Here is a 60,948-nt window from a genome sequence, read left to right on the forward strand (position 1 = left end):
ACCAAGAAAGTTCTATCGCTTTTTGCGTAGGTCTGCGATAGTTGACCCTAACTGGCGGCCGGGTTTCGTCGAGTCGAAACATATATCTCGCGTCGGGGTGTTGAAGTACCACCGCGTAGCAGCGACCAGCGAGAACTTCGTCTTGGTCCGCACTTCTCAGATTCTTCGCGGAGAATCGTGAAGGGACCAACACGAACTGTCGCCAGTCATGTGCATGCGGTTATTATTATATATTATTTTTTGCTGACGAATTGTTCCTAAGGTTAGCTCCGAGGGTCAAGAATAACCTCTGCCTCAACATCATGACGTGAAAAATCTTGAGATAAGTGCGATAATTGTATGAATTTAGATGACAACTGTCGTCGATCATTAGAAAGTGAGTATGCGAGAACTATGAAATAAAGTAAATAGACACGCGTCATTTTGTTACAAAATTACATGGCGAACACATTTTATCTAATTCCAAACAGTTATCGTCGAACATACACGGTTAAAGGAGCACTGCGATTGACCAAATTAAAAAGATCTTAACGTTTTATCCCTTTGCAAGCAACGTTTCCTTCACCGCCATCGTAGCGAAGTAGGAAGAACACTTGCCTAGTAATCATAAGGTTGGTGGTTTGAGTCCCCTTCGGGGTAATTTTTTGGTACTTTTTAAAAGTGTTTTTTAGACTCACCTTAATGTAACTAAATCACACATTTAGCCGATTTAACATTTTGGGGGAGTAATTTTGTGGTTCATTGGCGTTTTGTCGCATCTCTGCCGCCAATGTTTGGCATGATGTCGCTAATTGCACATTTGTGGTCCACCGACGCTTACGGCATGGGGACAATTCAGTGTGAGTGGCGAAACCATTCAGCAGCACCTTCAACTGAGGAAACACTAGAAGTTGGGTCGATGGGTCCCACATAACTTGATTCCGGGTCAAAAGGCAACGCAAGCAGACACCTGTGTTTCTTTGCTGTCTCGTCTGAGGAAGGAGCCATTTCTGGACAAGGTGTTGTCATGTGATGAGAAATGGGTCCTGTATGAAGTTCCACGGCCCCGTCATAATTGGTTAGCATCCCATGAACGGTTCCAAGACAGCCGAAACCAGTACTACACCAGAAGAAAGTCCTCCTGTGTGTTGATGAACTGCTCGTGGCATTGTGCATCGGGAACTGCTACCAGCTGGTCATCGCATCAATCCAACTGTGTACTGTCAGCAGTTGAGCCGTGTTCAAGAGAAACTCAAAACTCCCAAAGGGGTCCTTATGTTACAGGACAACGCTAAGCCCCTCGTGGCTAGGATGACCCGGGACACCATTTTACGCCTTGGATAGGAAACACTATTGCATCCGCCATACTCCCTGGACATTGCACCGTCCGATTATCATCTGTTCCCTTCCTTGGACAATCACTTTAAAGAATGCCAGCTCAAATCCCAAGTAGAGGTGCAAAATGCACTTGATAACTTCTTCACTTCACGGAACACCAACCTCTACCGCGATGGAATAAATGGCCTTCCAGAACGTTTGCAGAAGGTTGTCGATCTATTCTTGATCTTCCAGATACGTGTTAGGTGACATATGAATGTCCGGAGGTGGTGAGTGAGAAAGCGATAGAACTTTCTTGTTTACCTATATAGATCGGTTCTGTGTATTGAAATAGTTATGCACAAAGGTATAATGTTTGGTCGGAGGCAGTAGTTCTTGGTTAACATAATACAAACTATCTGTAATATAATTTATGAAATTACTATTAATAATAATAATAATAATAATAATAATAATAATAATAATAATAATAATAATAATAATAATAATAATAATAAGCTAAAACAGTGTTTTTAGTTTTCCGGAAGGAAACCAAAATTTTCCAGTTTTTTTCAGGCTTCAAAAACACTAGCTGTAACACATTTTTTTTAGATTGTAGCTGCCCCCCTTCAAAAACGACGGGCCCCTTCTACAGAAACCTGCTGGCTACACCCCTGGTCTTAGGTGACATATCGATGTTCTAAGGTGATAGGTCAAAAAGCGACAGAACTTTCTTCGTTAATTTTATACATACTATGTAAAACTACTGTATAAGTTCTAGTATCTCGAGTTCGGGAAGTCGGAATGTCAAAATTCCTTAAGATTCGTGTTCCTCGTGCTCTACTTTACAAAATATATAAAAATCAGGTGGGGTCCAGTTTGCTTCCCTGCAACCGAAAAGTACCTTGGAAGTGTCATCAAAGAAGTAACTAAAAAAAAAAAGTGCAAATGATCCCAGGTCAGTATTTGTAACACACAAGTTCACATCAGTACTTACGGAGTTCTAAACCGTAAGAAAGTGGGAGGAAACGGGAGCAAATAAAAAAAAGTTGAAACACAGACATAAATCAATACAATTGTATCGATCGATAGATGCTTTCACAATTGTTAAAAGGTGTAATTAAAAACATTGGTTTCGGTTTTGAAAACCGCATTTGCGGTTTCGGTTTTGAAAACCGCTTTTGCGGTTTCGGTTTTGAAAACCGCATTTGCGGTTTCGGTTTTGAAAACCGCATTTGCGGTTTCGGTTTTGAGAACCGCATTTGCGGTTTCGGTTTTGAAAACCGCTTTTGCGGTTTCGGTTTTGAAAACCGCTTTTGCGGTTTTGGTTTTGAAAACCGCATTTGCGGTTTTCGGTTTTCAGAAAACCGGTTTTCTCAAAAACCGAAAACCGCAAATGTCACAAAAATTCAACAGCACTAGTAAAAACAGCAAAGTTAAAAGTACAAGACGTTTGTTTGTTCGTTCGTTATTTAGTGATATTCGTTCTTAGTAAAAGGTTGGCTACAGTTTTTGAAAAAGAAAGCGTATTTTAAAAATCTGAGTCCTATATTTCATTGCAATTGTTTTTTATTTTAAAATTAGAATAAATAATAATAATAATGAATTAACATAGGGGAAAACCAGTGATCGAGCTTTCATCTCTGTGAGAAGGAGATCAGTAATCACAGAAAAAAAATACCATGGTATTTTATATTTGCAAATAATAATAATAATAATAATAATGATAATAATAATAATAATAATAATAATAATAATAATAATAATAATAATAATAATAATACTATCTATGAGTGTGCCGCGAGAATTCAAGTTACACCCGTAGTGTGCCGCAAGTTGAAAAAGGTTGGGAAACTCTGCTCTTAGGTATTGATTAACAACAATATCATCTCTCTATGACTTACAGTTCCCGTGATATTGGCCAAAAATGGCCAATTTCTAGATATGTAACGTGCCATAGCTCGGGAACCATAAGTTATAGAGAGAAAATATTGATGTTGATCAATACCTAAGAGGATGGTAAATATTTAGGTACCAAATAGTAACCCGTGGCCACTGTCCGACTGGCCACTGGTTTGGCCAGTAGCCAGTTGGATAGTGGTAATCAATTAATACCGGTAAGAAAATGTTTAACATTCTATTAGGGACTGATTAACACCAATATCATCTCTATGACTTACCGTTCCAGTGATATTGGCCAAAAGATTTAAGATTTCGAGAGATTTAAGGAGCCAAATCTCGGGAACCGTAAGTTATATAGAGATCATTTTGGTGTTGATGAACACCTAAGAGGATTGTGAACATTTTGGTAACAATTAGTAACCGGTGGCCAAAGTTTCCCAGATATTGGCCCAAAAAAGTTCGAATTTCTAGATATTTAAGCAGCCATATCTCGAGAACTGTAAGTCATAGAGAGATGATATTTTGCTAAATTTTGCGAGAAAGAGAAGAAGGTGCGGATAGAAAGATTTACTTTTACATTTAGGAACAATGACAGTTATCCTTCCTGCTCCATCTCTCCCTTCTTTTTAAGTTCGTTCTAGCAATGCTCCAAGAGCATTCTCAAGTGGTTTTATCTTGGAATTTAATATTTGTATCGTTATTTGTATATTCTATGATATTACTATGTTGATGTGTATCAAGGTCAAAATAAGCAATAATAGCACTCGATTTCAATAATTCAAAAATCATGTTTTCATTAACTTTTATGTTTTAACCACAATAGCCATTCATTTTTAAAAATTGACATAATACCAACTTCTTTTATCTTATATTATGACTTTACATTCCATATTTAAATCTAGGAATACAGAATAAACTCTGGTTGTTTCTCATAACACACTGAGTCTGGGAATTCTCGCCCCTGACGCTTACAACTCACGCGACTGCCCTGAGATGGATCCCAAAATTATATGTGCCATCGGTTGGGATATCGTGAGTTAGAGCATATTTTGTTATGTAAAAGCTATTAGCTGGCAGAATAGTTTGAACTGGGTCATTTGTTCGGAAACCGTTGGGTATATGGAAAACTCGGCGAACATGTATCCCATCATTTTCAAGGGTACACTTTTTGGAGTAAAAAAGTTTGTCCCAGACGGGGTCCAAGTCAAAAGTTTGAAATGACAAGGGGGATTAACTGGAACATCATTTTAAAGCTGTTGTGAAATGAAAGAAGATAGAGAAAGTCTCGACTCTCTACGACAACCCTTTGCAAAATGACTGCGGGTCAAACTGTAAACAAAAACTTAATTGAAAAGTCCATGGCCATCCCTATAAACCGGAAATGGTGAGACAAATATGAAAACAGGAAAGCACGTGTGACATTATTTTCAAAGTACAACGATTTAAAGTAAAACGTCTCAGGGCGCCCGCAGGATTCCAGGTGGGGTCCAACCCAAAGGTTTCAAATGGCAAGGTGGTTTAAGTTGCGCATCATTTGAAAGCTGTTGTTAAATGAAAGACGATGAAACAAGTCTCAACTCTCTAGGATAACTCTGTACAAAGTGACAGACGGTCAAAATGTAGACACAAACTTAATAGAAAAAAAGTCTATGGCCACCTTGAAACCAAGAAGGTCGCTTAAAACCTATGTCGAAAGTATAGCAGCTCTTAACTACTAAAGCTAAGAAAACCAAATTTGTCATGAATGTTGACCAGTAAGCGTAGGTGACGAAAAGATACGAAATGTTCAAAAACGTGACATCTCGAGTTCACAATGACGCACTAATTTATGTATGGTACAAACAGGATAGAAAATGAAAGTGAGAATAACAAAAGAAATAAGAAATAATCGAAATAGTAAATAAATAAATAAAAAAAACAATAGTTGTCTCCGTTCTATGATGCTTCCAATCGTCTGTTGGGGTGGTTAGAGTTGCTGCGTGGGGCAAACAACTTCTGTAATTCGGTCTAGTCACTCGTAGATCTCTTTGTTTCAACGGGTCGAATGAATGAAGATGCAACATAATTGGCAGCTATGATTGTCAAAAATACAATATTTATATAAAAAGGTAACCAAGAAAGTTCTGTCACTTTTTCACCAACTACCTTCGAACATCGATATGTCACCTAACACGTATCTGAAAGATTAAAAATAGTCCCCAACAGCATCAACGACCTTCTGCCAACGTTCTGGAAGGTCCTGAATTCCATCACGGTAGAACTTGGTGGGCCGTGAAGCGAAGGAAGTGTCAAGTGCATTTTGCACCTCTACTAGGGATTTGCACTGGCGTCCAAGGAATGGAACTGGTGATAATCGGACAGTGCAATGTCCGAGGAGTATAGCGGTTGCAATAGTGTTTCCCATCCAAGCGTAGAATGGTGTCCCGGGTCATCCTAGCCACGTGGAGCTTAGCGTTGTCCTGTAACAGGAGGACCTCTTCGCGATTCAGAAGTGCTGCCTCCAGAATTTTGAGTTTTTCTTTTAAATACGGCTCAACTACTGGCAGTACATAGTTGCATTGATGCTTTGACCAGCTGGTGTAGCAGTTCCTAATGCACGATAACGCGAGCATGGTTCACCAAACACACAGGAGGTCCTTCTTCTGGTGCAGTGCTGGTTTCGGCTGTTTTGGAACCAGTTCATAGGATGCTAAGCAATGATGACGACGTCGTGGAGTTTCGTATAATACCCACTCCTCATCACATGTCAACACCCTGTCCAGAAATGGATCCTTCCTCAGACGAGACAGCAAAGAAATACAGGTGCCTGCTCGCGTTGCCTTCAGGTCCGGAGTCAAACCATGTGGGACACATTGATCCAACTTGTAGTGTTTCTTAAGTTGATGGAGTTGCTGTCAAATGGTTTTTCCACAAACGCTGAATTGTAGTGCCAGTTCCTCACATGTCTGGTTACTGTTCGTCTCAATTTCTGCCTGAAGATCTTCACTTTGTACATGTGTTTGTCTTCCTGCACGTGCTGCGTCTTCGAGTGTTACGTCACCGTTCTTAAACTTGTTAAACCACCTCTACACTGTCCACGTAGTCACGACACCCTCACTAAAGGCCTGTCATATCTTCCGCTCCGCTGCAGTGGCGTTTGACCCCAGTTCGAACTCGTACAGCATACACGCCCTTATGACGTTCTCTGAGGCCCGAAGAAACTCAAAATTTCAATCACAAAATGTAGAAATTAGGCCTATACCAATAATTAAGGTTTTGTATAGACACAATGCCTTTTTAATCGGAAAATATTGAAATATCAGTATCTGCTCAAGCTTTTGACAACGACTGTACATATTTCGTTTTGTAAACTGTCATGATTTTATTCTATATGTCTGTTATGCATATTTTAAATCACGCTCGATCCTAGCCGTAGGAGCTAATACTCGGTTCTGATTGATTGAATTTATCCGTTTCTCGCCACGTAGCATACATAAAGCTGAAATCAAACCCCCTTCTACTGTAGGTCCTCGTGGTAGAGCGTGGTAACGCAATGCGCTAGTAATTCTAATCAGTTTTGACGTGAGTTCAAACCCGGTCCAAGGAAAGTTACTTCTTTAAATTTCATAACACTTTTTTCCTTTAAAAAAAGATGAAAATAATACTCATAAAATGATTAACTTACGTTACACGCGCAGCTTTGCTATACGAATTCATAGAAGAAGGAGAAGAAGAAGAAGAAGAAGAAGAAGAAGAAGAAGTAGTAGTAGTAGTAGTAGTAGTAGTAGTAGTATGAACTGGTTAGAAACCCCGCAGGGCTCTTTTTGTTCCACCTTGACTCCATGATATAAATTTAACCTCAGCTGCTTCTTTAGTTTCAATATTGACAATTTTCTTCTATTACTATAATGCACAATACGACCCGCTCGGGAGAGTAATACTCCCGGAAGTACGTTTTCCGCGCGCTACTCTAGACAGCTATTTTACGCGCTATCCTAGTTGTTTTAAGTTGGTCACAAAATTTATATCATGAAGTACAAGGGGAACAAAATGACCCTATATCATGGAGTACAAGGGCATAAGTACTACAACTACTTATCTGCATAAAAATAAATAAATCACTTTTTTAAGTATTATTTTCATATTATTTTAATTTAATAAGTGTTATAAAAATGTAAAAAAAATGTAAAAAAAGAAACTTTCCTCGGGCGGGGTTTGAACTCGCGCCAAAAGAGGATTTTATTACTAGCGTATTGACTCGACCACTGAGGCCGACAGCAGCAAGCGTTTGTTGTCTTCTATTTGAATGCAACGTGGCAAGAAGTGTATAACGCCAACCAAGCAGAAATGTGTTTCTCGTTTCTACTTCCGGGAGCATTACTCTCCCGAGCTAGTCCTTGCACAATACATACACCAGAAGGTTTGGACAACCGCAAACCACAACCAACCAGAAACATGAATTTAGTTCCTGTGGCTAGGGTCGAGCATGAAAAAATATGCGTCTGTTATATATTTTCTTGGAGGGAATGTGAGAATGTGAGGATGGACTATTGCTCTTGTGAGACTACGCGTTTATCCTGTATCACAATAGAGGGAAAATAAATTTTGCTGTAAGTACAGATCAGAGGGGCGTAAGGATCTAGGTGTAGTATTTTGGACTTACCCGTAGTAAGGCAGCCTAAGTTTGTAACCAATTCGTGTTAGAGGTCTCTGTTCGGACAAACATTTATTTGTAACCACCCGGATGTCCAGTCTCTGTTCGTGGTTCTGTCCTCCGTGGTCCTGCCAATAAGTATTCTGCTGAGGCCAGAACTTACCTGGATGGGACGATGAAAGACCTCCCCAAGAAGAGGTTACAAATTGTTTCCAAATCGCTCGTCGGTCTCAATGATGAGGTGAGCATTAGGCGCCGAGAGGTTCGGATGTATCGTCTCGAAAACCTCACGGATGATCAGACGGTCATCCAGATCATAACGCACACAAACATTATTCACACAAACAATGAAAACACACTTGATTAAATAGCACTATACTTATTTATTAGAATACTAATATATATAAAAAACGAAGAGGAATGAACACAACACTTAACACAGAATATGTGTAATAATTTTCATCACTAAAATCACACTTTGCCTTTTTAATGCAATGTACCCCTTTATATATATATATATATATATATATATATATATATATATATATATATATATATATATATATATATGAGATTATATCTGAAATTTCACTATGAATGCTTCTCTCACACCTTGACGCACTTGGGGGATTAGCACTGAGGGAAAAGTTGCCGAGACAATCCCACGTAGAAATCCAGTTGCAGCGCCAAACGATCCTGAAGAGTTAAGATGCGTCTTCAGCAAATAAAAAAAGATCTCCAAAGTAGCATGCTAATGTTGGAGGGCGCGTTGATAACTGACAGGTACGCACAAGGTATTTGAACCTGGGACTTCACTAGTCGGGGGCTAGCAGTAAGAAAACGTCCTTCGCCGGCTAATAGCTTGTGCCGCTTAACACAAAATCATACATAATTCCCGACGGAACGTGCGTGGTGGCTGCACACAATACCGGAGTCAAACTCCCCGAGCTCAAAAGTTCAAGATGCAAGCTGCAATGGTTGACTAAAAAGTGTTGGCAGTTCATTCTAAAAACCACTCAGTTAGATTACCTGTATGCACATGCAAACTGAATACGGAAAATATTGCTGGCCGGAAATATTGCTGTTATTGTGATTAAAGCCGGTGACAGGTACAAACTTTTTACCAGCCCCATTATGGCCGGTTTTTCCAAATGTGTATCTACTTCGAAGCAATTTCATCTAGTTCGAAGTATAGACTTTAAAAAATAACTTCAATTCTCTAAATCCAAAACTGTCACCTTTCACCATCTATCAACCAGGGCAGGATCCAGAACGGACTTCTGGGAGAGTGTGCGATAAGTTGTAACACTGCTACTTAGAGCTACTTTTAAGAGCTCCAAACTCTGGGATGGGTTTTATTTATATATAAAATTAGAAAGTTTACTCTTCTGGGGGGGCGGGCGGTAATCGCCCTCCGGGATCCGCCCCTGCTAATAACGAATAATATATTTTATTCATCTGTTTATAAAGAGAAGGCAGGGACTGTATCAGGGAAATTTGAAATTTACTTGTAAGGAATTTTTTACATTTATTGAGAGTGAAAAAGGACTTCTTAAAGCAATTCCCTGTAGTTGAAGTAGTATAAGTTTAATGAATAAATCTCATTTTCCAAATCCAAAATTGTCACGTAAAGATTAATATACTTTTGTTAAAGAATTTCAGTTACTGGTAAATACAATAAAGTGAGCAATGCCGATTTCAGTTTCTCATTTATAGTACAATGTACTAAAATTTATTAAGCTTATGAGTGAATGTACTAATGATATGCAGAATACAGGTGCTAAAGCACTTTTGTTCACGATAGTACATTTCCTTAACATGGAAAGAGTCCGAACAGAGATACTTCACACTTACAAGGGAACGCCACGAAGTGGCTCCGCTGAAATCTTAACGAGACAACTGTGTTTGCATTTGATATGCTATAACTAGACGAATCCCAAAGTTATACGTACCACCGGTCGGAATATCGTGAGTTAGAGCGTATTTTGTAATGTAAAAGCTTTTAGCTGGCAGAATAGTTTGAACTGTGTCACGTGTTTGGGAAAGGTTGAGTATATGGAAAAGTCGACGAACACGAATCCCATCATTTTCAGAGGCACAATTTTTGGGGTAAAAAAGTTTGCCCCAGGGTCTCCAGCAGGGTCCCAGACGGGATCCACCTCAAAAGTTTCAAATGGCAAGGGGGGTTAAAGGGCAAGCATCATTTGAAAACGGTTGTGAAACGACAGAAGATAGGCCAACACTTTACTCTCTACGGCAACCCTGCAAAACGGCGGCGAGTCAAAATCTAAACAATTTAATTGAGAAGTCCGTGGCCACCATAAATTCAAGATGGCCGCTTAAAACCTATGTCGAAATTATAGCCACTCCAAACTGCTGAAGCTAGGAAAACCAAATTTGGCATGATTGTCGATCAGTCATCGTACGAAATGTTCAAAAACGTGACATCTTGAGTTGAAAATGACGCACTATGTATCACACGCATGTCCAGCTCAAACCACTGGAGCTGGGGAAGCGAAATGTGGTATTTACGTTTATTTTGAATCAGTGTTAAATTCAGACATTGTGAACTCCTCGGGGGGAGAGGAGTTTGGGTGAAGTAGGGCCTAGTTATGTAAAATAAACAACGTTGTTCATATTAGAATACGAAAATGCATGATTCTGTTTACATTGAGACATTTGTTGAGGAAAATCGTTTTGCAGTAAAGAATTAAATAACGAACAAACAACTGACGTTACGCTTTGACTGATGCAGGCCCACAACTAGAGGAGGGCTAGGGCGGGCCTGGCTCCCCTAAACTTTTCGTGGCCCCTCGAGGCCTTAACACAAAATGCTATTATTAATATAAAAAACACAATTTAGCTATTGGTAAGAGAATGTTTAATGACTTGGCCCCCCTAACATATTCATGCCCCTCCCCATACTTCTGTGGTTGTTTGCGAGCCTGGACTGATGATGCACCGTTTTAACGATGTCATGTGATGCAAGGATGTTATAAATAGAGGATCTGCCCCTATGTATCTTCATCCTATTAAATCGATGAAGCCAAAAAACAACTGAACATCGGCACGTCTAATTGGCTACTCTCGTTTCTGCCATCATCTGATTGGCTACTTTCGTCTCCACCATAATTGTTGGCTCAAAACATTGTGATCCTATTGGGCGGAGTGGGCAGAGTAGGGGTGGCGAAACTGTGAAGTATGGCTTCAAGATTTTGTAGTAAGGGCAGATCCTCTATTTTATAAGATCCTTGATGTGATGCTTGTGCGATTACTTATCAGTAGTTCTCGATTTATTACCACAAACACATATGTGTATGCTATTCAATCGTGTCGTATTTGGATAATGTTGGATGCAGTGATTGATCTAGGACGGGGCCGGGGCCTAGGCCTCCAGTTTTTTGAGCGACAAAAATAATTTAAGTTATTATTTTTGGAAGTTTATAGTAAACTCATATACCTATCATAGTCTGGGGTCTTGCTGCCCCACCCCCAAATTTTACGTTCTAGATCCGCCACTGTTTGAATGCGAATGTTTGCCATGCGATCGTGCTGCTTTTGCTCATGTAAATTTATACATTAATGTGAAGAAGTATATAAAATATGGAAAAAACTGTGGACTAAATTCCAAATCACGGGTATTTTGAAAGAAGTAAGCATTCTTTGCAGAATATCAGTGGCCGCGCTGACTCAGTGGTAGAGCGTGGTTCAATCCCAGCCCCCGCCAAGTGAACTTTGTGGTGGACAAACATCGTGTGCGTGGGTTTCCTCGTGGTTCTCCCGTTTCCTATGAAATTTCGTGACTTTTTCTTGATCTTTTCTTTACCAAATTATAAAATTTCGTAACATTCTCAAGAGTGAATTAGGTCAAAGTTTCATGCAAGCGATAGAAACGTGCTTTGCATTGATTTCGTAGCGTCTAAAGCCAACCATAGACACTTTTGACTGTGAATTTTGACATTTTATAGAACAAAATGATTCAGTCTGTACTTATATTTGTAAAGATACAAAAAAATGTGATCCAAAAGCTAATTTTCGTGACTTTTCCTTTACTTTCGTGACCGTTTTCTGATTTCGTATTTTTTTCATGCCTTTTTTGACCGATAGACACCCTCCGCCTTATGCACAGTCGTTTTGACGAATGATTAGCGTCATACTAAAGGTCTGACTACTCCAGGAAACACACGTTAGTCGAATTCTATAGTATCGCACTAGTAACGCGTCAGAACGACTCTGCATAAGGCCCCCTGTGTATATATCACATGTTTCTTTAAAACTAACGTAGCTACTTGTTTTTATATAAAGGAAGGTGTTTGTTATATATTCAGATATACTCTTTCCTTCCTATAGATATTTAAGCGCATTTCTGCAAAAATATGGTATGAAGTCGTTTCCAGCGGGCGAAGCTTTCTTTTTTTTTTTTTTTTTTTTGAAATTCTGTTTACGTTGTTGATATTACATATTTAGGCCCTATTTATTCCGCACTTGTTCTCTTAAAATAAATTTTAAAAAACGTGAAAAATCCTCAAAGCAATAATAGTCACACCTCTGAGAAGTAAGATGGTAAGCAACATGTGACTCATAGCAGTGTACAATATTGGTATCGAGAGATCTGGAACAATTGCTCGTGGTCGGGTGTGAAAAACAGTGTTTTATAATACTACGAAAATGTCAACAGTAGCAAGTCCATTAACAGTTGGGGGGACCCGTTCTTCAGGAACTCCTGTGAGGACACAGAATGGTAATTTTTTTCATTAATGCATGATATTTATGTTATTTTCGAAGTAAAACATTGGAACTAACGCTTTTCACGTGTATATTAAACCATGCTGTTCAACCGGCCATCACCATTGTTGTTGCCAAGACGCTTAAGAAATTGAGAATTGTAACTTTTTTAAAATAATAAATAACTAAGTATATTTAAGTAGTATGACTGCTTAAAGATGTAATATAGGAGTGATCATCTTCCTAATACTGTTGTGTCTTGAAAAATAGATGACCGAGTATAAACTAAAAGCCTATGGAGCATGAAAGTTAAACTGAATTTTCTGGGTTATTTTCGTAAATTTTTCAAAGATTCCTTGCAATTTGATTCGAGAAATCGGCTTAAATTTAGAGTTGCCCCTCCAGTCTGAAGGTGCCCTTGGACTTTGCAACATACAAAAAACAGTGCTTAAAGTATTAAAAATTGTTACATTTCACTTAACTTTAGTACTCCGTGGGCTTCACAAAAATTTAAAAAGGTTTTCTTCATTATTTTTGAGCATCCGTTATACCTGTTCGCCATATTTTACAACTACCATGCTGCTGAAACCTTCCGCGAATGCTTCCGCATCCGGCAAATAGTACTAACTTCCACACATCTTTTCTCGTATTAAAAATAACTCTCCTGCCGAACTTAAATTCCTAACTATCAAATAAAAACTTCAAATTATCATTTCTTACCTCATTTCTCCTGTAAATTTTCCTGATTTTTATAAAAAGTGGAGGGGTAACTCTAAACTTTACCCGACAAATCTACTGTTGCAGGTCCCGATTTCTGAAGATCATAACAAGATCAAATCGAATGACGAATAATTAAGATTCGCTACTAAAATTTTGAGCCGTGTAAATTTAAAAAAAAAGTATTTCTATTTCACTTTTCTTGCTTTTTGCCCAAATAATTGCGTACAGAGTAATAATATGCGTGTAAACTAATTTGTCCCCTTACCCATATAATTATGCGTCCGGACAAGTGTCATAAGTACAATACCTACAGCAGAAACATCCTTTGTGCCGCAGAATAGGTCCAGTATTTTCAGGTCGAAAGATTTGGAATTTTTGTTATTAACGATAATACCTATTGTCATTATGTTAGGGTTGCTTAAGAATTCCTCAGTGCACATTCAGTTTAAGAGGACTGTACCGTTTTTGGTGGAAATACGCCATAAAAACTAGTGTAAAAAACAACCTGTGCTAGGTGGTCACTAATAACCACAAATGCTATCTAACCGAGTCAGGTCCAGAGTTCAGCAGGGAGGGGGCAGTCGAGCGGTAACGATAGGATGCGTCCGAAGGGAGGAGATACGTCAGCGATGGTGCGTATGCGCTTAGACGAGGATGTCGCTAGGTTACATGTTTCCTTAATACATTTATTGCAGTTACTTACCTTCACAGTTTTACCTACCTTATCTATCGACAACTTTGTGTGCTTAAAAAAAAAAAAAGTATCTTTCACTGCCAGCTTTTGCCAATGACAATTCACACTATTTAAAGTTTTTTTTCTTACCGGTACCAATATAAGTTGTTATAAAACTCACAATCGAAATGTCGCATCCGTCATAAGCGACTATCATTGTTCAAAGCTTGAAATTAATTTCCTCATTACACCATAATGTCTGACGAAAGAATCCCTCCAACAAAATATTACCAATAACACGCAGCCTCTGTCACTTGAAAGCACCACATTACACTTCTTTCTTTTAGCAAGATTTTCATGAAAAATAACCAATTCATCTTTTCTTTCATGTAAATTTTATGTATTTTTCACATTCTGGAACTGCTGTCTGGCACTGAACTTAGAAAAGTAACTCTAGTTAACCTGATGCTAGGTTACCACTAAAAAGCACGCATGCAAGTCAAGTATAGGTTCATCCCTCGAAATAATTATTTAGAAATTAGGTTCTCGTTAAGACTCGTTACGTTAAACCAATGCACGCTTACAAACGAAACCTAATCTAACGTATTGATAAGTGTAATTTTCTTCATTTTTGTTCTCCAAGATATTTGCATTAGGCAGTATAAGACTACAGTATTTAGCATAGATGAAATTCAAAGAGGCAACCGAAGTCTTGTTTATAAATTACAATTCATTCAAGGTTTATGTAAATATAGCGTCCAAATGAAAACTATGAGGATAATTTTCGAACTGGGGGCCAAAGTCAGGTATAATCACCATGTTTACAGGAGAAATGAGTTGATGTTACGTAAGTGTAATTACTAACATAACATAATCTAAACAAACCTAACCTAACCTAGCTTAAACCATCAAAAACACAGAAAATATAGTAAGAAAGTTCGAATTCAGGTAAAATGACCATGTAAAAATTGTTGCGAATATTTTATGTATTTCTCCACTATCCTCGTTTATTCGTATGCCCCCCTTCGCTCACGCGCCTGCTTCCAACGGACGCACACCCTTGCTCCGCTCGAGCCCACCATTTGCGCTTCTGCCGTGACCCGTTTAGATGGCATTCGTGCTTTTTAGTGGCCACCTAGCGCAATTTGGTTCGTGGTTTATAAACGGTTCTCATTTAGTGCATGTTCTGCAAAAAGAAACCAGAAATTGCAATGAATGTGTGAAAATTTGGTAGAACCGTCTGCTCGAGTAATGCCCCAAATATCCTAAGTTAACGTAACCTACCTGAACCATAAAATAATAAAAAAAAATCAGAAAATATAGCAAGAAAGTGCAAAATTTGATCAAAGTATTCTGGCCCCCCAGTTCCAAAAATATGCCAAACTATGTTGTAAGAAACAAACCACATACTGGCTTCATCTTTGGATATTCTCCACCACTTATGGTGGAGTAACTTTTTTGTTTGTCCTTCACTCTTTCGTAAATACGCATCTCACAGGTAAGATCACAATGTATTTCTATTACTTACACGGTGATATAGTAAAATTATTTTTCATATTCATACTGTAAATTGTTATCCTTGTTTCAGTCAACGATTCAGTGACAGAAGTATGGAAAACACCTGGAGTTCGGTTAGAAAATGAAATATAAATAATACATTGAAGCTCTCTAGAGAGTATTTTCTGTATGAATAGCAAATTTTGAGGGGGTTAACTGTACAAACCTCGATACAGTTAGTGTCCTTACGCAGATTAGAACAATGGTTCTACTTTTAGCCATGAGGACAAATAGTCGCATTAGAAAATCGTGAACCAAAGAAATCTTTCTTTACGCGTATATCTTCGCTAACTCACCTATTTCCTACAGTCACATGCCCGTGCTATTGCTTTGTCCTCTTGCTTCGCTTTTCCCTGATGCGGATTAAATGCAATACTTGCTTGTAGTGACCACCTAGCAGATATTAGTAGATATTTTCCGCACAATTCGTCAATTCGGGTCGTATCTCAAACTCTCACTTTTTCAGACATAAAGAAACATGATTCCATAGAGGAGAAAAAAGTTAAATATGCAATAATTGATCAATAATTCCACATAATTATTATTATCTGGAATAGGTGATGAGTTATTGCATAATCAACTGGTTTTCTGTCTACGTAATTATTATTCCTTTCTCTATGTCTGAAAAAGTAAAATTTTGAGATACGACCGTTCGTCAAATTGTTGATGAATTGCTCGGAGCATGATTTATCCGTAAAGATATAATAGCGCCATCTGTTGAATACTTTGTTTCTGTTCTGTGTAAAAGCATCAACTGGAGAGTGTAAGATAAACCCAACAGAAGATGGTGTTGACTGTTCAACTATTTTGGATGGGCTTATAATTTTTAACTTTGAATTGAGATTTGAAAAAATTGTCTTAGTTTGGCCTGATTATCCTTCGAGTCAATTCAAGATATGATCCAAATCAAATTTTGAGTTCAGTTTCGACTTTATTGCTGTTCAAAATACATACTGAATATCAGGAATGCTCGCGCAACAGTCCACTGAAGCATAATGCTACAGTAGGGTTTTCTGACCTTTAACCTTGATACGGTCACCTCCAAAAATCAGGACCTTCGCCAGTCGTATTACGTATTAAGACTGGCAACTTAAACTGGTAACTGGTTTAAACAAAAGTGAAAATTTCTGAAATGAGAACCGGTTGCTTAATTCCGAAATAAGTTTTCCTTTGCTTTATGTATATAAAGTTTACGGAAAAATAACACCATCAAACTCCGGGAGAAATCAAATGAAAGAAAATAGTTCTAAAATAAAACATGCTTCGAAAAACGCCTCGTTTTCAAGTTATTAACCGCCGACAAGTATGGAGAGGTTTGAGTAATGTCTTGGGGTCTCATCCTGACTGAAGGGAAAATTTCCAGTCTATACCTCCTCGTGGTAGAAAGCGAGTTGCGCCCTAGGCGACCAACGTCGGTGAAGACCCAGTGGTTCCAGGGCTCTACAAAGTGCCAACGACCATATTGGAGGGCGGGTGAACCAGAAGGTGGTCAATAGTATGGAGATGTGGAAATGAAATGGGAATACTACTACATTATGTAGTATTTCCAAGAGGGACGAAAGAGGAGACTAAACATATTGGTGGTTCTTCCGCAGGTAAAATAGCCTTTCCCCCCCATTCGGATATCCAGGTGAGGATTACGGAAAGAATCATCAAAGGGGGAAATCATAACTTGGAATTCGGCGTAGAAACATAGGGAGTTGGAACGCGGGTAAATTTCAAAATTTAAAATTGGAAATAGATAATTGTAAAGTGAACATAGTGGGTTTGAAGAAGTGCGATGGTCAGAAAAAGATGAAATAGTATCGGGGGAAACTACACAATATTCTACTCGAGCGGTGTTAAGGCCGAGAATGGTGTCGCGATAGCAATGAGAAACTAAAAGACCAAAAATGTAACTAAGTTGGAATGCTGTAATGACCGCTTGATATTTGTAAAAACTTTCCGGTCACCAGTGGTCGATGTTGAATTTTCGCGGCACTATTGGCATGATAAAGCGTGATATATGTATAACAACAGTACAGGAATACCAACAAAACATACTATTTAAAAAGAAATTTACATTTCCCTTGCTTCTTCCGATGTTTCTTTTCCTTTCTCTCATCTTTCATCTGTATTTGTTTTAGATACTTGCTAATGGAATATAGAATGTAATATTTTAGATTTATTTAGTAGAATTGGTGTCGTAAATCATAAGTTATTTTTCATTAATGAAGCTCTTATTTTTCAGTAATGGCTGCGTGCTCAATCGCCAATATCGTAAAGAGCTCCTTAGGACCAGTAGGTTTGGATAAGATGCTTGTGGATGACATTGGTGTAAGTATCTGTTTACTTTATACTGTTTTATGTCTTTAAGAAGTACCTCTAATATCTGTTTGGTTCGAATCATGTATTCAAATGCATAAAGCGTTACCCTTATAGTATGCAGTTATAGAGCTTATATTCATCTGAATCATATGATTACGGAGTCTTAAAGTTATTTCCATTTGATCAGCTATCCAGATCACTTAGCCTGTTAAACAGGAATAGAGTGGCTGATTCCTTCTCGTATGATTAAAAGCAGGCGGTTTTGGCAAAAGAACCAAAAAAATGACCATTTATGTTGCAAACGTGAATATACGCATTGTATATTTTATGTCATTAATTTACCAAGAACTCACATGAAATGCGTTAACCTTTATACACCAGCCAGGGATTTGGACGAAATCGTAAACTCTCACGTTGGGAGCCCTGGTGACCCCTCTAATTATCACAGGATAATGATTGATACCTCGTTAGAAAGCTTATGGAACACTGATTCCAACGAGGTAACACTTGGTGCAATTCCCGCCCTATTCGTAGAAAAAGAAGAAAAATCCTATTTAAAAAAAAAATAGAATTTCGGGAGTCCTGGCAACCCTTACAGTCACTCTACACTGGCAAAATGAAGCTAAGGTGTGGGCAGTGACAGTAATATAAGTAAGCTACCAGTAGCTTAACTGGTAGCCTTGCTGCACTACAAAGCGAGATAAAATTTCAGAACAAAATTCCTATAAAACGCCCTGTACATCATTTTCAAAGAGCTGTTGCAGATCTTCACGTTGTCGGCCCTGGTGACCCCACCATAGTACCACGTTATATACACACCTTTTTTTCTTTTTCATTATTGTCTCTAGAAAATACAGGAACAAGAATTATGCTTCGGGGCAATTCAGTGAAAAGAGAATATGGGACTGTCCAGAAAACAAATATAATTTACGTCAAAAAACTGTGACTCAAAAAAATGCCGACTTTACCCCTCCCCTGCTCCCGCCATGTAAGCAACAAGTACTTTTGCTGGGTATTAGCATGTAATGGACTACTTCATTACCTCACATATCATTTTTTATGACTGTATCCCCAAGGGAAGGGATGGTCTCTCCAAAAAACAAAGAACACGAACTTTACCCTTCCCCTCTCCGCCGAGGTATCCCCCCATACATAAAATGCATATCGGCGGAAAGCTTCATCCTTCACGAACACATTGATATCAAAATTATCTTCCTAGCTTAATTAGAGGTTAAGCTATTAAGATTTAAAACCTTGACGCAGCAATGGTGTTCTTCGGCGTTTAATCTACGTTAAGAATTGCAAATAGCAGCAATTTACAAAACCTTGAAATATGTTAAGAAGTAATGTAATTATAACTATTGTCCTACTTGGATTCCAATTTTAGACAGTGGATTCTATTAGCGGCCTGATATCGCACAATGTAACTACTATAAATTGCATGATAGCTAACTGCATTATTATTATTTTTTTTTTTTTTTTTTAATAAATTCTAAACCATATTTTATTACTTGGATCAATACTCTAGCTGAACTCCACATTAATTACGATAAGCTTTGCTAAGAACCAGCCACGAACATTAAGCAACTAATACGAACATATTCTGATATAACAATTTAATAACTCAATCAACAATATATTAGCAACCAGTTTCTGTATCATCTTCTATCAAAATTCAACATTGCCATGAATTCGATGCTTTTATTGCAATGTTGTGGTCGCTGGCTCATTTAATTTAATGAAAAGGATCATAAACTAACATCTGAAACTAAATGATACGGGGACAAACCCTCACAGCAAGTGAAAATTTCGCGCGTTGTCGATCAAGATAGCAAACAGCAAGAATGCGCTTTCTCCTAAGTCGCTCTAAACCACAGATAAACTAGCTGCTAGGAAGGCGAACAACTAACGGCATGCGACAATAAACCAAGTGAATGATTCAAAACCGCCATCTCTAAATTTAATTGGCTGATGCCCAATACTCATTAATACTCAAGTTTTACTTATTTATACTTTACATGTATGAGCGAATCGGGGGAACATAATGGTATTTCATATTTTCTAACTTTCGAGTAGATTGAAAAAAAAAAAAAAAAAAAAAGTTCAACATTCCCATGGAATTCAATGCGATGATGCACACCAAATTAGTTTTTCCTGCCATCTGCAGGTACATTTCTGAAATTAAACTACCTAAAGTCTTTCCAGCCTTAGAACAAAGTAGACGTAAACAAAGCGAAATGTATTGCTTCGCGGCTCACACTTGCTTCAGCAGCGAAAGGCGTGAGCATCAAGATCGTCTGCTTACTTATTGTCGTCGCATAATTTTCAAAGTGTAAGGCTCCGTTGGTTGTTAAATAATAAACGCACTCACACTGACTACTGCTATGCTGGAAATATGTATTTTCTTAAATCGTTATATAAACGAGATTGCCTCTGTTCCTGGTGTCCTCTTTTATGTTTTATAACACGAGACGAAAATGGATCATTGTCACTCATCGTCGCCATGAAACTCTGCCATCTACAATTTCAAATGAGCGGAGTCGGCGCTCGAACGCATACGCATGCGCAGTAAATACTATATGTCCAAGTACAGGTATGGTTGAAATAAACTATGTTTGTTATTAAATATTATATATTGCGTTTCTTATCACAAAATGCAGGATAAATTCAGGAATTTTTATTCGAAATTATTATTTTAGTAGGGATTATATTCCGGTAGGATACTAGTGCAGTGAGACCAACAACCAATCACTGGTCATCGACCGACTTGCAATCAGGTGGGTTTGTTTACATCTACTTTTTTCTAAGGCTGGAAAGAGAATACATATTGTTCTTTGGTTCAGACCCTCCCCATTCCACATAGTAACTCAGTTTCATCGGAAATAGTTCTTATTATGGGTGGTCAATTCCGAAATCCGGAAAGTGAAATTTCCGATTCCAGAAAATTTTGGCCATTCCTAGTTCTTAATAGTATGTGTTCGCCCGACCTGCTCATGTATTACTGGAGAACTAGCCGTAGAATTGACGACAAAGAACCATATGCACTTCGACATTTTATAGTGTATGGAAATGAAGAGTCTCAGTGAACTTTCGAAATGCAAGATTTCAGCTTATTTTTTGGACATTAAGTAACTAGTGAAAGTACGGAACTTTAGCAGTACTCCTTCTTCTGCCCTTCTGTTGTTTCAAACTCTGGAGTAAGGAGTTCATAAATGATACATTTGCTAGTTATTTCATATCATTGGCACAAAAACATTCTTTTGGTAAGTCATCTCATTTTCACTGAAATGGCAAAAGAAAGCCATTTTGGTTTAATTTTTTAAAAACTATGGGGAACTTAATTTTTAAAAACTATAGGGGGACATTTTTTTTAAACTATGAGACTTAATTTTATAAAACACTATGGGGGACTTAATTTTTTAAAAAAACTATGGGGGACTTATTTTTAGAAAAACTATGGGGAGACTTAATTTTTTAAAAACTATGGGGGGGGGGCGATCCGGGCATCTTTGGTTGTAATGTGAGTTAGGAATTTAGCATTTGTAAGATGTAAATCCTCTCTGTCTCTCTTTTATAGGATGTTACTGTGACAAATGATGGGGCAACTATTTTGCGTCTTTTGGATGTAGAGCACCCAGCAGCTCGTGTTCTTGTTGAGTTGGCGCAGTTACAAGATGAGGAGGTGGGAGACGGAACGACGTCTGTGGTAAGTAGCTGCCCTCTTCATTATAGGTGCACATTATATCAGAATTTGAAAACTCAGTTTTTGTTTTTCATGCCTAAATGTACGTATTGTTTGTAACTAACTAAACCACGAAGTTGTAAACTACAAGTTACGTTTGTAGTAAAAGTGTGTAGCTCGTAGCTTAATAGTGGTAAATATTTACGCCAGATTTATCGTGGGACGTATACAGTTAGTGGGTGACTACTAAGTAAAAGAACTTAAAAAAATGAAAATGAAATCTTTAAGTTTTACGTCCCACGATTATGCCGGTTGGCTAAAGGAGGCGGTGATTATGAGAAATGAATGAGATGGTGGAATGAAGAAAGTGGGAGGAAACGGGAGAACCCCGAGAAAACCCACGAGCACGGTGTTTGTCCACCACAAAGTCCACACGGCGAGAGCTGGGATCGAACCAGGAATCCCAAGCACCGGAGGTGAACGCTCTACCACTGAGCTACCCCCCCCCCCCCCCAAAAAAAAAAGAAGTTAATAGACATTTTACAAGACTTATTCATTGAAGTCAATTTGTAAGTTCTTTGTGACAGTAAGGTAGAAACTTGAGAATAGATCTTTATAATAATAGTCATCATGCTGGACTCGGTCAAGATGAAAACTGGCTATCATGAGACTCGAATATAATTTAATGAAGAAATGACTACAAATGAGTGTCAGTATGACTGTGTCACTAAATGATGAGCGTATGATCATTGTATGACACCGAGTGTCTTTTGTTTTTAGTTTTTGAGAAAGACAGAATGGCGACGTGAGCACAAGAGGATCCATTTCTGTAGGAGGAAGGGGGCACTTTGGCTCTGTAGTAGGGCGCTTACTTCTGCTGCGTGGAGTCTCTGATTCGATCCCCGACCAAGTATGTTTGTGGTGGACATCATCATCTGTCGAGGTATTCCGTTTGCTCCCACTTTCTCATTCCACCAATTCTTCCATCTTTATTCCTTTGCTTTATTCGTCGTCTCCCTTACCCTAAAGGGCCTAATCGTGAAACGTTAAACTGAAAGATTTGTAAAATTAAGAGATTCACAAACATGTGAAGTTGAAAAGTATTCATAGATCCTGGAACTATTAAAGAATGAGGAATATTTGTATGTGTAATCTCCAACTGAACACAGGGGGCGCGGTGGCTCAGTGGTAGAGCGTTCACCTCTGGTGCTTGGGGTCCCGGATTCGATCCCAGCCCCCGCCAAGTGAACTTTGTGGTGGACAAACACCGTGCTCGTGGGTTTTCTCGGGGTTCTCCCGTTTCTCCCACTTTCTTCATTCCACCATTTCACTCATCTCTCATCATCACCGTCTCCTTTAGCCTCACCGGCATAAGCGTGGGACGTAAAACTTAAAGATTTCATTTTTTCCAACTGAACACAAATGTTTTTGTCAATTAGGGAGAAGGGGCCGCGGCGGCTCAGTGGTAGAGCTTTCACCTCTCGTGCTTAGGGTCCCTGGTTTGATCCCCGCTCGCGCCAATTAAACTTCGTGGCGGACATGCACCGTGTACGTGGGTTTTCTGGGGGATTTTCCCGTTTCCTTTACTCATTCCACTATATCATTCCTTTTTCATCATTACTGTCTTCTTTAGCCTAACCGGCATAACTGTAGGACGTAAAATTCAAAGATTTAATTTCTTTTTCTTCTTTTTTCAATTAAGAAGACACGTTGGGAGGGCAGCGGGAGAAGAGAGAAAATTAACGAAACGAACTTGAATGATTGCATGATAGTACTTGTACCTGTTCACCAAATTGCAATATTTTCTCACCAAATTTGTTTTATTTTATTTAGTATTGTATTGATATCTACAGAGTATACAATAATAATAATTATAGTGTTTTTATTTATGACTGATTTTGATACCTTTTTTTTTTTTTTTTTTTCAATATGTATATCACAATTTAAACTAAGAATTTGCATGACTGGTTTGCAGGTTATTATAGCAGCAGAGCTGTTAAAAAATGCTGATGAGCTAGTGAAGCAGAGGATCCATCCAACCTCTATAATCAGTGGCTATCGATTGGCATGCAAGTAAGTACTATATTATTATTTAAGGATTTGTCACGTTTTTTGTTATCGATAATTGTCTCCGTTTTAATTAGGAAATACGCTGGTAGTCCGGCGTACGAAATGTCATATATTAAAATTGGCGAATACAGTATTTAATAAAATTTTACCGAAATATGGGTAGCCATTGGGGATTTACATAGATAGCACATGTCAGTATATCTTTCGTTGTTTCGTGTAAGATCTTCAAGGCGGACCCTCAGGTTTACAGCACAGTTACTCGTATAAAATGACGTTGTTATGATTACCAGTGATTGTACTACGTTTGCTGGTTTCTTCTAGTTCATTTTCTCCTAAGATATCGCCACAAGAAGTCACAAAGAGTTTTATCGGGGCTTCTACGGTCTCCACTTAAAATAATCTATATTTTCTGGATAATGTTATGGCGACACTAACTTTAATTCAGCCGTAAAATAACCATCAATTTGAAGTTAATTTGATTAGTCTGTACTCCATAATTTGTCCTCGTTGAAAATGATAGGACTTTTTGGTGTTAATATGATTGGTCTATGCTCCATAACTTGGCCTCGTTGAAAAATGAGTCTCCCATTTTGCATCAGCAATATCTGGTTTATCGTATATACAAGTCCGTACTGTACTGCCTCGCATATGCATAATTATCCACCACAGCAATGACGCAAGGTCCGTGTAATTATCCATCGCAGCACTGAAAATTTATTACCGAAGCAAGCTACTTTTGAAGAAAGAAAGAAAAGAAAGAAGAAGAAAAACAGTAGATTATTGTCTTTCCTTGAAAATAGAATGGTTCGTTTTCAATGTTTCAGTGTCGCATATACTATTAAACGTTCAGTGATAAATATCCCTTCACTCAGAAATGCAAACTTTTTTCAATAATACAGACCAATCCACTACAAACTACACACCATTTACTGAAGGGTGTCATAGAATTGACGAGAAAGACCTTGTGTACACTCATGTCCAAAATGATTGTCGCATATATATAACTGTCTTCTTGTAAGAATATAATTTGATTATGATTTTGCAGGGTACTTCTAATACTGATACTATGTGTATAATCGGGAAATGTATTTTTGTGGTAAATTTCATAGCAAAAGGATTATAAATACGAAAATTAGAATGAGTAAAACAAAATGTTGCTAAATGAACAAGAACGTTTTATTTTCGTTTTATTGTTCTTATTTACTGCTCTTTTGACATGAAATTTGCCACATACGTCTTTGCCGATTATACACATACAAACATTATAAGAAATACCGGGCGAATTCGTTATCAAATTATATTCCTACAACAACATACTTATAGACATGCGACAATAACTTTGGACATGAGTGTACCTTGACATTATACTGATCTGAAAATAAAAACTCCTCATTCAACTTCAAGATGCAAAACGCTATCTTAACGTTTCGGAAACAAGATCACTTCCAAAAGACATGGATCTTCAGTAGTACCCTCTTTTCTCCCCTTCTATCTTTTCATCGTTGTTGCAAGCTGTAATAAGTAGTTGATAAATGACGTGTTGTAATGCGCCGCTATTATGTAGCTGAGCGACTCATTACAAAACATCTCTGAGGATGGTTTAAAAGAATTCCGGTCCTTATCCGATTATTTAAAAAAAATGCCAAATCTAAAAGACATTACAATTTGTTACGAATCGAAATTCATAAAGAAATTGATATAATATCTATAGTGAAAGAAACATTTTGTGAATTAGTTAATATGTATTTTAGAAATATGTGGCTTTAAAAATAGTAAGCCTCGGATCGAACATCGAAGCTATACCAATTGTAGTTTGTATTTTATATTCTGAGTTAAAGTAATCTATCAGAATACGATGTGCAGTTTCATAAATTAGAATAACCGATAATTGTTGGATGAAGCCTCCATGTCAGGCCTGTCCATGAATTGGCTCCCGGAGCCAAAGCGTGAGCGAGCACGAGCGAAGATAAGAACAGGTGAGCACAGGTGCTGCTAGCTTCGCTTCTTCCACTGTATCCGATAAGTGTTGCCAACCACACATGATGGCAAAAAACCTATGGCCAAGCCTGGCCAGAAATTCGCACGATGATAAGCATTGAGCAGACGCAAGCGTGAAATGTGCAGGTGTGCTCTCCCCCTCCCCATTTCGAAAGCAGTGACGCGAAAACACTACAGGAAATAAAATTGGTACGTTTTTTGGTCGAGGAAGACGCATGATAGAGGTTACAGTTAGCGTTGAAGTAACTAGCAAATGAACAAGAAAGAAAGAAAGAAAGAAACTAATATTAAACATGTCATCTTACAGACGTAAAAACGACTGCAAAAATCGGAAACGAATTGTTTCAGACCTTTTTAGCTTGCTTACACAATTCGTGACGTTGTATTACATTAGCATTCGGTCTGTAACTTGTCACTCGCTTCACGTTTGCTAAGTTGTAAACGCCTTTCGTTGCTAGATTGATAGAAGAACGACGGAAGGTTAAAAATAATAATAATAATAATAATAATAATAATAATAATAATAATAATAATGCGTATTATTATTATTATTATTATTCGGACCAAAGAGGGATGAAAATGGGGATTGGAGGAAATTCATAACTAGGAATTGCATAGTTTATACCGCTCACCTAACATTATTAGGGTTATTAAGTGTAGAAGGCTCAGGTGGGCAGGCCATGTAGCCAGAATGGAAGAAATTAGAAACGCTTTCATAATTTTAACTGAAAACCCAATTGGAAGAAGACCACTAGGAAGACCTAGGCATAGATGGGAAGACAATATTAAGATGGATCTTGCAGAAATAAGAGTACAGAGTAGAAACTGGATCCAGTTGGCTAAGGACATAAGTTAGTGGAAATATTTTGTAAACGCGGCATTGAACCTTCGGGTTCCATAGACCATAGAGTTAGTTAGTTATTATTATCTAAAAGAAATGTTCAAATGTTGTTAAGAGACAATTACACAGAAGAACTGAGTTCCGACCAAACACTAATTTGCCGGAAGGAAATTCCAGTGCAGTCCAGCCTACTTTAAGCGTTATCCGTGCAACCCACGTTTCATGTTCAAGACATTGGGAATAATTGTTCGTATCATCCAGTTGGAACGTTTCCTTCCGAATTTACGCTATTACAGTAGGCCTACGCTATTACAGTAGGCCTACAACATTGTGACTTTCAAAATCAGTCAGTAACTATCGAAGAAAGACAAGCGTGTAGCTTCAGTCGTTGAAATGATTTAACATTCTTTTTTACTTTTAACAAGCCACCGGCAAGCAACCAGCCAGGGACAATACATTTTTCCTTATTAAAAAGACACTCCTTGGTTTAAAAAAAAAAAAAAAAAAAACTAATTGCAGTCACTAACGGTCACTCTTAAAAATGGAAAATCTCTATGGCTCTCTTAATATTTTGTTTGATTCTTTGCGATCAAAGTAACTTTAAAAGTGGAGTAAGAAATACTATTCTTCCTATTGATAGTGTAATAGTGGCTTCTAATCTCCACAACCAACCCCTTGTTAAGCCTATTCGTACACACATACATGCATAAGCTAATTTTCTGGAAATAATACTTAGATAATTACAAACAAGTACTACAGTTTTTTTTTCGTATCAACAGATTATCTCTTTTCCTAAAAAGCGAAACAACATAATATAACAAACCCACACTCGGATATAACAAACCCACATCCTTCTTTAACAAAAGGAAAGAAAAAAGAAGAAAAGGAACGTACATAGTTTATCATTTGATTGCTGTTACAAGTTTGTATTGTCTATAGTTAACGGTTACCACATTGTAAAAAAAACACTTTACACTAAATGGCAATCAGTTACCATACATACTTTTTTTTTTTTTTTGGTAAGCTAGTGATTACCGCCAAGGTTGACAACACTTCCGCTCCTCTAAGGACGAAACCCAAAGATCCACGAAGCACGAACAATGGTATTTGCCCGTAGAATGCTCGTGAGCGTTCACGAGGAGAGTTTCCACTATCTGCCCGCCGTGGGCAGGGCAGGGCTGCTCCATGTATATGCATTGAGGAAAAGATTCTAGTGTTTCTTTTAAAACAGCCATCTACAGAAATAAAATGCAATAAATATGATTTTAATAATATAGAAATAAACATGGAAAGTAAATGCAGATATAATGATATGTGATAAAAGTATGTTAATAATAATGTGTAAATTGATGAAGAGGCTGTTAACAGAGTAATCTCTAATAAAATATATCTACATATATATGTATATTAGTACGTTGTTTATTGAATAATGTATCATCCAGTAAACATTACAAAGAATCATAGGCTGCATGTACGTCTGATATGAATAAAAGAGAGGATAGTATTCTTTACGGTGGGAGTCTCCATCCACACAACGAACCTAGAAATTGTAACATCCTTCTACTACAATGTGGTGAAAGTGGGATTCTACAGTATCGAGTTGTATTGCTCCTGAAATAGAATTTTTGCTAAACCCTCTGTTTTCCATTGAAAATGGAGCGAACGAAAGGGAGTGTTTGGTTTAGAACTTCTATAGAAGTGGGAAAATGAACTGGATCCGATTAGGATTTGGGTACAATATCAGAAAATTAGCATTTGTGGGAAATTAAACTTTTTTTTTTTTTTTTTTTGTCTTTATCATAGGGAAGGCCGCGGTGGCTCAGTGGTAGAGCGTTCACCTCTGATGCTAGGGGTCTCGGGTTCAAACCCTGCTCCCGCCAAGTGAACTTTGTGGTGGACAAACCGTGTGCGTGGGTTTTCTCGGGGTTCTCCCGTTTCCTCCCACTTTCTTCATTCCACCATTTCATTCATTACTCATCATCACCGTCTCCTTTAGCCTAACCGGCATAATCGTGGGACGTAAAACTCAAAAATTTCATTTCATTTCATTTTATCATAGGGATGAAGATTCACTTTGTAAACTGCACAATTCCAGTTCTCCATATCGTGATGGTGATAAAAACTCGATGTAGAAGCATTCAAAACTAGCCACCAGCTTAAGACATAGTTAGCACATTGTTAAAAACAAGTACACACGGAAAAGAAAGTATTTGACAGTTGACGCAGTTTCTTTTGCCAATAACTCGGGAACAAATGACTTAATTTGGATCTTTTTTGTTGTTATCCTTAGAATAGTTATAACTTAACACCTTGCCAAAGTCGGTACTCTAATAGGTTAATTTATTGTTAAGAAATTTTGTCAACTGAAAAATACTTTCTTGCGTGACTGCACAACTGACATTACTTTTCCTTTGCGTTGCAAAGGGTTGTGGTGGCTCAGTGGTAGAGCGCTTACCTCTGGTGCGTGGGGGGGGGTTTCTGATTCTGTTTCCGGTTAAGTAAGTTTATGGTGGACAACATCGTGTCCATGGGTTTCCTTGGGGTACTCTGTTTCCTTCCACATTCTCATTCCACCGGATTTTCCATCATTCACTTGCTTTAATCATCTGTCTTCCTTAGCCTAACGGACGTTAAATGATTTAATTTCATCTTTCCTTTGCGTTTTTCATTATCATTATTTTTTGTAATATATATATTACAAATATAACAATATTATAATATTATTATAAATATAATTATTATTTCATATCCACTTAAAGCAGTGAAATATATAATTTCCTACGCTGCCGAAAATGCGATACAAAACTTAACAAATTGCTTCGCAAATGTAAATTTATTTAGCAATTTCCGACGCGAAAACCAAAATAAAAATACTGGTATATATATACATCATGATAAGTCATAAGTGGAAAAGAAACAACTAACCTTGTGGTCTAATACTTTTATATCTGAAAAGTATTTCTCGTTGCAAGCGGTTAGCGTGCGCGCCTTTGGCGTGGTGGACCCAGATTCGATTCCCGGCGAGAGCACGTATTCGGACCCTACGTTAAACCGTAGGTCCACGTCTCATATAGGCTCTCTGCTGAACGGGACGCTGAACTAAACTAAGATCAAATCAAATGAGTAGGTGTTCGTTTTCAGGATCTTTTTAATTATAGTGTAGATACACATGTTATCATCTGGCGGGTAGGAATCATTTATTTATTACCCTAAAAAGTTGGCATGAAAGTGAATATGCGTCCTTTATAATAGGTTAGAGCTGTAGTTAAACGAACTCTGAATGTTTCTAAAATGCATCAATGTATTTTTGTGTTGTTGAAAGATGTATTATACTTAACGCTGTGGTGTCACCTATTTTTAAGTATTTTTCTTACAATGTTAGTCACTGCTTTCGTTTCAAAGATTGGTTTACTCTTTCGTATTCGTCTTTAAGGTAGAAATTGTTTTCACCATCAAATATGTCAGATTATAAAGTTCCCCAATGAATGCAAAATTCTTTTATTATTCGCTTGGCTAATAATTCATCCTTTTTTTCTTTTTTTCTCATCTAGGGAGGCATGTAAATATATTCAAGAGCATTTGACTGTAAATGTTGATGAGCTAGGAAGAGATTGTTTAGTGAATGCGGCCAAAACATCTATATCAAGTAAACTTATAGGAGCGTATCCTTTCACTATTTAAATTTATGCGTTATTGGTGAAAAACTTTTTTTTTTTTTCTATTGTTTCAAACGGAATTGTTCTTCTTCGTTAATACTGCAAGCTGCATACTCCATCGTTTGTCTGTTACTATATATATCGTTGGTACGTTACATTGAGCTATCATGAATAATTATTCTTCGTCATTATCTCCTTTAGTTTGTATTGTGCATTTTTTTCTTACTCCTTATATTTAAGTAGTTTATCTCTTTCTCTCTCTCTCTCTCTCTCTCTCTCTCTCTCTCTCTCTCTCTCTCTCTCTTCCGGTGTGGGACACCCGAGTTAAACACCTGTTGGGACTGAGCTAAATAAATCTGAAATAAATAATTAACTGCGTCCAGATGTACTTTAATATAACTAATTTTTTTTTTTCAGCAATTTGTGTTGTCTTCGTGTACCTCTGAGAAACCCTTTCCCCACTTCTTTAAAATTTCATTTTGGGGGCACGGTGGCTCAGTGGCAGAGCGCTTATCTCTCGTGCGTGGGGCCCCTGGTATTCCAGTTTCCTCCCACAGTCTCATTCCATCAATTCTTCCATCATTCACATGCCGAAATCATCCGTCTCCCTTAACCCAACAGGAGGGGCCGCGGTGGCTCAGTGGTAGAGCGTTCACCTCTGGTGCATGGGGTCTCGGGGTTCTCCCGTTTCCTCCCACTTTCTTCATTCCACCATTTCATTCATTTCTCATAATCACCGTCTCCTTTAGCCTCACCGGCATAACCGTGGGACGTAAAACTCAAAGATTTCATTTCCTTAACCCAACAGGCATTATCGTGGAACGTTAAACTGAAGGATTTCGTTCTATTTATTTATTTATTTATTTATGTTTTTCTTGTGCTCAGCTGACAAATGATGAGGTTGAAACTCTTGTTAATGTAAATCCTTTGTACTCGAGCAACTCTTCTTTTACCGATGCACTACTGCAAATACCTTGTTGGGCTGCAGTGGTTGAGTGGTAAAGCGCTCGCTTCTGGTGCATGAGGTCCCTGGTTCGATTCCAACTCGCACCAAATGAACTTTGTGTGGCCGTTTTCGGGATTCTCTCGTTTCCTCCTACTTTCTTCATTAACTCATTTTATTCATTATCATAGGACAAATTAAAAATAATTTTAAAAAAATTTACAATTACTAATAGACGCTGTCAAATACATATTAATATAGAACAATGGACTTGCCTTTGTATCGCGATATTTTCCTCTGTTTATTTAAGTATTCTCAATATTTCGACCCTCTTGGAGATCATGAACACGTCGCTTTCATTTATGTTTGCTTGAAACTCATTATTTTCGTATGTTATGTTGTTCTGTACTGTCCTGTAAAAGAAACTGAGCTCCAAAGTTTTTTTTTTTTAAAAAAAAAAAGAAGAAAGAAAGAAAGAAAAGAAAAACTTAATCAACACTTTTTAACGCTTACGTAGCTATTATCGTATCCGTCCACTAACAAATTGAAAGAATGGAATATTTGGTACTAGAACTTCTGTTTTGCAACGATATATGTAATGTAAAAATGAGCTTGTGTAAAGTTATTGTTGTAATTATATAACCGTATAAGATTACATACTTTTTAAACTTACCATTCACTTCAAATTTGTATTAAGCAATGGCTGCATCCAATATGTATATTTTCTTCGTGCTCATAATTTCAAACAACGAATCTTCCAATAACTTGTTAGTTTGCACTAGTATTCAAAGCTGAAGAAAAATTTGAGATCAACTGCCGTCTGATTTTCTGAGAACCACTGACGAACGCAACAGAGAATGCTGAAATAGTTTTGTACAATTAAAATGTTAGTAAGACTATCCATGGCTTTGGATTGATTATTTTGACAAAAGAAACACTGACCAAAGCTTAAAACACACTTTATTTTAAATTATAATAACGTTTTCGGATATATAACATATCCTTCTTCAGACAATATCGAAAATAAATCTAGATTTATTTTCGATATTGTCTGAAGAAGGATATGTTAGATATCCGAAAACGTTATTATAATTTAAAGTAAAGTGTGTTTTAAGCTTTGGTCAGTGTTTCTTTTATCAAAATTAAAATGTATTTGGGCGTAGGTTTTTTTTTAAAGAAATATGCGTCAAATCATATCCTTAGATAGTTACTCTGCTGTTTTATTATTGCGGTTACTACTGTTAAGTCTATCTGTCATTTGTGTAGTTCACGTACCCTTTCGTTGGAGAAAATCAGGGAAATATATACCAGTTGCATTGAATTGAAACTTGAGTCCTCTGTCTTGTGGTCAGAGTGGGGAAATCCAACGTTATGGTCCATGAAATTCCAGGCATGACTAAAACTGAAAGTAGAGGGGGGGGGGGGAACCACCAATTTGTTGAAGGTTCCAGTTTATCAGATGTATCCTTAACTCAAATCCAGTGATGCTGATTTCTTCGCCAATATGGTAGTCGATGCGGCCCAAGCTGTGAAGATCTCAGATGGCAAAGGAGGGTTTCTGTACCCTATCAAAGCTGTAAATGTCCTTAAAGCCCATGGACGCAGTGCAAGGGAGAGCATTCTTGTTCCGGGCTATGCACTTAATTGCACAGTTGCTTCTCAAGGTAAGAATTTTAGTTGCTTTTGTGTGTAATTTCGAGTATCTAGTCCATCGAAAACAAGCTTGTTTATACATTGTATAAGAACCAGGAGTTTAAATGGACACAGACGATTTTGGAATAAAAGTTAAAGATCTTAAGTATAGGTAGCCAAAGGTTTACGTGCTAATGTAATATTTGTATGATGAAAGGAAAGGTTAAAACTTGGGCCATAGATCATATATAGGATTCCAGAGATAAAGATATTTCCAGTTCAACTTTTCAAAATATTTGTATTAATTTAAGTATAGCCCTTAACCTTCGTGACCACTCGCCTTTTGTGTTCATACAAGGAACTTAAACTAGTGCGTCTAGATCATCATCTAGCCGGTTATTTTGTCCCTCCTGTCCATAAGGGAGGTGGGTTCTTCCACGGAGAACAGTATCTGTCAATACATCACTTGTAACCCAAAGCGTTCTTGATGGCGTGCGTCAGCTCTCCTGGCTTGCATGATATCTAGACCTATATCCTCCATTGAACATATGTAAAACTCGATTGGAAATTTCTAGTTTTGTCTACAATTTCATCGACAAACCATGACAAACTACTAGGAAAGAATAAATAAATAATAATTTCCATTTGCCATTTCCTAGGATGATAGCCGGCACCTCCACGACTGTCTCTATTGCAGCTGGAAGAAAGTACTCAGAACTTTTTTTTTTTTTGTAACGTTTGCATTCTCATCATAAGTGTAAAACCTATGCTCATGATAATGTGCAATGTTAAACCTATTTAATGTATGTATGTATAAGATCTCGTTCTTGTAAGATCCGTTATCCATAAGTAAATTGAATTACCAGTTATATAAGTTTGTTAGGTTTTTTTTTTTTTTCCCTATGACCTGGTAGCCTGGTCATAAGATTTTTTTTTCTGTTTTTCCTTCTTTAATATTTGTTATTTTTCTGTCCCTTGTTACTATTATCGACTTTTCGTGCCGTGCGGAGCAAAGATAATTGTATTTTATCTTTTCATTATTTCATTTAGATGCATACTTTATTTTATATTATTTTAAATTTTTTTTAATTCAAAATGTCCGCTGTCGCGGCGCGAAAAGTTGACAATATTTTTGAGAGTTTGGATAGGTAAATGTGTAAGTAAATTCAAATTTTGTAGTGATCAAAAAGAAAATATGTATGTAAGCATTGTTATTTCTGGATTTAAAATAATAATAATGAATGTTGAGGGAAGAAAGATATCACTCGAATAAATTTGTGTAAATGTGTTGTTATTCGTGTTGTTTCAAAATAAAAACTAAAATTATTTGTTGATTGCAGGCTTTCCAATACTCCTATATTTCCTATTTTTCCTATATATTTGCGTCTCTTCCTATAAACTCCTATAGTTTTCCTTTATTTCATATATTTTAATGAGACCTCCTATATTTTTGTGGCATTGCTACTTCCACTTGTGAAAATCACTTAATGAAATAAGGCGTGGGTAGTTAGAGGGCATTTTGTCTCTACAGTAGGGTGGTTGAATGGATACTCTTCTGTGTTTCGTCCTTTCCTGCTTATTGTCTAAAGATAATTACACAAAACAATATACAGTTAGCGCAAAAAGTATTCATACACCTACAAAATGGAACAAAAAATAATTTAGTTTCGTCATATTCATTAAAAACTTCTATAGAGTGGTGATTTTAAAGATCTGCGCTATCAAAAAAGGACATGGCTGACGTTAGTGTTGCCCAGGCAATGATTCAGACCGCATCTTTGAAGATGAATGAACTACAGAAAATTCAAGACGACCAGAACAGAGAAAAATGGAAGATGGCAAATAAGCATGTTCAAGCACTGAAGAAAAATGAAAGTGTAACCGATAATTTTACTTTTGTGTATATATTCTTAGATGCACTAAATTCTGTGTGCAATTGTGTAGTTAGATGCTTAACCAACTAACTCTGTATCATGTGTTTTGTGATTTTTTAAATGAATTTTGTATTGATTTTTACAACTTACGTATATTATTAAAAAAAAAAAAAAAAAAAAAAAAATGATAGGATCTTGCAAGTAATGAAATTATTCACATCTTGGAGACGTATACTACAAACACTGGTTTTCTAATGGAGATCCTTTTTACACTTTCCTTATGATCGTTGCTTACTACTGGTGAGCTACGTACGAAAACATTAAGAAACTTGTATAAAATTTTGCAACGAGGTAATTACCCGTTTCGTTATATTCATAGTGGAATGTATGTTCGTATAACAATTGGTGTAATTTTCATGTTTTTTTTTTTTTTTTTATTTCTATCTATTGGATAATTGAAATTTTCTTTTTCACAACTTCACGAAACCTCCTATATTTTTTCGTCGTGATTTCCTATATTTTTTTTTTTTCCACTAGCATTGAAAAGCCTGTGATTCGTATTTAAGTTTTTTTTCTTTCTTTCTTTCTTTTGTAGCAATGCCAAAGAAGATTGTAGGTGCTAAAATAGCATGCCTTGATTTCTCACTCCAGAAGGCAAAAATGAAGTTAGGAGTCCAGGTTTGTATATCTTTGTCTTTTGGTATGCGTAAAATATATTCTCTTATACTTTAAGTAGGGATAGCCAAAATTGTTTTTTGTAAAAGCCGGGAACCGAAAGATCTGTTTTCGGGCTTACCACCAATTTTAAGTTAATGTATTCTTCTTAAGTAAAGTTCTTTTAGGTAACGTTTTTTTTTTAAGTATAAAATATCCAAGGTTGCCAGATTAAAGTGAAGGCAAGCCCGGAGACAGCGGCATTTATGTATCTGAAGAACAGATTTGAAACTGAAGTTTTCTTTTTCTTTCTTATTATTTCCACTATTTCTAACACTTTTAACCACGTAATAAGTAGAATAGTACCAACAGTGTCCCCTTGGAATACTAAATGTGCCCCCCGGAATATTGTTTCTGAAAGAAACACTATTACTAACTACAAGCACTACCATTGATAGCAATCAAACTTACATGTACAAAACTACGTGAAAATGGCAGAAAACATTGAGATTCTTATCTTATTAGTAATATTTTTTGGGTGTCCTCGCTGTGGAAAAAGAGCTCCATTTTCTAGTACAATTTTGTGGATGAAGTGACAGGTTGTTTTTGTGAAGTTCGTCTGAGTATAAATCTCGGCCATCACAAGTTCTGTTGACATTCTGTTTCTGTTATTTGTCTGTATAGCTTTCATTACACTAAACACTCGTTTGACATGTGCATTAGTTACTGTTATAGCGAGAATATACTGAATTATTTTGATTTTTCTCGGAAAATGCACTCCATAATTTAGCAACCATTATTACTAGTCCTTGTATTAAGTGTTGATATTATATAGATTCAAAACTAGGAAACTCACTGTAGAGATTATTTCCATCAAAACTAGTTTTAAGTTCTATTCCCACCTCTGTCAAATCCTTAAATGAAGAAGTGTTGGTGACAGGATAATACAGGCAAACGATGAAAATAATTTAAACTTATCCTCATGTTACAATAAAAATATAATTTGTGTAAATAACTAATAACAGTTAAGTACCTCGGGTTCGATTCCCGGTGGGAGTTCCTGTGGTTCCGATCCCACCTTAAGTTGTAGTCCACGTCTTACATAGCCTCGCTATGGAAAGAGACTCTTAAACTCAAATCCAAAATCCCAAACAATTAAGGACAACATATATTATAAGATATAAATAGCATAAATAATTAAGCACTAGGTTTAGTTAAATAATCGTCCTCAGGCCCATGGGCGGCGATTAGGGGGGGCAAGAGGGGGCAGTTGCCCCCCCACTTTTTTGAAGTGACGCCCTAATTTATATAGTTTTATTTGGAAATGTAAACAGGGTGTTCATACAATTTGGAGAAAGAAAAAAAACTCTGACTTTTCCATGACTTTCCGTGACGAAAGTTCCAGGTTTCCCTGACCCCTGAATAACTTAAAAATATAGAAAAAAGAAAGAAACCCCAGCCTCTACACTCCTAATAGTTGGCCTTGTTCTTTTCCGCTTATGTTTCTTTCTTTTTTAAATTTTCTTTCAAACGAATGTAAATTTACAAACATGTGCATTAGGCCGATATTGATTAGGCCTACATATTACACAAATTGTTACAAACGAAAGTGTGCAGTATACAAAGTACTTAAGATATGAAAAAAAATACACATTATAATACCAATTACAATATTATAATATTGCCTATAGTAATAAACAGTTCATACATGATTTTAATGATTATTAAAAAAAAAAAAAACACACACACACATATACACACATTATGTAACACATACTTTTGCTGATGCAGTTGTTAAATGCAACCCATTTTGAAATTTGTTTTCATCCTTTCTCGCATAGTTTTCTTCTCATTGATCTGAATATCCTTCTTGTTGTCTCCGCAGTTTAATTTTCTTTTCTTCTTCCTTTAACACCTTTAGTTGTTGCTGAATCTTCCGTTTCTCCCTCCTCTTCTCGTCTCCAGTATTTATTTCTCTCTTCTTTTCCAAATACATCTGATATTGTCTCATTGAACTTCTCACTGAATTTGTCATTCCTCTTGTAATTATTAATCCTGGTGATCCACCTATTCTCATCACAGAATCATGTATGATCCGTTCAGGCATCAGAGATTCTTCTTGTAAGTTGTCAACAATGAGAATTTTATTTATTGTGAAACCACTTTCAAAAAATGAGTTTCCGTGAAAGAAGATAAAACACAATTTCATAACTGACCATAAGTCAACGAAGTTCTTCCCATTTCCTAAGACTAAGTAAAAAACTCATCAAGTCCAATACAATCTCTGTCATTGGCTATGAATTCACTCGAGTGTTCCTTAAATTCTTCAGTCTGAGCTTTCACTGTGAGCTGGAGATACCATTTCTTCGCGTTCTCAGCCACTTGTCCAGATATCCTCTTGGCACCATGCAATTCTTCTAGAACAGCGTCTACCCTTTTGAGCAAATATGCCAGGATGCAGTTAGATGTGTTTCTCGCAGAAAATTAGTTTTAACAACTAAATCAGAGAACACTGACTCCCTCAATATCATCATTGAGAACACCACATTTTGCATCCATTAACAGTAAAGAAATCAACCCTATTTCATAAATTCAGTAATTGAACAATGGACCTAAATCGATTTTTCCCTGACTTTTCCTGACCAATCTGCCATTTCCCTAACTTCACCTGATACATTTTTACTTACCTGACTTTCACTTATTTTCCAGAATGTGAACACCCTGGTAAAGGTTTTGTATGCATTTCTGTTTTATAGAAAAAATAGTGCCATATATTTGCCATTGCGTGAGTACGTATTGGTTATTTGTCTTCGCGTGGAGTTAAGAAAACTACAGAAATTGCGTTTTAATTGCAATTCAACGCAATTAATATTGCAATTGCATATTTCTTTAAATGTCGTAGCATATGCTTGGAGTACTTACTGTATTTAATTTTCTAAGAGTAAAAACAATCATTTAATGGCATGTGTGGAATTAAAAGTATAAGTTGTTCATTAGTTCCTAGTTTCAATATAACTTCTGCAAAACAAGCGTCATTACATATATTATTCACTACAATATTATTCATTACTATGATTAATATTGTCCCTTCTATTTAATTGTTTTGCAAATTTACTAAGTAATCTTATCACACAATTTTCCAGACAGAATTTTAAGATGTTCATGAGCAAGAACTCAAATCTCTTCTTACACTTTCGTTGTTTAAGAGTATAAAGGGTTAATACCTACCTGTATTGCTCTTATGAATTTACTTAATAAAATAGAAATACGATATGCAGTATTTTCAGTGCAAAAAGATAGTATCCTATTAGTTATACAACCTTTCATCAAACAGTGTTAGAAACACTCAGGAAATCTAACATTGATATACAATTGTTCAGATCATGTCTTGCCCCCCCACTTTTAATGTCCAACCGCCGCCACTGCTCAGGCCCGTACAATGTATTTCAAACCTGGGCACTATGCGCCTCTCAAAGATTTGGCAACCTTAGCACATCTCCCTTACATCTTGGTGAGGTAAGTAGTGTACATTATATGACGGTAAATTTGACCTTTTCAGAATTAACAATATTAGTAATTATGATACACTATTTTTTCTGAAGAATAGTAAAGCTAAAGTATAAGTAAACGTGGCGTTTCGTGTATATTTACCTTTCATCATTTCCGTCAAAGGGACCAGGGATATTAATTTGAGTCTGCTTTTGATGCATATCTTTATTGCCTTGTATTCTCTGCACCATTTCTTACATTTTAAATTTTGGCAAATATATTATACGTACAAATGTCATGATAATGGGCTACGGAGAAAACAGTACACGATTTTTCTAAAAATACAAATAGATATATTTATCTGTATTAATCTTGCTTCTCTAGTTGCTGTATACATTTTTTCGTCGCATATTTCTTCTTCCTTTCGGTTTTTTCACTGCTGGCATAGTCGAGCATTTGTCATTATGCTGGTGATCAAACAAGACTTGTTGTGAGTTTGAATTCTACGTGTTAAATGTATAAATAAATGATTGCAGGGGTGACGTTGTTGTGTACTCACGTGCCTTCTCAATTAATATGAAGAAAAATGTTAAAATTATGGGCATTTATTCCTATATACGAATGAGCAATGATCAAACAAAAATTTTAATTTAATATGGAGGCTGCCACCCAGCTCTAATTGATCTCCATGGGGGCACGGTGGCTCAGTGGTAGAGCGCTTACCTCTGATACATGGGGTCCCTGGTTCGATTCCCGACCAAGTAAGTTTGTGGTGGACAACATCGTGTCCGTGGGTTTTCTCGGGATACTCCCATTTCCTCCTTCATTCTCGTTCCACAATTCTTCCATCATCATTCACTTGCCTTAATTATCTGTCTTCCTTAGCCTAACGGGCACAATCCTGGGACGTTAAACTGAAAGATTTCATTTTTTGATTGATCTCTATGAGCACGAACTCCTGGTCATATGTTGTGGTTTAATTGTTTCTAGCGTTCGTCTGTTTCACAGAGCAGTCTTTTAAACGCTTGCTCGTACGTACAATATAATCACACTTTTCCGTAACTGAAAACTTACCTTTCTTACCTCCTTGCAGCAGACGAGAGATAGAAATAGGGCGGAGCCTCAGCTCTGTGCAGACGCGCGATTCACATGAAGAAGATGGGAGCGATTTTCTGTTTCTCACACAGACTGTCATATATTGCTTCGAGAACTAGAGGGATTCTGCAGTCGATTTGCATACTTTGCAACGCTCGCATACAAACTATTGTAAAGGAAGAAATATAATAATTTCTCAATGCGCTTTTCAATTTCGCAGTTAAATTGCAACTAAGCTTAAGTCATTTTGCAAGCATTTAAGAAACGAATGAATATTCTTGTACATCATTTTAAATTGATGTGAAAATGTGACTGTGAAAACAAGCATGCGAAGCCGCTGATAAATTGTTTTACACGTGTAATTCAAATAAATAATTATTAAGTACCAATAAATAGAGATTAGTCAATTATCAAGTCATGTTGGATAGGTGGGTTTAAAGCGGGGAACATTCAGTAAATTCGGTTCCCGCTAGACTTGCGGAAATTCACATATATATTTTAGAGCTTCCTCGTGAATATACGGTTAGCAAAGGCGCTTTCGGCATGAGATAAGAGGGTTCGATATCTGGCAGAAGCACTTGAGTCAGATTGTACGTTAAACAGTAGATCAACGTCTTGGTGCTGAAAATAAATGTTGAATGAATTACTCATTTGCTTTAGAAATGATCGAAATCAAATGAAATTAAAATGAATTAGTTTAACGTACCATGGTTTTGCCCTTTTGAGATAAAGGTAAAAGATGATTAATGAAAGCGAATGGTAGTGAAATTAAATTTATTGTGGTCTTCAACTGGAAATCAAACCCGGGACCATTTGCACCAAAGCCATACCCATTAGCACTAGATCAGCAGGAAGGGCTGGCAATTGAATGCGTGGTGTCTTATTTGAGAAATCAATAAATCTTATACGGGAAATGAAACTAGGTAAATTTTTACTATTAGTTTTGAAGTATTTCAAATTACACTGTTACTAAACATGTATGTTAATGAATGTGCTCCTTACTCCCCGTCTGGTCCAGTGGCTACCGTGTATGCCTTTGGTGCACACAATCTTGGGTTCGACTTCCGGTGGGAGAACACAAAAAAAATTAATTTCACAATCTTTCATTAACCAACTTTCTCATCGCTATGCCCTTTAGAGTAAAAGAGACGTTCAACTTTTAAAAATCATTTCATTTTAATGGATAAGTTATCAGTGATTTTTAGAGAATCGATTGAGAGATTTAAGTGAAAGAAATAGGTTGAGCAATTTTGGCAACATGATTTGTTTTCCACTTCTTGAATACTTTGTATTGATTAAAGTATTTATAAATTATATAAAAGATCCTGCATTGATGTATTTAAAATTAAGTTAAGTAATTTTGAATGAAAAATATTTAGATATATAATTATGTAATAGAAAATTCATTATTGTTTTTCCTGTAATATTTTGCGCCTCACATCAGAATTTAAAGAATGCTTTCACGTGAAAAATTGCTGGACACCCGAAAGCCAGGAGGCAGGGATATTGTTTTTCCCCCGCTGCTGATGTGACTTTCTTCGTGTAGAACTGTGGAGCTGTTACTGGAAGAATGTTTGTATGAATGAGAGAAATTCGTGGTCATATTGATTATAATAATGTGATGTAATTAATACCTAACGCTTTTATAAAACACAAAGCCATATGGCTGTGATCTTTTTATTGGTTTACTTTGTGGACTCCCAATGTTAGTCATCTGTGACCCAACTAACCATCTACACTTTGTAATGGTAATCTCAATTGGTACCTGCCTATTCTTCTGTACTGTAGTATTCGACTGATTACTCAAGTACTTAATTATCATTTTGTCCAACTTAGCGTGCTTGACTCAGATGTCCACGGTACATAACTATTACCACCACAAGTTTCCATTATTTTCAATCAACATGTTTTTCTCTTCTAATTTTTTCAACTTTCTCGAAACTTTTCTTCCCAATCATATCTCCTGCTGGTATACTTCTACATTATCCAGGCCATGGATATTAGCTATTGTTGTGTCACCATTCACTTTTGGGTCGTATCTTCGTCTTTAGCCTAAAGGGTAGATCCGTAAAGGGCTGTAAAACTCAAAAATGTAGTACTGTTCCTGTGAATCGTGGGTCCGAGTTCCGCGCAGGGTGTCGGTGTTATTGTTCTTTCACACTTCATTTTGTATCTCATTTTGAACCTAAACTTCCATATCTTGGCACAAAAATTTCCGGAACTCTAACATAACTATAAGGCATCATATATATTCAGTTTGCACTACTGTAAGGAAAGAAGTGATATTATAAAGGTTTAAAAAAAAACCTCTGGATGGTTTCATTTCTTCGTTGCCATTTGAACTCTAAATCATTAATTCTTGGTTACTTTGTGTGAAATTATATGGCTTGTTTATAAATGTTCCTTTTGAGTTATATATGAAACTAATGGGTTGAATTAATTATTTATAGGTCCTCATAACAGATCCCGAGAAACTGGAAGCAGTAAGACAACGAGAATCAGATATTACTAAAGAAAGAATCCAGAAAATAATTAATGCTGGAGCGAATGTGATATTGTGCACTGGTGGAATTGATGAATTATGCCTTAAGGTAAGGGTTTAATTGAAATAAGATAATTCAGTGGATATCCTGAAATACGCTATATTACTTGGTAATAAACAGAGAAAACTGTTTATGTTGGATATTCTTGGTTACACAGAAAACAGGACAAACAGATTATTTATAAAAAGGGTAAGGAACTATAAAGTGCTGTTTATAACACAGCAGATATCAACTCATGGGGGAAGGATGCTAGTTTGGCTATGGCAGCAGTCAAGTCAATGTTAACAATCAATTGGGAATAGTGTGCTAACAGCCGGTTAATATTGCATTGGCAGGCAGGTAGAAATTTGCCAAGCTGAACAAGGTCGGTATGCAGAGTGTTTAATTTGATGCGTTAAATCTTTACATAAAATATAGACTGTCAAGCAATCAACGTCTTAAATACTTACTATAGCGCGTCGATGTGTGTACAATAGCTAACAAAAGTGATTAAAATAAAAACAGGGATGCGGTAATCCCACCTCTTATTCCGTGGAAAGATAAATACTTCACTTTTGCAAAATACTGGGCTGGTGGTACTTCGTGTCTTCTATTCAAAGCATCAATCAAAGGTTGGCAAGAGAAGTTGGCATAATTTGTAACTGTTCTTGCTTGATGTAATAAGGCCATATGAGTTCGTGTGAGGGAACTTGGAACCTTTAGTCACACTAACATATCACTTAATGTAGGATCCATTGGCTTCACTGCATCCCAGCCAACGTTCTTTCTAGATTATGAAAGCTCTTTGTCAAAAGACCGGAGGTTGGTCGACATACTACTTTCTGACGCAGTAAGCTCTGTTACATATCTCTTTGCAACGTTTTAACTTTTCATGCTCCCGTACACATAAGTCGGAAAGAACGAGTTGGACAGTACAGTTTGCAGTTTTCTTTATAATGCTTGCCCTGTTTATGACCTGATATTATTATTGTACAGCTTCATGCCATTATTCCCCAGCGGTAGTCTTTTGGTTCGTAATACACGGTTAAACTTGTCCAGTGATACACGGTATCTCTTTTTGTTGGAGGTCGCATGTTCCTTAGTCAATGAAAATCATTTCATTTTGATCCGAGAAGAAACTGGTAATCAGTTTGTTGCATAATCTGGAGAGATCGGCTTCTTATTTCTAGGAGATTCCGGATTCCCCCACTCCGTGAATTGCCATTTGCTTTCAAAGGCATGAAGAGAACTCTTTCATTTTGAATAACACCAGTGACATTCTGGTTTACCACTGCTTCCTTATAATGTAGTGAGCGTTTGGAACACACAGGGTGTAAAGTTATTTTTATTTATTTTTTTTTAACCCGGAAGATATGTTGCATCAAATAGAACTAAAAAGTGTTGTTAATAATAATAATAATAATAAACTCCTCTTACAAAAGCGATAGAGCGCGAAGTTTTGTAATGAAAATTAGTATCGTGGAAAATATTTCATTACTCTGTATAATAGTATTCATGAATTCCATGTTTTATAAATTAAAAAATAAAAATATTATTATCATACTTACTGTGATCCGTAGCATTTCCGTGTAAGCTCTTAATGTTGAAATGTGATAGTAGTAAACATATCAGTAATTAATGTGATTTTTTTTTAGTACTTTGTGGAATCTGGAGCTATGGCAGTGAGAAGAGTGAAGAAAGCAGACTTGAAGAGAATTGCAAAAGCCACAGGAGCCTCATATATGACATCATTAAGTAATATGGAAGGTAATTTTCTTTTTTCTTTTCTTTTTTTCTTTTTTTTAATTAAAGTTCGACGTTCCTTTTGAACACTAGGTTGTGTAGTGAGAACAAGACCTACTTAAAGTAGAGTTCGAACCAATACTCTGGCTTTTATGGGAGGCTTAGTACCCCTACCGGGTATTGAACCTATTGGCCACGAAGGGCCATTAAGAGATTCCTGGTAACATGGGCTTATTGGTCTATACGTTTGAATATTAAATGTGGGTTTATGTTTGGTATGAAACTGCTGAATAGTTACATTTAATTGAAAGTAAATTTCAAATTACAGCAAATAACCATACTTATACCCACGTGTTACTTTATAAACAGTGTGGGAACGAATTAGCAAATATGAGTGCGGTTGAAGGGTAAGAGAAAAAAAAAAAAAAACAAGGAATGTTTATGTGTGTGCTTTAAAGGATGCTTTGTCCTATCTGTTGATGACTCATGGTACTATTTCACTGTATATGCCATGCATGCGTAGATGTAGAAATGTCTAAGGAAAGGGGCAAATTATTTGACTAACCCTATTCATTTTGTACGCGGTTTTCAACATTAAAACTTTCTCGAAAATACGGTTTTGTGACATTCCTTCTTTTTTCCCTTGACCCTTCAGTTTTGTGTTATAGAGGTAAAATTCAGGTGACAAGCGTTAAAATGAAAGTGACTTTGTTTGTAAATTAACTCTTGAACCACCTGATCGATCTCGATCAAATTTTCAACATAGATGAGGTTCGACCTGGAATGGTTTTAATCTTTTCACTTTGACGATGCAACTTAGGGGAGGAGAGGGGGGGGAAGATATATATATATATATATATATATATATATATATATATATATATAAATGATCGAAAATGACCGATATTCGTGCTGAAGCCTTAATTTTCTGGATTGCTGAGAAGAACAGTGACATAGAACCCCCGCTTGGTCTAGTGGCTAGCACCTTGACTTCGGTTCGCGTGTCCCAGGTTCGAATCTCGGTGGGGGTACAGTTGAATGACCAAAGTGTTTCGGATTTCACTATAATCTGCGGTCCACGTCTCCTTTAGCCTAGCAGGCATAACCGTGAGACATTAAATTAAATCAAACGAAAAGAGAAAAGAAAGTGACATTTCCGATGTCGTTTAAATCCAAATTCAGCCTCGCAACTTGGGGGAGAGGGTTACATATTACTAATTTTTCTTATTCAAACCCAGCGAAGCGGGTAATTGAGGGTAGTTACAAATAAATAAATAAATAAATTGCTTTTTGATCTGTGTACTGTCCAGTTTGGGATAGCTTTACTTTTCACATTACTAAGAGAGAAGGTAAGGACTGAGGATTGATTCATCAATTAAAAAAAGAAATTGAATAGAATATTTACATTGGAAGAGAGACAAGAAGTACATATTGTATACAGTGTTGCGTATTTTTTATATTAATTTTTCTAGTTTTATTCTATCTTCATTAACTCAGTTCTTGGCTTTTAATTCGATTTAGATAATACTGAGTAAAGCTAGGGATAGCTGACTGTTTTAGTCAAAGCAGAAGAGCAAATATGTTGTTTGCATAATAGAAAAATGAAATCTTTGAGTTTTACGTCCCACGGTTATGCCGGTTAGGCTAAAGGAGACGGTGATGACGAGTAATGATTGAAATGGTGGAATGAAGAAAGTGGGAGGAAACGGGAGAACCGCGAGAAAAACCACGCACGGTGTTTGTCCACCACAAAGTTCACTTGACGGGGGTTTGCATAGTAGACAATTTGGTCGATCTGTTCGAAATTAAATCAAAAATAAAAATCAGGGAGAAGCATTTACTGAATCTGGTGACAGTGTACATTGGTTAATGTTGAGCTAAGTAATAATAATGATAGTTTCAGATCTGATTTCCAACTGATAAAGTACAATTTCCAGAAGACACGTGTCGGATAATGTGAATTCATGTAGCACTTCAAAATACAAAGTCCGTACTCTTCTTAACTACATGTTGTTCTATTCACTACCTTACCGTGTAATTTTGTAGTAAGATGAACCATAATGAAGATATCACAAACTTAAACTGGATTTGGTGAATTGAGAAGAAATAGAAGTAGCGGCAGTAATGTATTTCGGCTTCTCATTATTTGAGTTCACACTGCGTACATAAAATTTTGGCCATTAACGACACGATGGAGCGACATGATATTGCAATAGTAGTTTATTTGAGAAGTTGTTTCGAAGAGATTTTGAGCTCTACGATCGATATGACACGTGAGGTTATTTCTTACATAAAGTTTATGAAAACGATAGCGATCAGTTGTCGCATTGAAATCAAGCATTATTTCATTTTACGAACTGAGGCAATTCCTGGGGACATTCTGACTACTGGTACTTACCAAGTTACCGTCTGTTATGTAGACTGTTTGCTATTGGTAGTCATTTGGCACATATTCTATGTCACGTACCTTGTCATACACTAAGATACGTCCATTTGAAATTTCGTTACGTTGTTCTCGTAGTGCTAATGTCTCCCTGTCTGGCACAATAGAAAAAAAAATTGCTAAAAGCAAGTTGGTAGAGACAAAAATGATATGGGAATCGATAAACAGTATAATACAGTTTCACTAAATAATAGAGATGAATTGGTGTCCCATGGCCCGGGCAGCCTAGCACGGTTAGCTGGTTTAAACTAGCTGTTAAATAAAAAATGTTTAAACCAAAAAAAACTAAAAATGCTTTAAATCGTGTGAACTTCATGGTGATTTTTCCTCATATCAAACTATCATCTTTAGTTTTATCTCTGAATACCACTTATTCTAGCTTTGGAACTTGTTTTATACAATAAAAGACAAATCCTGACCAAAACACACATAATCTAATAAATAATAGCGTTACAGTTTCGACAAAATATCTCTGCCTTCATCAGACACATTATACATCAGGCACATCAGATAGTGTGTCTGATGAAGATATTTTGGTGAAACTGTAATACTATTATTTATTAGGTTATACTGTATATGCTTTGGTCAGAATTTGTCTTTTATCGTACAGTTTTATGTCCCTTTCACCTTTAAATCAAGGCGCACCATGCTCAATTCTCGGTCGAACCACAACCTTTCTTTCAAGTCGCGGTTCGGATGTTACTTTAAGCGAAAATCTCCTTGATAACCTCGGTATTACATAAGGATGTTAAGCTTAAACATACGAAATGAAACCAAATAGTATATTTCTGCTTGCCTGAATGCCTGTTTTATAAAGAAGCCAAGGTTGCATAAAAATTAGCAAAATTTATCGATTGCCTACAACATTAGCTTGGATAGGACTTCCAGTTTTTATTTTATTGAATAATATCTACATACTAAATTTGTAATTTAGTATCTCAGTTTTAGCGTACTAATTATGATACGTTGACCGTAAAATTTTACATGCGAAGCAATAACGGGATTTTAACGTTGTTACTTTGCATTTAAAGTAATAAAAGGATTTTCCCGGTGGCTAAGACAGGAATTCCCCGATTTAAGAAATTTACTTACCGTACCACCCAATTTTATAATGAAACGATTTCCGAATAAGCGAATATACTATTGGTGTTGGTGTAAACTGGGTGGAAGTTCCATTCTGCTGTTCCAAGTTCAAATGGAGGACAATTTCTCTCGGATGTAAGCCGAGAAGCAGTTTGGATTCCGCTTTAAGCTTACGTGATCCCTTCCATAATAACCCCATTGTTACATAACAACACCAAGGCGAAACAAACTTATTTCTTTCCATATGTAATATAAATACACAGATCAAATTATTTAAACAAAACAAAACTTTTTTTTATTTTTTTTCAATAAAAAACGTGGTTTTTGCCAACCATGCAGCCTAGGGAAGGAGCCTCACAAAGCTGCACAGCAAGCTAAATGGGCAGGAGGTCTTAAGAGCTCCAGGCAGGCTAGAAGGTTTCGGTTAGTTTCAAGTTCTCTCAAGAGCTCCAGAGCAAGCTAAGACAGTAGGAGGGATCAGCCAAGACTGATGTCGGTTGCGGTGATTCTTGGAATTTTATACCTCTTCCTGGATAGCGATAGCGCTGGTATTGTCTTTCCATCAAATGATTAGCCGTGACGATGGTTCGTGTCGTCTGCTGCGTGTAGTAGCTTTTAGAAAAATGCGTGTGGTGTTACAAATAAAAGCACATGTTGATGATTATAAGTAGAAGCAATAGCAGAATATTACAATAGCTTTATGTGTTACGTCCTTTGTTTGATTCCTTATGGTTGATCATCGAATGCACTGCAGTGGTTCAGATCCCACTGTTGTCTTGTTCTACCTGCTGATAAAGCTCGTAAACACAAGTTAGTCAATTATTTACAGTAACAACATTTAATGGGATATGTGCTATACCTCCAGTACTTCTTTACTGATAACAGAAACTATTTACAAGACTTGTATGAGGGTTTGTAATACGTAGTGTATCAAAGAATTAAAGTGATATATTAATTTCTTGTACTTCACAATATACTTCGCAATAGACACGCTTTTATACATAAAATAAATCCAAACAGTTGTTCCACAAGTTAAAAAAGGCTAATACGTTAACAAATTGATGCTGCAGTTTTCGTGACAAAATGTGTAGAATTCGCTCTGCGGAACATTTTGAATGAACAAGAAGTAATTATTTTTTCCATTCTATAATATTTTTTTTATGGTTTTTCTTCTTTCTTTCAATATTCACACGCACTCGATATTCTGCATGACGTGGATGTTGGGGCTATCTAAAATATATATTTTGAATTCTAACTTTAGCCCGCAGTGGGTCAGTGATAGTGTGTGTACGAGATAGAGTACTCTGGTGCATGGGGTACTTAGTTCGATCCCTGCTCGTGCCAAGTGCGCTTTCTGGTGGACAAACACCATGTTCGTGGGTTTTCTCGGGGTTCTCCCACTTTCTTCATTCCACCATTGCATTCATTTCTCATCATTATCATCTCCTTTAGGCTAGCCGGCATAACCGTGGGACGTAAAACGTAAAGATTTTTCGGATTCTAACTCGTCAACGGACATCAACTCTCAACTTTGAGATAACCAAAGGTCTTACTCAGTTTCTAAATCTGTATGTATAATTTTTTTTAAATAATAATTAATACTGGTAAGTACGTAAACCAGTTTTGGAAACCTCTGGCTGATCTAATTATTTAATTTAAAGTATTCTAAATGATTCCCTACAGTTATTTTCTGTAAGTGCAATAAAAGTAAAATATAATCTAACCTGTTGTGTTAAAATATATGTTATTCTTACATTGGCAACGTTAGATTCATTAACAGTCCACGATTACTGCTAATGCTTTTTTTAACAGTTTACTGATGATAAAGAAAAGGTGGTTTAGTTTATAGTTGCACTGTACCTAGTTCAACCATATATTGTGTCCCTCAGAGAAAGTCACTTAGCACATAAAGCAATTTACGAAACACAATGTAATTTATGGTTTGTAGTATATATGTACTGACAGACAGTTATTCAATATGATCACTCTTAGTTTTCACACCAGGCCACTCACATGCAATCGTCACACACACCCTATCTATGAATGCTATTGTTTCCACCAAAATTGCGTTGAGAGTTTCTAAATTGTAATGAGGTTTAGAGCAGGACTACTTCTCTAAAAATGTTCCACAGTCGGTAATTAATGGATTAAGAACGGGACTGCGTGAAAGCCAATCGTCACTTCTGACGGTGAGACACATTGGACATCAGCCAATGTTGTGTCGCTGTTGCCCTACATGTAGGTGTAGAATCTTCTTGAAATGTCCACTGGTTCCTGAAGAATTTGATAACTGTCTTCAACGTATCATTTCGCTAGTTGGCGGCACAAAGGCAATTGTGTAACATTCCATATCAAACCGTCACTGAAGCTGGGTGATTGGTCGCTTTCTATCTTAGGAATTTTGTGACCTCCTCCTGAGAACCATGCGCTTATATTCTCTAATTTTGATAGTTAAATTTTGCCTTTACAGTGAAAATGTTTTAATCTGTGAAAATGATTTGGTGGTGCTGACGTTTTGTGTATCTCTCAACTTCTCAAGCAGCTTCTTTGCTCTTGTTGCCCTTATGTGATACAAATGTGTTGTTAAGTTACGTCTATAACTGGTGAGGCGGTAGTACCCAACCCTCAGCTCTTTAATAATGTATGACACGGTACGAAGTAGGACTTTCATTTCCCTTGCCATGATCTTCTGCTTCCTGAACTGATTTTTGCGACTTCTTTGGGCAAGCGTTAATGAATGCTTGTATCCCTTGTTTCACGTAGTCACAGAGATAAGTTTCTCTTGGACCATTCCCAAGCGCTACCTGGAACTACTGTAGAGGCCGGTACAAGTTGGGACAGCAAATATAGCAGCAAAAAGTTTTTGCTTATTTTTTATTAGCTAACGTTGTCTTCGCTAATTTTACTTATCTCATGTACTTTCTTAGGCGAAGACAGCTTCGAAGTCAGTGCTATTGGAGAGGCAGCAGAGGTTGTGCAGGAAAGGATATGTGATGATGAACTGATTCTAATCAAAGGGTATGTATTTTTTTCTTTCTTTTTTTTTTTAAAAAAAAATATTTTTTGATTAAGATAATGTCTTGTTTTAGATTTCGACTATCTAGTGAACCCTTATAGATTATGCAAATATGACCTAATATTAATGAAAGAAGACAGCCAATTTAAACTTATTTTTATACACCAAATTCTTGGTGTGTAAAAAATAAGTTTAAATCGGTTATTTCCTCTTCTCATTAATATATAAAATCACAACCGTCAAAAAGGTGTTCTCAATACATGGATTGTCCAAGCACAGCAGCTAGGCTGTGGTACAAGCCATGTGGTCTTAGTGGACTACAGGAGTGAGAGGATGTTTGGCTGTTCTGGGAAGTGGACTGGATGGCGTAGTGGTTAACACATCGGCACGGTATGCTGGAGACCCTGGGTTCGAGTCCCAGACCAGTTAATCACTTTTTCACTCTTTGTATGTTATGATCTCCTAATACTTGAAAGCACACTGAATCTGCCTATAATAATAATAATACCTCAAAGGAACATGCCGTCCTATATTTAACTGGGAGATTTGCGGCCAGTGCCTTAGCTCCAACTTAAATATTTCCTGATTTATGGACTTGAGTGAAGTTCGTTAGAAGAGTATGCCATGATCTAGCATTGAGAGGTGGACTTACTATTAGATCTCTTAATAACTTAACGACATATATGAAAAGTGAAAGGGAAAAAAAAGTTGCGTATTCGCCGGAAACTAAAACAAATTATCGAAATTAAGAAAAATATTGTGCTGATAACAGTGTAAGAAAATTGGAAAATTAACGAATTACTGTATTTACCGGTTTATCCATTATATGTATTCAATTTTAATGAAAAATATTATGACTTGTATATTGTAAGATTTTTAAGTACAGTGATATTTTAGCACAAAGCATATGCGAAGGAGTTAACAATGCTTAACTAAATGTTAAATCTCACACGCTTCTGGGGATGTGTATAGCGCGTGTGCGTCTAGAGAAAAGCATACATAAACTTTGGGTCATACTTAAGAGTTCTTTTTCCAAGAATTCTGAAAACCTTGTTCACCTCTCTAAACCTTTTGCTACTATACTTCGCGACACGTGGTTGAGAGTTATGATCCCTTGTGGTTAAAAACCAATGTTGCCTCAATTCCTTTCCTTTTTCCTAGTTGACTTTTTTAATTTTTGTTGTTGTTAACTGAAAATAGGAAGGAAAGCTTTCTCCTTATTTTGCCGGACTTTAACTACACAAGTGGATCAGAGGTACGGCAACACTGAGAGCAGTGACAGCTTACACGCTCGCGAGGACTAACCGAGGGTTGTGGGGGTGAAAAGAAGCAGTGGTTGGGGAAAGAGACCTTTAAGGCTGTCCCGATGTATACTATGAAATGATAAAGTGAATGTGTATCACTAAACTGTATGTGGCTGGAATGTTGTTGCACACCGTAAAGACACAAGGAAGATATGAAATAACACAGAACCGGAAATACTCACTGAAATTGAAATAATAAATATCCGTAGCATCGGAAAAGACGCATTCCATTTTTAGACTTATTCTCAGAGGAGGAAAAGGAAAATAAAGCGCCTTATACCGGCAAATACGGTACATAACTGTAATACAGATTACATTATATTACGATTTAAAATAGTGGTAATTTATTAATTTTAGTTTGTAGCAGTAAATTATACTATTTACTGTATGATGAGAAGGAGTGTGAATGATTATTTCTATGTTCATTACTTAATTTTTATTATTTGCAGACCCAAAGCCCGCACAGCTAGTTCGATTATCCTTCGTGGTCCCAATGACTTCTACTGTGATGAGATGGAGCGCTCTGTACATGATGCTTTGTGTGTTGTGAAGCGAGTGTTGGAGAGCAAAACAGTAGTCGCTGGAGGTGGTGCTGTTGAGGCTGCGTTGTCCATCTATTTGGAGAACTTCGCTACATCTTTGGTGAGCATATTTATATGTGATTTAATTCATCACTATAACTGTTACTCTTTGTGCCTTGACCTACCCGCTAATAGTTTTCTCATGGAGATGCCCTGCGTAATTAAGGGTGATAAAACAAGTTACTAGGAATTAGTTCACAGGATAAGGTTTTAATCAAACCACAAATAGCAGTTCATGTAACTGAGATGTGGCCAGGCTGAAATGCTTAAATATGATTTCGGTATGATTCAGGAGCATAAAGATAGTGAAAAGTACTTAACCCTAGGAATCAAAAAGAGGGCGGGGGGGGGGGGGGTAAATTAGTTATAAAAGTATAGAGTTAATATCGAAGTGCTATACTCAATGGTCGACTTACTGGGAGGGATTTTCGCAGTAAAATGAGAAGTTGCAGGGAAAAAAAAATGTAGGCTTTGTTCGGAATGGCTACAAGGTTAAAGAACACAGTGTTTCGGAATACTGACACATGCATTTATATTGAATAATTGTTCTTAGGATAAGTTCTGTGCAAAGAAAATCATGTTGCATGGATTAGGTAATTCAGGAATCTCTTATATTCTCTTTTGTTGTGGAATCTCTATCTCTAATTATGTAAAGACAGTCATGTGAGGATTAGTTGAATTACTAGGAGTAACTCGTATGAGACTCATATGTGGAATATGGAAGTTGAGTACAATAAATATATCAGGAGTGATAACTGTGTTTATGTTTGGTCTTGTAAGGACATTTAAACCTAACTCGGAGCAAAAGAACGTACTCTCATAAATGACGAGCTTTCTCAGTAATGTATGTGTAGGATGATAATAATTGTTATTGGCACAGATACAGTTTATACGTTTCTTACATGTTGCTCTCGCTCTCCATAAATAAGTAACAGGCTCCAGCGAAAAGAAGAGTGAATTAGTCAGGAGAAAGAACTACTTCTGCATGCATAGAATTCTTGGCCATATGGTTATCTACGATTATTGGTACTGAGTGAAGATTTTCTAGGATTTCCAGCAGAACGCAATTTATTGTGGACAAAGACAAAGAGCTTAGAGTTCAACTTGGAATTACTCTGTGTGATAATTCATCATGTCATTGATTTAATGCAAAGACATGTTGTGGGGAAGAAATTTTCCTTCGACTGTACTGCATCGATCACAGATTCACTTTGAAAATATTTTCTGTGCTAAGTACTAATGAACTTAAAAATAACTCCTAAACAAAAATAACTTAAAAATAATAATTCTACCATTATTGTCCATCTCATTATCACCGTCTCCCTTACCTTCGGTGCAAATCATGGGATGTTAAACGTAAAGAAAAGTTACCACAACATTGCGGGCGGTAATATTTAACAAGAAATATAAGGGAAAGGCTAGCACTTACCTCTAAAAAAGCAAAGTATTTTTCTAGTTTCAAAGTAGTTCAGCCTAATTACAATTCGAAAATAATTTTAAAACATGGGGAGAAGTGTGGATGGGTAAAATAGGTTATAAAGGATTTAAAATATGCGAGGCGTAAATATTCTTGTCGGACATAAACAGATATTAACGGTAACTCACTTGTCAACGTTCAGTGTTGTTCACTATTATTATTATTATTACCACCTTCCAGATGGCGGAAATATGTAGTAAAAAACGCTGCTTCAAATATTTATGGCTCCTTTATCTAAACTGAGTGTAGGTTTCTCTTTATAAATGTAAAAGGTTTCTTTAATTTTTCGTTCAGTTGTTTTTCTTTCTCTGCCAAACATGAAAACAATAACTGAGCGAAAAATTAAAGAAGCCTTTTACATTTATAAAGAGAAACCTACACTCAATTTAGATAAAAAAAAAAAAGACGTAAATGATATTTGGAGCTGTCTTTTTACTACTTACTTCCGCCGTCTGAAAGGTACAAAAACGAACAACACTGGAAAGCAAGTGGCCATTAATATTGGTTCATTTCCGACGAGAAGATTTGTGCTTCGCATTTTTTAAATCCTTTTAACCATTTTTTAACCTTTCCACATTTCTCCTTCATGTTTTAAATTCCCTTTGAACTGTTTTTAGGCTGAAGATGAAGTTTTCCGAAAGCGCTTCCTAGAATAATACTTTGGTTCTTATTGCGGTGAGTACTAGCCTTTTGCTTATATTTCTTGGTAAAGACTTTTAAGGAAGCAGTGCTCAGCGAGTTTATCTTCGTCAACTGTGAATCCAGTTTGCGGAAATGAATCTCTGCTCTTTCAAATTTATGGACTACGAAGTCAGTAAGCATTTCAGTTACTACAGTTATATGTCGACCTACTGTAGTGAAATTTATGTAAGCTTATTTGAATATATGTTAGAATAGAATGCAGTTCGGAAGATTATTCTAATGTCTACGCCATTGTGGGGGTGCATACTTTATTATGGAAGTAAAGATACGTCTTAAAGAATGGGGAACTAAAAGTAAAAAGAAGGAAGTATGTTAAGTCCTTGAACATAATTTGCAGTGAAATAGGAACTGTTTTAAGTATAGTTTATTGATGAGAAGTAATACTATACATCATCAATCAATCGAGAAGAAATCTTCAATAAAACAAGAGAAAGGAAAGAAGTGGGAATTTCACATGTGTATCGCGACCTTTAATTGCGTAATTTTGATATGCTATTCTGATTTTATCACCGCAAATTGGAAATGTTAACATTGTTTTGATAAGTTTTTAAGTATTTCGAACAAAGAGTATATTTAGGGAAAAATACACCTTCTCCGTTTTGTAATTCCTGTTGATTTATTTATTTCAGAGTTCCCGAGAGCAGTTAGCTATTGCAGAGTTCGCCCGCTCGTTATTAATTATACCAAAAACATTAGCTGTAAATGCAGCACAGGATGCAACAGATCTCGTAGCTAAGCTTCGAGCCTATCATAATTCCAGTCAAACAAAGGTGGACCATGCTAATCTTAAGTGGTAAGTTTAATCGCAACCAATCTCTCTCTGTCTAACAACTTGGATTCAAGTATTGTAATTATTTCCCAGCCAGTAGAGCTATTTTCGTGTACTTCATTTTGTGGGTAGATGGTTGAAAAGTACAGGTTGAATCAAAATTATGTAAACACTATTTGAGAGAAATTATGTAAACACTAGTCAGAGTTTTCGTTATACAGTCTCAACCTACTCATCAGCACAATTAATGCACATAAACCAACGTTCAACAGTTCAATTTAGTGAACGAAACATATTTCAGGGGGAATGTTGGATATCACACCTTTTATTCTGTCCTTGATTTCTTCGGTGTCTCTCACTTTTGTACTATACTCGCGCTCCTTTATCATACCCCATAACCAGAAGTCATTGGGTGTGAGGTCCTGAGATTGGGGAGGCCATGCCAACTGTCTGCCGCGACCAATCCAACGATTTGGGAACGTTTGATCAAAATAAGCGAGAACAGCACGAGTAAAATGAAGCTATGCACCATCATGTTAAAAATAACCTCTTCCAAATTGTAGGGTGATGTTATCAATGGCAAACTCTTGCAGCATTTGAAAGTAGTCATCTGCAGTCATCGTTGGAGTTGTAAAGAAAACTGGGCCAATTACACCAGTAGCGGTCACGGCTCACCACACAGTCACCTTCGGGGGTGCAAGTTCATAATCACGAGCGATACATGAATGTTCAGTACCCCAGAAAATTGTTATGACGATTAACATGACCATTGGTATGAAAGGTAGCTTCGTCACTGAAAATTATTTGACTAACAGTGCCCGGCTGCATCCGTGACATTTCAGCTAGAATCTCACAGCATTCTACTTGTACCTGTTTCTGTCGAGCAGTCAAAGCTTGAACGATTTGTAGGTAGTATAGTCGCATGCCCAGGTCCTTGGATAAAATTCGGTGCTAGGGGCCGCGGTGGCTAGTGGTAGTGTGTTCACCTCTGGTGATTGGGGTCCTTAATTCGGTCCCAGCTCGCGCCAAATGAACTTTGTAGTGGACAAACACCGTGTGCGTCGGTTTTCTCGGGATACGCCCGTTTCCTCCCATTTCATTCATTCCATCATTTCATTCATTTCTCATCACCGTCACCTTTAGCGTAGCCGGCAAATCTGTGGGATGTAAAACTTGTTTTCATTTCGAATTCTTTTCACTGTCGTCTGTGGAATCCCTGTTTCCAGACTGCAACATCATCTCGATTTGGTTGGACTCCGTAGTATGGCCTCCTGCACTGTAGCAATGTTTAATTCACTTTTGTCAGTTCTAGGTCGCCCCGCATTTCCGCAGTAATGGTCTGCCACGGATACAGTTGCTACAGACTTCTGGTAAGTGCGATAAATTGTTAAACGAGTTGATGGCCATCGATCTGGAAATCGTTCTGCAGACATTCGACACACTTCTGTTGCCGACTACACAACTTCCATTAAGCTTCCCACCACTCTTCTGTGCTCCAATGTGAGTCTGTCAGCCTGTAATAGGAAACAAAACAAACTTCAGAGTGTTCACATAATTTTGTCTCACCTTGTGTATAGATTTCTAGTAACATTATATAGAGTGGTTCAGTTTAAGAACGTACAAATATGTAAATTGAATGTTGCTTATTCTATGCTTGATACTACGTATAACTTAGATAGCGAAACGCACATATTTCCATTATGGGATGTGGATCGGTACCATTAATGCCACCGTTACCCCTGAAGGTGTTAATGAATTGACTCTATTAGCGAATTCAGCCGAAATGATCTCTGTAGCTGTCTATTGCAAAAAGCTTACTTTCGTTTAAGAGTTAGGCTGTTAGTAACAGACGGATGTAATAATATTACAATATTACAAGCACCACTTAGCGTGATTGTAATAAAATCTTACTAAGACAAGCATTTACCTGTAATCTGTGTTACAGTCTCGTCGACATAACGCTGTTTTCATCATGTACATGAAAGTACAATTTAATACCATAGCTTACCGTATATGCAAGACACATGTATTTAAAAAAAAAAAAAAAAAAAGCCGCCTGAGAGTGCAGCCAGTCTAGTCTTGAGCACTTCACTGTCGTTGAAACACTTCGATGTAAACCAGTTTTTCAAGTGAAGAAAACAGAGATCGATGTGAGCAAGGTCAGGGCTGTAAGGAAGATGATTGAATAGTCCCCAACGAAATCGTTGAATTTTTTCAACAGTATGAGCAGCTGTTTGTGGGTGTGCATTGTCATGGATCAGAAGAATTTCCCTCCACAATTTTGGATGGCATGTCCCTGATTATTTAGTGTTAGGCAATACATATCTGGCATAGTTGTTCGTCCTGGTTCCAAGAACCACACCTTTTTGGTCCTGAAACATGGTTACCATGCTTTTATGAACTGATTGTGTTTGAGTTCTTCGCTTTAAGAGAACAAGAGTGCCACTTTTGCATTGACTGCTGCTTCGACACCCATTGTCGTATGATTTCAAGGTATCATCCGTCCTGTGAGAAAAGAGGTTATCCCCATCCTCTTCGCAGTGGACCCAACAAGTCACGTACAACTGTCATTATTTGCTCTTTCTGAACGTCTGTCAGCATTTTTGGTATCTACCTCGTACACAGGTTGTGATAGCCGAACTTGTCAATCACAATTCGATGCACTGTTTTCGCAGACACTTCCGAAAACTTTGTGTCGAGTTCAGTTATTGTGAACCGGCGATTGGATCGCACTTTCTCGTTAACGCATTCCACCAGATCATCCGTCTGAACACTAGGCTTCCGCTACGTTCAAAGTAATGAACATTTGAGCGCCCTTCCCGAAACTCTGCGCACCATTGCCTGACCTTTTCTTCACCCATTATTGTCGGTCCGTAAATGGCACAAAATTCATGCATTCTGTCCTTTGGCGTTCAGAATCGTATCACAGATCTTACTTCACATTTGGCGGGATTTTTATATTACAGCAGCCATTTCACCTTACCTGCTACTTGCAAGTACGTAACTCCACTTGGGACAATTCTCTCTCTGTTGCAAGCCATGCTCAGCTTCATCAATGTTGCCAACCCCGTTTTTTTTATGCTCCTCATATTTGAGAAAATGAGAGGTCACTTTTACCAACCATTTAAGAATTTTCCTTTTGTTTGTACATTTCTCAAGGGGACACTGTAGTCTAGTGGTTAGAGCGTTGGATTCGTGTCCGCGTGGTCCCGGCCGGTGCTTCCCCAATTTTTGGCGTCTACCCACCGTCGTGAGGCAAACTGAGGAGTAAAGTAAATAAATAACGTGACGGCCTCTAAATCTAGAAAGCTCCCGATACACCGATTAGCAATAGGGCGACACGGCGCACTGACCACTGTTCGTCGCTAGACTGGACGTAGTTCTACTAAACGCTAACAGATGGCGTGAAGCGGCTCAGGCCCACAAATCGGGCCGTTACGTCATTTTTTTTTCCATTTGTAAATTTGTAAATAGGCGAAAATTTCGACACAACCAAAAAGTAGGTTCGAATTAAAAAAATTTAGAACAGTAGAAAATGAAATGAAAAATTTTATTGGTTGTTAGCAGTGTCTTCCACTCGTTTTCCGCTAGATTGTACTGTCTAATATATCTAAAAGCAATGTACGTTTCCGAAGCTGTAACACAGGTTAATGATAATGTATTCGCTTTGGTGATTCATATGAATTTGAGAGAAAAAAAAAAAGTGTATTGTTTCAGAGCTACGTTTTTTAAGATTCAGATTGCAAACTGGTAAATCGAAGCGGGTTGAAAGTTTGAAACTTAAGCTGTAAAACACCCGTGTGCAACGGCCGGCCCGCAGGTCATATACGGCCCGCGTAACCTTGTCTTCCGGACCGCTGGTCAGTTATTGAAAAAAAAAAAAAATATTATTATAACTTTTCTTTTTTACAAAACCTGTTAAGGGTGAACTGGAAATTTTCCATCGACCACACAGTGCGAAACGTGGTAACGCTCTGAAGACAAGCACTTGACAAGCGCAGGTACTTGGGGGAAATTTCCCTCGGTATAAGGATTGTTAGATATACCGACAAAGTTCTAAATACATTATTCTGCTCCTCTTTAGTGAGCAAATACAGTATTGTGGATATCAGTATAACAGTTATTTTGTGTTATTGTGATGTAAATTACGATGAACATTTTCTATCATTTAGTACTATACTATTCAATTGTCGTAAAAATGATATACCTACAGTGAGGCCCGCGACGCCATTTAGTGCTCTGTGATTGGCCCGCCCACTGTTCCAAGTTGCACACCCCTGCTGTAAAATCTTTTGAATATGATGCTTATTACTCTGTATAAGATTATAATACTTATCTAAAACTTTTTCTCTCTTCTGCTTTGCAGGGTGGGCCTGGATTTGTACGAGGGTACTGTCCGGGACAATAAAAAGGCAGGTGTTCTCGAACCAGCTATCTCCAAAATCAAGAGCTTAAAATTTGCGACAGAAGCTGCTATTACGATTTTGCGTATCGACGATATGATTCGCTTGAACCCAGAGAAAAAAGATGAAAAATCGTACAGAAATGCATATGAGAGTGGTGCATTAGAAGATTAAATAAAAACAAATTCTTGAGTATTGAAACTGAAAGGCACTTAGAATTAGTTTAAAAATGAATGAAGACACTAGCTCGTTCTTACAGGTGGTCTAATGAACTATCCAGCCAGTAATTTCCAGTGTTTGTGGTTTGGAACTTCAATATGTTATAACAATTACATATTTAAATATAAAATGCGTAGGAAAAAAAAATAATAATTAATGGTTTTCTCAGCTTTTCGGCTAACATATAAAATGTAAAAATTAATTTATTGACAGGATTTATTTTTTTCTTTCTTTTTTTTTTCATTCTGTAGTGTTATATGCAATAAATTCATAAGAACTCAAGTGCAGTTCTACCTCGGGAACAAAGATGAAACGAATTTAAACGTTTCGATTAATATTAAACGCTTTTTTTCACCCGCTTCTCCCGCCGTGTAAAGAAAAAAAAATTCTGAAGTCACAAAGGCAGTCATATCATTTTGTGGTATTGTTTAGTGTTTTTCGTAAGGTGTTGCGTTTTTAGTGAATTGTGAAATGTTTGTGCTAGTTGTTCAGTTAGTTGATGTTTAACACTACTTTGTTCCACTTGAGAAGGACGCGTAAATGAGAGGCCTAATTGAGGAAAGACAGTGGGGAAATTAACCTCTTATATTGTACTAAGTATTTTTTTTTCATTTCTGTCCACTGCTTTGAAATATTTAATAAAGCTTTATATAATATTTGTTACTTCACTTCTTTCCGTTAAACATCTAGCTGAACCTGTTCTCTCTAGACGGCGCATCATTCACATATGAACATGAGTCTCCTTGTCATTTCTCACAATATCTGTACATGCCCCTTTACAGACACAAAGTGAAAGACGTCTTGATAAAAAGCGGCAAGGGGTACCCTTGCCTACTTTAGGTTGGAGTTTCTAATTCATGTATGATCAGTGTTTTCTTTCTTCTTGCATGCAGTATGTAATAAGCAAATACATTACATACACAATTAATTATAATGTCA

At 36.9% G+C, this 60,948-nt stretch overlaps 1 protein-coding gene across 1 annotated transcript; it reads left to right on the forward strand.

Moving 5' to 3' along the window:
• Positions 1 to 12,414: 12,414 nt before the first annotated feature.
• On the forward strand, positions 12,415 to 60,672 carry CCT1 (chaperonin containing TCP1 subunit 1). Its single transcript, XM_081756340.1, has 13 exons — positions 12,415 to 12,572; positions 17,737 to 17,822; positions 21,391 to 21,519; positions 23,471 to 23,568; positions 29,956 to 30,066; positions 32,486 to 32,667; positions 35,105 to 35,187; positions 42,198 to 42,338; positions 43,925 to 44,036; positions 50,466 to 50,556; positions 52,308 to 52,500; positions 55,248 to 55,411; positions 59,754 to 60,672. Exons 1-13 carry the CDS (start codon positions 12,500 to 12,502, stop codon positions 59,962 to 59,964), a joined length of 1,674 nt encoding a protein of 557 aa, XP_081612466.1. The 5' UTR covers positions 12,415 to 12,499; the 3' UTR covers positions 59,965 to 60,672.
• The last annotated feature ends 276 nt before the right edge of the window (positions 60,673 to 60,948 follow it).

Source organism: Thermobia domestica, chromosome 4, assembly GCF_964235325.1.
Source record: "Thermobia domestica chromosome 4, izTheDome1.hap1.1, whole genome shotgun sequence".
Classification (NCBI taxonomy): domain Eukaryota; kingdom Metazoa; phylum Arthropoda; class Insecta; order Zygentoma; family Lepismatidae; genus Thermobia; species Thermobia domestica.

Excerpts from the sequence above, each read along its gene's own strand:
- CCT1 (XM_081756340.1), top strand. The coding sequence starts at position 12,500 with ATGTCAACAGTAGCAAGTCCATTAACAGTTGGGGGGACCCGTTCTTCA. Across the intron at positions 50,557-52,307 it reads GAACTGATTCTAATCAAAGG|ACCCAAAGCCCGCACAGCTA; the intron begins GTATGTATTTTT and ends TATTATTTGCAG. Across the intron at positions 52,501-55,247 it reads AGAACTTCGCTACATCTTTG|AGTTCCCGAGAGCAGTTAGC; the intron begins GTGAGCATATTT and ends TATTTATTTCAG.